This window comes from Corylus avellana, chromosome 1 (assembly GCF_965113065.1).
Source record: "Corylus avellana chromosome 1, dhCorAvel1.hap1.2, whole genome shotgun sequence".
Taxonomy (NCBI): domain Eukaryota; kingdom Viridiplantae; phylum Streptophyta; class Magnoliopsida; order Fagales; family Betulaceae; genus Corylus; species Corylus avellana.
Genome location: NC_142490.1, coordinates 38679213 through 38751301, shown reverse-complemented (window position 1 = coordinate 38751301; position 72089 = coordinate 38679213). Strand labels below are relative to the sequence as shown.

The following is a 72089-nucleotide window of genomic DNA, read 5'->3' as shown; positions in this document are numbered from 1 at the left end:
AATTAAATTCATCATCAATGCCAGTAGCAGAAAAAGAAGTTCATCATCAATGCTTGGTGCTGGCTATTTATAAAATTTGTTTCATATTCAAGAGTTTATAATCCCAGTTTTTAAGGGTTTGGATCGACCACTACACTGATGGTGTTATTAAATGGCAAGTTTTATCATAAGCCTATTAAAAGTATGTTTTTTTATATGTACCAGGAGAGAGTTCACATGTTCAAATGTTAAAATGGGACAAAATAAGAGGAATTTCAATTGGAGCAAAGAGTAATGAGAGCATCACTTTTTTCTGATGAATCTTTTTGTCATTTCACATCTCTATTTTTTTTTTTTTTTATGAATTTCAAAAAATGAATATAGTTTCGTGATATTTAATGTATCTTTTTCTAAATCTGTTTGTACAATAAATAAAAAATCTGCCTCAGCAAAATCAAAAGTCAATATTTAAACAATTATAACAGAAAAAAAAAAAAAAAAAAAAATCTCGTACTAAATTTTTGCACTCCAAACACACATAATGAATGAATAATTATTGCAATACTTCTTGAAAGTTATGATAATTATTATATAAAATATAATACATATTCCTTAAATAATACCTTCATATTTTTTAATAAAAAATTTCTTTTAAAACATAGCATTATGCATATGCATTTTTGGGAATAGAATATTCTCCATTTCAAAATCTATTTTATTGTCCAAATTTTGTTGTGTTACATCTTCTAAGGAAAGAATTTTCCTTCAAACTGGGTTGGAAAAATTTTTCTTCAACCTATTCTATAAGAATGATATGTGTCCTCCACATGTAAGAAGCACGTGCTTTTTTTAATTACAAAGACAAAGTTAGAAATAATTTTATTCAAGAAGCATATACTTCTCACATGCTATTTAAAAAGCATGTATTTCTCATATGAAAAGTGACGCATGTCATTTTTTATAAAATAAGTTGAAGGATTTGAAGGAAAACTCTGTCCTGCTTCTAATGTACGTGGTGCTAAATGATGTGACAACATATACTCCACTAAACCTGTATTTTCATTGATCAACTATTAATTATTTGTATTTCTATACTCATAATAAATGCTTAAGAGTAATGATATATTGTCCATAAGGAGTAGCTCAATCAGTTAGGAATGACGCTTCATGAAGTGAAGGTTACTAATTCGAATCATTCCCTTGTGCAAACGTGTCAATAATAATAATAATGCTATATGGACATAAATTTTCTACAAAATGTGTTATACGAAAATTCTCCAAACTCAATCTGTAAGAGTGTTATGTATCATTTATCGTGTAAGAACACATGTCTTTAATAATATACATTTCTCACATGCTTTTTTAATAGCATAAATAAATAAATAAAATCACATGCAACTCCACTCAAAGCAGAGTTCTATATTAAGGAACTGGCTTCTATGCGGTAGTGAAAATTACCGCATAGATGCAGTTGCCCAAAACGGTAGTGAATTAAAAAATAAATAATAAAAAATTCATTAAAACTTAAAAATTATAAAAAAATAATAATAATAATAATTAAAAAAAAAAAAAAAAAAAAGTGGCTTGCCACCCCATTTTGGCCAAGGGGGTGGCTAGAGCCACCTCTCATGGCCTTTGGGGAGGTCCGGCCACCCCAAAAAGGCCAAGAAAAAAAAAATTGTGGATTTGGTTTTTGGAGGTGGCCAAACCATCCACAAGGGCCATGGGGGTAGCTCAACCACCCCCAAAAACCATTTGGGGTGGCCGAAACCACCTCCAAAGGTCCGAGCCACCTTCTTTTGACCTAGGGGTGGTTTTGGCCACCTCTCATGCCCGGTATGGAGGTGGCCGTACCACCCCATGGCCCTTGGGGGTAGTCCGACCACCCCCAAAAATCAAACCCAAATTTTTTTTATTTTTCTTTTTCCCTTTTGGGGGTGGCCGGACCACTCCAAAAACCAAACCCAAAATTTTTTTCTTTTTCCTTTTTGGGGATCGCCGAACCACCCCCAATGGCCACGGGGTGGTTTGTCCACCCCCAAACCGACCATGCGAGGTGGCTCCAACAACCCCTTTGGTTTTTTGTTTTCCTCTACTTTTTTGTTTTAATTTTTTCATATTTTTAGGTTTTTAATTATTGATTTTTTATAATTTATAATTTTTAATAATTTGTTTATTATTATTATTATTATTTTTTTTAAAAAAAAAAACTTACTTTTTAGTGCCCAAAACTTTGCCGTTTTGGGCAACTGCAGCTATGCGGTACTTCTCACTATTGCATAGAAGCCGGATCCCTATATTAAAGACTATTAAAATTCCAACTCACAGCATTAATGACAAGGATCTTAATAAAGACCGTGAAATCATAGAATTTATACAAGATAATCCTTAGATAGTTGAAGAGATCTTTTAATACATTGAATTCATATGTTATAAATTGTACAGTTAGATAGCAGATGAATAGTTGCAACCTCTCATTAATTCATATATATCTTAGAAGATGTATAGTTAGATAAAAGATAAGTAATTGTAACCTCTCGTTATTGATGTAGAAGCACGGCCACATGTCTATTTTTTTGACATGTCCACAGAAGAAGGGGAAGGGGAATTCGAACTAGTGACCTCCACTTCATTAAGTATGGTTCCAGCCGATTGAGTTAGCTCTTAGAGACACGGCCACATGTCTATTCGGTTGGATAAAAGGGTAGAATGAGAGTGTAATATATAGCATTACTCCTTACTTCAACATAAATAAACAAACGTATACCAGAAAACACTCCAACATGCTCCGTGTCCAAAATAAAAGGGAAGGTAGAAGCATACAAGAGTGATATTGGTTCCGGCTCGTCTCATAGCTTTGGATGTGAAGGTAGAAGACGAGCCAGACCAATATCACGCCATGTCTACTTCCCCATGGATGACTTCTTTGAGCTTTCTGAGCTTTCATCCCCCCTATGCTGGGAACCATATGGGTCATCCTCCCTATATATAGGACTCAAAAGGGTTCCTCTGGAAAGTTCCTGTGGTTAATGCATGACGTGCATTTACTAAGCATATATGGGTTCTCATTTAGGAATCCCCCCCCCCCCCCCCCCTCCAAAAAAAATGACAGTAATTTCAGTAAATCATTCAATAAATCTCTAAAATTGTTTAGTAGCCTTAAAAATACTATTACTTGATGTTAATGTATAAATAAAACATTATGGAACCGAAACTGGGAGTTTTAATTTTTTTTTTTAGAAATAATATTTAGTAAACTCTTATACTACTGCCATACAACTATAATGATGTGGCAGTAAAAATCAATCATTTGATCAATGAGGGCTTGGAGCATTCTTAGCAGCCTCACCAAAATAACCAAAAGTGTGTGTATATATATATATATATATATATACACACTTTTGGTTATTTTGGTATTTTCTATTTTAACAACTCACTTTTTTAGAGTACCCCAGCAGCTTACTATTTTAACAATCCACTTTCACTATTTCATTTAAATATTCTTTTTCAAAGAATTGTTTATTCTTTTTTTAAAACTATTAAAGGAAGAGAAAGAAACAAAAAGCAAAAAGAAAGAGAGAAATAAATTGTTTAATCAAATAGGTGAGTAAACAAAACTTTTTATATTTGTTGAGTATTGTTCCCTTCACTATTGTTTTTTTTTTTTTTTGTTGAAGTAGTGAGTCTAAAAAGTTGAAATTTGAGGTACTTTTGTTAAATTGCCTCACCAAAATAACCAAAAAATGATTTTTTTTTTTTTTTTTTTTTTTTTTTTTTACATGTCCACACAAGGGAGGAGGAAGGAGAGATTCGAACTAATAACCTCCGCTTCATTAGACGTGGTTCACAGCTGATTAAGCTACTCATTAGAGATCTCAAAAAATGATTTTGGTGAGGCTGCAAGGAGTGCTCTTAACAAGAAAAAATCAATGACTGATTTTTATTACCACATCACTATAGTTGTATAGTAATAGTATGAAAGTTTACTAAATACCACATTCTTTTTTTTTTTTAATTGCTAGGAAGATCTTGAAAAAGAATAATGAATATATTGTGGAATCTAAGGGGCTGGCCAAATCTAAATTTAGATTTGAAGGAAAAAAGAGAAGTTCAATGCATGTATCATGTATGAGACATATTCCAATTACTTTGAAAACCTAGCTCATTGGTAGATGTTGTTAGATACAAAATCTAAAGGTGCCCCTCCCTACCCCTATTGACATATATTCTAATTACTTGAAAAGGCAATTTGGAGACGTGATTAGCAATAAAACCTAATTTTATCATAAGACTATTAAACAGTAAATATTATCATAATCCATCAAAAGTGTGATTCTTATATCTACTGTTGGATTTCAAATATATAAATGTATTTTACATCCATATTAGAATGAGAGAAGATAATAAAGGTTTCAATTAGAGCAAGCCGATTACTTTTTTAGGTCTTGTTTGGAATTGCGTTAGGAAGGTTAAAAAATATTTTTAGTACTTAAAAAATTGTATAAAAAAAAAAAAACTGACGTGTTTGGTAAAAAAATTTCAAAAGTATTTCTTTGATTTTTTTTTTTTTTTAATTTTAAAAGTTGTCAAAACAAATTTTTGAAAAAAAAAAAAAATTAACTGAAGCTTTTTCCAAAAGGCTATTTTTCTCAACGCAATTACAAACATTCTCTTAGTGTTCTTAGTATACTATATTTAAATGTTATTTCTTCATATTTAATGTATCTTTTCTAAAACAAAAGTCAATTTTAAACAATTATAAAAGAAACCAAACTAAGAGTAAATTTTTGCGAAACGACACCCGATGAATGAGCAATTATTGTAATTTGTTTTTGAAAGTCATGAAAATTATTAACTAAAAAATAACAAATGTTCCTTCAACAATACAATTTGAATTTGTTAACAGAACCCCTCTTTTACAGCGTAGGATTAGCTAGGCAAGTATATAGTAATTTTTTCCTCACCTCTCTCGATGAACTTAGCTAAAAGACTAATATTAGCTATATTTAGTTATTATTGTTCTTTTTTTAGCTTTAACAGAGTAGCTTGCCATTAGTTAGAATATCTATATTGCTACAGTAAATAATAATTTGGAGCTATTCACTGTAGTACACCAGATGAATAAAATATTGTTTATTTTTCTTTTATTTATTATTTCTTTATTTCATCTCTTTTCACCCAACAACTTTTATTTTATCTGAATACCTCTTCACATCTGCTACGTCTCTCTCTCAAACACAAAATTTATCTATCTTTCTCACAAAATTTCTTCACATAGTTGGATGAAAAAATTTATTTCATGAAAACACACGGATGGAAACAAATCAATTGCAGTTGGATGAAAAAATTTATTTATGTTATTAATTTTAAGAATTAGTGCCTGCACGTAAGATGAATATTCCTCATATGTGTTTATTTTTGTTTTGATGAATGACTTCTATATATGTGTTTGTTTTTCCCTTTAATTAAGTGTTGGCAATAATATAATAAAAAAAGAATGAGAAATAATATTTTAAAGCAAGTAGAGAATTAAATAGAGAATCTATTAAAGTGTGTAGTGAAAAAATAATAACTAAAGTAAAGAATTGTACTTTTTCACTAGGTAAAATACCTAATGCTGCTGGAGATGGAGCATGTTTGAGATTGCATTTGAGAGGGCCTAAAAGTGCTTTTAACTCTCAAAAAGCCCGTTTAAAGAAAAAAGTACTCATTTGGTAAAAAAATTAAAATCGATTTTAAGGGTCCAAAAAGCTTAAAAATTGACAAAACGCACTTTTGACAAAAGCTTAAAAATGAAACTTTTTTTCAAAAACTCTTTTTAACTTAAAAACTATATTTTTCAAATCTAATTTCAAATAGGCTTTAAGAGCACACGCTCCATTTAATTAATATGTAATATATTAGTTAAATGGATTAATTCTGTAGTGATAATAAATGCCTAAACAAATATAAACAAACATATCCCTAGCACACGCTCCAAGATTCTACAAAGTTCTAACTTCTAAATAAAAGTATCGATACTCGTTCCATTCATGAAATCAAGACAGGCATCATTTTTTTTTTAGATAAATTATTATTAAATTTTAATTGAAAATTACATTAAAATATAAAAATTAGAATTTATTTTTTTTTTTAAAAAGTGTAATATTTCTTTTTAATAATTAAGATTTGAGGTGCTGCAATTTTCCTTTTGCATGCACATAAGTTTCACTAGCCAGCCTGAACATAAAAGAATATCATCTTGTATAGCTAGAGCAGAGGTGAGTTAAGGATGTTTTGGATAATTGCACCCCCTATATGTTCTTGTTTCAATTTTATAAATTATCCGATAAGCATCTTCAACAATTTTATTTGGATTGCTAGCAATTTAAACATATTAGCAGCTGTGTTTGCCAATGGACCAAAAAAAAAAGGCCCAAACTATTTATCTCAAATTCAACTCCAACATTCTTACTTTTTTACATCACATTAATCATATTTTACTGCTATTCAAATAAAAAAATTACTATAAAACCCTTTTTTTTTTTTTTTTTTTTTTTTTTTTTCATATCAAACATTCATATTTTTTTCACACATTAATTAATTCTTGCAACAGTTTTAGACCACTTTGTTTTTCAAGCCATTGGCAAACACACCCAAAATGTATAAATATATTGTATATACGACTCACTTGTTTAGGTAGGTAGTCGGACAACTCAAAATTTATTTAAACACATATCACATATGAGATCTCTTACACTATTTATCTCAATTATTAGTAATTCAGACAAATAATTGTTATCAATCTACGGGTTTGTGTAGGTGTGCTTTTGAAGGGCTTAAAAGTGTATTTAACACTCAAAAAGTCCGTTTTTTTTTTTTTTTTTTAAAAAAAAAGTACCCGTTTGGTAAAAAAATTTAAAGCACTTTTATGGGTCCAAAAAGCCTAAAAATAGCTAAAACGCACTTTTGACAAACTTAAAAATGAAGTTTTTGCAAAAAAAAAAAAAAAACTTTTTTTTTTTTTTTTTGCTTAAAAACTCTATTTCTCAAATATAATCTCAAACTTACTCTAAATCTAATTTCACCGCAACAGGACATTGTTGATAGCATTTGGTCTATATATCCATAAAACAAAAGTGTCCTATTGCCATCATTCATGTAAACAGTAAGTATGCATGTCTACATCAAGCTTGAATGCTTAATTGTTCGTTGTTCTCGGCCTTATATATATATATATGATGTTTAAAAACAATTGTTAAGAATAATGTTCTAAAATTCAATTTATTTTATATATTAGTTTTTGTAAGTAAATATATATATGTAGTCTTTGACTCTATATGCTTGGGAGCATCAAGCACTTAGTGGAATACATCATCCCCTCATATGAGCTGTGTGGTTGTGTCCCAACATAAGAAACAGAAGTCCCTACAATCTGAAAGAGGAAGAATAAAAAGACAAGAATAAAGAACAATGGCATTCACATGATCTCCACATGTTGGAGATGGATATGCAGCCAATGAGGTGCAAATCTGCAGATCTAGCTCAGATATCTGGATAATAAAATTATAAAGAGCAACAGATTGCAGGGTCTGCAACCTGTTAACAAAATTAATTACATGCTGCAACCTCTTTCCAAAAATAAATACCATATCACTAGACATTTTTATAAAAATTCCCAATAATTTTATTGTCTGGATTGATAACTATTCAAGCAATAAATGTGAGAGAGCTATTATGGTACTCAAGTAGGTCACGGGCAGCTCATTCACTAGTTTATGCAGGTGAATCCCATAAAAATTCTCTCACATTTACTATCCGACTTATTAGTAATCCAAATAACAAATTACTGAAGATTCCTATTCTCCTAGTTTGTTTGGGTTTACGATTTTTTTTTTAATTAAAAAAAAAAGCGATTTGAAAATGTGCGATCTAGAAACCGTAGTTAAACGTTTGGGAAAATTGTAGTTTGGCTTTTAAAACAGCAGTTTAGCTTTAAAAATTGTACATTTTTAAAAAGCATCTCATTATTTGCGATTTTAAAACACAAATTTTCTGTGTTTTCAAATTGCAATTTTTTAAAAAGATAATCCCAAATGATTAATTTTCTATGATTTGGTTTAAAATTACTATCTTTTTATTTTTCCTAAGAAATCACAATCTTAAATGCACCCCGACTAAAAAATAAACAAGATAAAGACAAACGCCAAAAGGGAGAAGCAAGAACTGGCCCAATGGGCCAAGTCCATCCTCTCTATAACCACCAATATTCAAAAAGTCCAGGACAAGGTGAGGTCCTCCTCATTGAGCCCACAGGATCGTGGCCTCTCAAGATATTTCGGCCAATTTAGATTTCAGGCCTCACCAAATAAAAAGCCAGTCAAGCCCAATCAAGAAGCTATCCTATCCCAACCGTCGTGATCAAGCTCTCCCACATTCAACCAGGGGTACTGGAGCCAAGAATTTTAAATTGAGGGGGTGCAAATTAATAAAGTAATAATATTGGAAATAAAGTTAAAACATTATATAAAACAAAAACAAACACTGGTGGAGTCAATTTTTTATTTTTTATTTTATTTTTTTTCCCCTTGAGTTGGTACGGACTAATAAAGTAATAATATTGGAAATAAAGCCAAAACATTATATAAAAGAAAACTAGCGAAGATATGATTTTTCTCTTGAGTGGGGTCCGGATTAATAAATTAATAATACTGGAAATAAAGTTAAAAAAAATCATATTAATATTATTTTAAAACTAAAACGAACTGTACAAAAATACATGAAAACAATCTTCTTGTTAATATAATTGTGTTAAAATGATCAGTATGATCTACATAAAAATTCAAAGATCATAGTTTTTTTTTTTTTTTTTTTTAAAGGATAAATCATTTCAGTCTCATTAATTGATGAAATGATCACCAGTATAAAGCTCTTACATTACATAACAAAAGTTCTTAGAAAATCATAGCCGAAGCTACGAGGTTACAAGTCATAGATACATACATAACAATCTGACATTCAAAACCTATCTATGACATCAATATCCGATAGCCCATGATTAATTTTCAGTTTTAACAACAGATCTGTTCCAGACCGACTCAACTCAATGCATAGGTAGCTTATATTCTTCGGCCCTGAGAGTAGAAAACCTAATGCTGAACTCATCCTCCTTAACTCGAAAGTTAGGAAACTGTTCACATCCACAACTCAAGGGTCTGGACAATCTACAAAGAAATTGCCAAATAACAAATTACTGAAGATTCCTATTCTCCTAGTTTGTTTGGGTTTACGATTTTTTTTTTAATTAAAAAAAAAAGCGATTTGAAAATGTGCGATCTAGAAACCGTAGTTAAACGTTTGGGAAAATTGTAGTTTGGCTTTTAAAACAGCAGTTTAGCTTTAAAAATTGTACATTTTAAAAAAGCATCTCATTATTTGCGATTTTAAAACACAAATTTTCTGTGTTTTTAAATTGCAATTTTTTAAAAAGATAATCCCAAATGATTAATTTTCTATGATTTGGTTTAAAATTACTATCTTTTTATTTTTCCTAAGAAATCACAATTTTAAATGCACCCCGACTAAAAAATAAACAAGATAAAGACAAACGCCAAAAGGGAGAAGCAAGAACTGGCCCAATGGGCCAAGTCCATCCTCTCTATAACCACCAATATTCAAAAAGTCCAGGACAAGGTGAGGTCCTCCTCATTGAGCCCACAGGATCGTGGCCTCTCAAGATATTTCGGCCAATTTAGATTTCAGGCCTCACCAAATAAAAAGCCAGTCAAGCCCAATCAAGAAGCTATCCTATCCCAACCGTCGTGATCAAGCTCTCCCACATTCAACCAGGGGTACTGGAGCCAAGAATTTTAAATTGAGGGGGTGCAAATTAATAAAGTAATAATATTGGAAATAAAGTTAAAACATTATATAAAACAAAAACAAACACTGGTGGAGTCAATTTTTTATTTTTTATTTTATTTTTTTTCCCCTTGAGTTGGTACGGACTAATAAAGTAATAATATTGGAAATAAAGCCAAAACATTATATAAAAGAAAACTACAGAAAAAATACAAAACCAGCAAACAACAACATTGGTGGAGGCAAAGCAACAACTGCGCGGGTGGAGCATGTGCATAAGAGTGAAGCTCTCATGTCAGCGTGTGTAGACCACGCACTGGCGCGTGGTGGCAGTGTTGCAACGAGGAGGGCAGCGACAGGTGGCGGAGAGGCTGGAGAAGGCGGGGGAGAGGCGCGCCATTGGCCTGGCAAGCCCAAAAGGAATAGATCTAGCTTATATCAAACCGGATCTAAAACCCCCTATGTAACACCCCGGTCCCATATTAGGAAGATGAGAAGAAGCCCACATAGAGTGTGTGGTTTATAAAGATAGTTATGAGTGCTAAGTCCCATATTGCCTAGTTACTAGGTGAAATTGGGCTTTATAATGAATTATAGGAAAGCTCCAAATTGACTAGTCCTTTTGGGGTAATTAATAGCGCAGATGTGGCTAGCACTTTTTCCTAGGTCGTTACAAGTGGTATCAGAGCCACCTAATAACGCCAGGTCATGTGGTACTAGAGCACTGCATGACGTGGTCCTGACGAGGACGTCAGGAATTTAAGAGGGGGAGTTTGTAACACCTCGGTCTCATATTGGGAAAATGAGAAGAAGCCCACATAGAGTGGGTGGTTTATGAAGATAGTCATATGAGAAGATGAGAAGAAGCCCACATAGAGTGTGTGGTTCATAAAGATAGTTATGGGTGTTAAGTCTCATATTACCTAGTTACTAGATGAAACAGGGTTTTATAATGAATTATAGGAAAGCTCCAAATTGACTAGTCATTTTGGGGTAATAGCGCAGATGTGGCTAGCACTTTTCTTTGAGTCGTTACACCCTAGGCGACCAAAATAAAGGAAAAGGTGACGATCGGATTAGGCGGTGAGTCGACAAGGTGGAGGGGGTAGCGTGACTGTTGTTGAAACCAGTGATGGGGACAAAAAATAGGAGACAAGACAGGAAAAACAAGTGCATAAAAGCAAAAGAAGGGGGGGGGGGGGGGGGGGAGGGATGGACCATGCTTCCTCCCTAAAGAAACTCACCGGAGAAAAAAAACTAGAGAGAGGTCAGAGGTTCTCTCTCTAGGGCCGGCTCGTTTTCAAAGATCATAGTTATAAAGAGAGAGAGAGAGAGAAAAAAATCAACATTATTTGTGTACAAATATATAAAAACACCTATCTAATGGTTAAAAGACTTGACCTTGATATTTAATGTTTATGTGAGATTTTGTTACATTGGAGTTTCCCTCATTTTTTTTTTAAACAAACAAGTTACTTCATTTATATAAAATTAATTTGGAGCAAAATGCTCCATCATATAATGCCAAACATACAAGTTGAAAACTTTACGGCCTCATCACTATCTATGACTTACCCAATATATAGCATCTATAGCGATTACAAAACAACACCTTAGAAATGTCATCATCATAATCTGTATATAGATTTGCAGCATAAATTGACGAATCACATCGCTTGTCGCTGTCTCTTTCATCAGTGACAATTTTTTCATAAACTTGATAACTCCTCCGTCATCAGTCAATAGTTTGTTCCCTGAAAAGAACTAGAAAGAAAACAAAAGACCTACCAGAAGCCATGTCGTTATTTTTAAGCAAAACCTAAGAAAACAACAAATCCAAGGCTTGCTGCAGCCAGAGCAACATCATACTTGTCTTATTCAGAAGCAAGAACGAAAATACATAATAATAGAAAGAAAAAAAAAAAAAAAACCTTGTTCCAAGTGACGACGTCTCTGACACGCCAACGTGTGGCCAGCAAAATGATGTATGAAGGCTAGTGTTTGGCGAGCACGGTGAGCGGTAGCATGGATGGACGGAACTGATGGATAAAGCTAGATCTGACTCTGAAGAAAATAGATCTAGAGACCTCATCAGATATGGTGGGATGGCGGTGCGCAGAACATGACAGGCTGGTAGAGAGTCTAAACGGCGGATCTAAACAAAGGAGGAAAGAAGAGAGGGGAAGAGAAGGGAAGAGGGGAGGGGGGGCGGGGGGAGAGGAGGAGGTTTCCCTCCTCCCCTTTGGAGTTTCCTTCACTTACTTAGTGATGATTTGAGGCTATTTTGAGAGGAGTAATACTTTAGTTAATTAATTTTGGAGATTTAGCTTGTATAAGTTTTGAATTATTCCACTGTTTATTTTATACAAAGTTAATTAGTTATATGGAGTTAATATGTTTTTGTCATTTTTCATTGTGTAGGCTTCTATTATTTTTTTAGGATACGTTTGACATTGCAATTTCATAGACAAAAGAATGATTTTAAATCAAATCGCAAAAAATATATCACTTGGTATTGCGTTTTTTAAAAATTACGCTTTGAAAAACGTAAAAAATTTGCATTTTCAAATTCCAAATAAACCTTAATGTTCTAATTTGGATGAAGGGAGGCCTTATTTTTGCTTGGAAACCTGCTTTTCATGATGTGGATGTAATTTTGCTATCTTTTTTGTTTTTCCTAAGCAAATATTATGACAACTCGAACAAAGAAAAAACCAAAAAAAGGGGGAGAGAGAGAACAGGGCTAAGAGAGTTGATATCACAAATTGGAAGTACAACAACAGGAGGGAGAGACAAAATGAAAATGCTTCCATTATAACAAGTCGAGGTGGCCCATCTAGCAAAATAGTGTGCAGATCAATTAGTATTTCGAAGAACTTTAAGAATAGACCTAACTAGAATATAATCCAATAGAACATGAGTTTTTGAGATAAAAAGTTCAATTTGCCAATCAAGAGGGAGGCCCATCACCCATGTACAACATTAATTAAATAATTTTTTGGACTAAAAAAAAAAAAAAAGAAAAAGAGTAAAATACAAAGAAACCCAATATGAGAGAAGCAGGATAAATCCAGGTAATCAGCATCACAGTTCAGCCCATGTCAAAACCCTACCTCAAATTTACCAAGAAATTTCCTATGATATATAAGAGCAATTTTTTATTTATTTATTATTTTTTTAAAATTCTATATTATTTTATAGTTTTGAATAATCTCCAGGCCGGTCCTTAATTTAGCGCATTACCGTTGTCTCTTTCTTACTTTTCCAAGTGACCAAATTACATCTAAGAACGTACAATACCCTATAGTAGATCTTCTTTGGGAGATGAATCTTTCCTTCTTGTGCCGACGGTGCGGTAAGTTTAGTACTCTTGAGCTAGCGTGATTCGTATAATAATAAATAACCGTGTTGGGGTAACTTATCATTGAATATATTGTGTATTTTCGAACCATGAATCATGGCCTAGAAGCCTGATTGGTAAGACAAATGGAGAAGAGTGTGGGGTCATTCACGTGTGTTGGGTGGATAGCCTTTGAGTTAGGGAATTGAAAGCATTGCAATAAAGAGTAGTCTTAGTTGATATTTTGTTTGACAAAATGGATCACTAGCAAATACCTTTACTTTTCATTTGAATGACTAAGCACTGCCAAATGAATTGCCTTTAAAGATTGTACAACTAAGAGATTGATTACAACAATTGCATGTCGCATCAATCAAATATTGTTGCTTAATCAGGCATAAAAGAGTGTCCCATATGGTCTATATTTACTTGGGAAATTAACAACCCAAAGACCAAGGTGGGTTGTAATTTTCTGCACTCTGAAAAAAAAAAAAAAAAAAAACCCAATTGAGAGAAGACACCAAAAGAGACAATTTTTAATGGGTTTTGTTCCAATTATACCAGACACCAGATACTCATGGTTTGAAAGCTGCATAAACCCTAGAATTAAAGCAAAGGACATGATTTGGGAGCTGCTTTTCCAGCTGAAAAAATCATATTTAGAACAGAAATTTGTAGATTTATAAGGGCTCATATAACGATGTATGACCCCATGATTGTGGTTTGAAAGGTTGTATAAAATAGACATGAAGCAGGAGAATGAGTAATTTTTGTCCACTTACAAAGAATCATTTGGTAGGGCCTCCTCCTCACACCTACTTATATGTGATAGGGCAAGACCAAATATACCACAAACAATGTTGGGGCCAATGAAGCAAGCATCTTTCTGGACAAAAGTAAAATAGATATGGAGCAAGAGCATTTTACTTTAGGAAGAAAGGAAAAAACAACTGGGTTGTCTTTACGTTAGGGTTCTGATTGCTGGCTGATGAATAATATTGCATTGAAATTGGGAAAAAGAAACTGCCAACAAAAAGTATACAACTGTTCATTGAAGAATGATGAGTTTTCTTTATAATTGGCCAACTTTCAGACATTTTTACGTAGCCCAAATGACATGATTTCTTGACATTTTCATATGCAAAGATCTTTGATCAGATTCGCGGAATTGTGGGGCTTGTCAGGTTTTCTTTGTTATATAATTTTACACAATTGTTCAAACCATTACCAAATACCAATAATGAAACTGAATGAGCTGGATATAGAGAATGTGTACTTATAATTAAATTTGGTGGGATGATTCTTTCTTGAAAAGGATTGTTGAACCAAATGTACATTATTTGCAGGCCAATAAATATAAAATTACCCATATTAATAAACTTTTACCCGGGAGGGTGAATTGCTAGTCGCTACCAAAAAAAAAAAAAAAATCATTTAAGTCGTTTTATAAATGACGCTAATTATGAAAATAAAAAAATAAAAAAAGGGAGGAGAAATGTCACAAACAGCTTGATGTCGTTTTAAAGACGTTGTTTCAGTTCGAAATTTAATTGTTATCATTTTTTTATTAAAAAGGACATTCAATGATCATTTAACTGTTTAATGATCTGTTTTCACAAGATTATATTATTGGAGGTGCTGGGAGTATAAAAACTTGTGATTAAATCATGTTTTTCACTAAAATTAGGCTAGGGTTATAATGGACGGGAAAATGTAAAATCTAATTCTGTAGCATACACACATACACATATATTATATTATTATATATATTATTCTTCCTTTGATGCATCATGCACAACATATGGACCCATTGACCACGTGTGGTGATGGAATAATACATCACAAAGGTATAGGAAATTGTCCCACGCAAGATCCCCCCAATATATTATTATATGGCCGCGGGGTGAGCATAATGTGTTATGTCTATATTCCAAAAGCTCGGTGTGAAAATTACGAGTCCCCTTTGGCCTTTGAATCAAACAATAATCACATCAAACGCCAAAGTCTTCATGATTTTTTTTCCTTTTTGAAGGAAACAACATATCCACCATTAATGATCAAATCTAACGCATATTTATTTCTGAAATAAATGAGTTGCTAATTTATTTTAATTTTCTTAATTTTCACACCATGGTAGTATAAGTTGATAATTAGCTAGGCTGACTGTTTATCTGATTTGGTTCTTAAAACTCCTTCAACAATATTGTAAAGGGTAACCTTTTTGTTTGTTCTATATATATATTTTGAGGGGTTTGTTCTTTAAATATGGGATGTCGGGGTTTGCTAATGCATTTTAGAATTTTTTTTTTTTTTTTTTGTAATATAATTATATAAATGTAAAAGTAGTTTTAAATGTTTTGTGTCTTGATTTGCTTGTTAGTACTTTGTTAATACTTTGACCATAAAATTATGGTCAATGACAAAACGGCGTCAACTTTAAAACTCAAGGCTTTAGGGCTCGTTTGTTAATGTTTATTTTTATGACTGTATTTTGCTTTTTAGCAAAAGAATCAAAGTATTAACAAGCAAATCAAGACACAAAACACTTTGACGTAGTTTCTACTTTGGGGTTTTTGTTTTTCTATGTTTTTATTTTACATGTAATCTTTCTATTTCTTGTTATTTGTTTTTGTTGTGTTTGTTTCTTACTGTGTTTGTTTTTGTTGTTTTTTTGCTTGTTTTGAAACACTTTGTGGGGTGCCGTTTATGGGGGATTCACTCAAACTTCCTCCAATTTCTTTGAGTGCGCTGCTGATCTCCTCCGCGCTAGCTTTGTTGTCTACCGTCCACTATTGGGTCTTTTCACGCGCCCCCCACCACGATGAGCTTCTAACGCCACATTCTGTTTCGGTTTCAAGCAAGCACGCGATCAGCTTTTCTTTTGACTGCTGTCATCCACCTAGTGTGATATTTCCTGTTGTTTTTTCCTTGTATTTTGTTTTGGCTTCTTTTTTTCTTTTTGTTTCTTTTTCTTTTGACTGCTGTCATCCACCTAGTGTGATATTTCCGGTTGTTTTTTCATTGTATTTTGTTTTGGCTTCCTTGTTTCTTTTTGTTTCTTTTTCTTTTGACTGCTGTCATCCATCTAGTGTGATATTTCCTGTTGTTTTTTCCTTGTATTTTGTTTTGGCTTCTTTTTGTTTTTTTTTTTTTGGTCCTGTTTTTTTTCTTGTATCTATTTTTGTTGCTTGCAATAAGGCTCCTCTCTCTTGATCTGCTCGCTTGATGCTCTTTGGGGTATATGTTTTTGGTCTAAACACTTGGGTTGTGGATGTGAACGATATCCTGGCTTTCAGGTCGAGCAAGATGAGTTTCGGCATGGGGGTTCTTTACCGTCAGGGCTGAGGAATAAGAGCTACCTATGCATTGGATTGAGTCTGTCTAGTACATATCTGTTGTTAAAACTGAATACTAGTAATGGGTTAGCGGATATTGATGTCATTGATATATAGTTCTTTATTGCTAGATTGTTATGTTTGTATCTTTGACGTTTGTAACCTTAGTTTCGGCTATGATTTGCTTCAGAGCTTTTTGTTCTGTTTGTAAGAGTTTTTGCTCGTGATTTTTTTCATCAATAAATGACTATGGAATGTTTTTCCAAAAAAACAAAAAAACAAAAAAAACATGGAGAGATCGAAGGCTATTAATTGCAACCAATAATAGCCAGAAATGATATTATGGACGTAAGCCATAAATCGAATTGCATAATTATTGATTCTTTGAGTTTATTTTATTACATTTTATTCTGCAGTATATTAAACCAAGAAAACCAAGAGAAAGTTGTGTTTTTTGAGAAAGAGAGAAAAAAAGAACGTGGGAGAAAGAAAAGACCCATTTTTTTGGTTTAATTTTTTTTATAAAACAACTGCCATCTTAGCCTAGAAGAACCCTAAAAGGACAATAGTGGACGTTATAGCATTTCTCTTCTTTCAATCCTCAAATGAAACACTAATGATCTTGCTCTAATTCACCTGACTGGCTGAATTAATCAGGAGCTAGACATATAAAAAAAAATAAGTACTTTGGAGAAAAAAAAAAAAAAAAAAAATTGGAAACAAATCACATCGCATTTACGTTAACTTTTAGTGTAACCAACCATAGTGCAATATAGATGGCCTTTATGACCCCTCAGGGAACAAGTTTCAACGCGTTTTTGACTCTAAAAGGTCATCAAATCCTCCTAAAGTTCAACATTTAGATAACATACAGTATTCAACATTAATGCTTCACACTAAGGTAGGTTTTAATATCTTATTCAATTCTTCGTACCATGTAATTTTACTTTTCACATTTATTTTATATTAGTTGATCATATATGTTTTAAATAACTTTTTTAAGTAATTGACATGAAAAAACACTTAAAACACGATATATCACTCGGTATAAAATGAATATAACAAATAAATATGAAGAATAACATTACCCTTTTTATATTTATTAATTAATGATAATATTTTTAAAAAATAAGGAAACACTCCATATTTTGAGATTTGAATTTTGGTCAATAATGTGAAGAACATACCCACTTGCGAAGGCAAGGGCGAGGGGGGTGAGGGCGCCCTATGGCCACCCGCAAGCCCAATCTAAGCCCCCCAACCACCAAAAGAAAAACTATATGATGATTTAGTCCCCTTAAAAGTTATATAAAAAGGGCTTCTGATCACAACACAATACTTGAAATAAAATAAAAAAGGTTTAACAAATTTTTAAGCCCAAACTCAAAAGGTCCTAAGCTAGCCACCAAAATTTCAAAGAAAAAAGAATTCGTATGATTGCTGTCCCCATGAAAGAACTAAATGCTTTCAAAACATGACACGACATGTTTTTCACATTTTTTTCACATACCCATTATTGTTCTTTTTCAAAGCTTTCTTTACTCTTCGAATCCGCAATATTTCAGCTTTTCCTTTTTTTTTTTTTTTTTTTTTTTCTCAATTTTCTATATTTGCACCCACACTTTCTTCCTTCTCTTTCTTGCACTTTTCTAGAAGCAAATTAAGAATAAAGAAGTCTAATTAAAAGCATTGAGAAAACTCCATATTTGACAAATCACTCTCCTCTTCTAACCAATTTGATTGTATTGTATTATTTTGGTCGAGTTATACATATAATTAACTCCTTTAGCGGTTAGTCTTTACTTACATTGATAGAGAACACAAAACTTGTTAAATTGCTAGATATATACTTTGTTGTTGGCATGCTATTAGTCCTGACCCAACCATTGAATATACTCACTTATAAGTTGAAAAGATGTAAAAAAACAACAGAAATTAATTGATGATTATCTAGCCTTAACCTAACCCTAGCTAATGCTGCCCCCACCACGTTCCTTTAGCTGATAGAGAGGACTCTTTTGCTTTTTTTTGGTAAGTACTAGAGGGGACTCAGTGACTCAATTTGCGGAATGTCCACTAAAGAGGAAGCCACGTCCTAGGTTTTCTTCTTCTTCTTTTTTTTTTTTTTGTCTAAAAATTTTTTTTTTTTTTCTGGCATGTAATGTAGCTACATTGATCACAGATTCCTTCTGGCCCAAAATTCCAGTATGTTAACTCCAATTATTAGCATTTCAACCGCACACAAAAAAACTCTTTATAGATAAAAATGATTTTTTGTTTTTGTTTTAATGAATAATATCATATAATTACAAATACTCATAATAACTTTAAAATTAGGAAAAAAATTCATATCTAACCAGTAAGTTTCAATTTCAAGTATCTAGTCCTTTGGTTTTGTCCAAGTTTAAAATATGTTCATTTACACTTTATGGTTAAAGTTAATGGTTTGTCATTTACTACATGTCTCATTTGACTTGTCATAAATACTCTAATACAATAGCATGTCAACAAGTGTTAAGTCATTTGTAGAAAAAAAAGAAAAAGAAAAAAGAATTCATCGATTTTACGTACATAAAACTTAAATAAACACAAAACTTGAGAACTCAAAGAGCAAACCCATAATAAGAAAATACTTCGGTTCCGTTGCCGTGTCATTGCATTGGGGTGTTATATAAGATGGACGTTGACCTGTCAAATAAGACACATGTAGTAAATTAAAAACAGATTTGGCTTACATGCTGTTATTAAAATAACAGCATGCATGCTGTAGTTTATTCAACGGTTAAGATTAAATCTTAAAGTTGACTTACTTTTAGAAGCTTTTAATAAGAGAGAAAATGAAGAGAGATTTTGAGAAATTCAATCTTGACAGTTGATTAAATTACAACATACATGCTGTTATTTAATAACAGCATATAAGCCGGATCTATTAAAAACTGTTAATTTTGACGGTAAAGTAATAGAGGGACATACTTTAAACTTGGACAAATCCTAAGGACTTTATTCTTGAAATTAAAAACCCAAGAACTAAATCCAAATCAAATAAAAACTTAAGGACTAAATATAAATTTTTCCCTTTTTTTTAAATGAATATTATCATATAATTACAAATACTCATAATACAAGGTAGGCCATAAATCACTTTACTAGATCTCTCAACCCCTGACTTAATTTCTCTTTTGATCAGGAAATTCATTACTCGATCTCGACTGGCAGATATATATATATATATACTTTTCCTATGTTAATAGATTTTAACTCATGTCAATTATAGCTAATGTGAACCAGGTAAAGTGCCTTTAACTTTTCCTGCAAACCGGGACTGAAGCAACCAAATTCCTTTCTTTTCTTTTTTTTTTTTTCGTTTTTTTTTTTCAAGCTGACAAGACCAAATTCATTATTGAGGAATTAACTGAAAAGTATATGATTGATTAATGGATCCAGAGATGAACATCACTTTAAGCAATAAAACTAGCTAGTACACATGCTAGGTGTTGGGCATTAGGGACACTACCTCGTAATTACATTGATGTAGTTTTTCTTTTCAAGTTTATAATAATTGATGAGATTTTTGGAACATTTTGAATTCTCTCGATTAGTTTTTTAGCGCACATGTACTCGCCTGTCAGATTCTGTTTTTTTATTATTTATTATTATTATTATTTTATTTAAAAAACAAAAAACAAAAATTTCAAACTGTTTTCAAGACATACAAGAAAACATAAAAAAAAATGTTTCTGTCCAATAATGATTTGAACACAATTTTCAGAAATTAATAGGTTTGATGAGTATATGCATATTATGAGATGTTCTATATGATAAGGTTATTGTGATGATTCAGCCCTTGTTACAAAGGCAAGGTTTGGGTCGTCACAATATTACCCCTATATATAGAAGTTAATTTCCACATTGGGTGAATGGATAAATATGTATGTTATCATACCACAAAGATGTAGAGTGATTGTTACCTACTAGGTAAATTAGGTTATCTAAGGAGCATATATATATATATATATATATACATATACATATATATATATATATATATATATATATATAAGTAAACTTTAATAAATAAAACCAAATAAAATAACAAAAATCCAAGGGAAATCAAACAACTCCTAATCCCTTAATAAGAGAGAGAACACAGCCAAGAAGCTTGCCAACCACAAAACATGCAAGCTTGGCCAACAAACACATGGAAAGAACAACTACCCAAACATAACAACATTGGAAAGAGTAAGCCCAAACCTAAGCTTTTAGGTTGAAAGGAGTTTCAACATGTTATATTATAGGCTTACTAAAAGACTTCTCAAGATATTAATCTCCCTAACAAATGATATTAGAATCAATAATAATATACGGTATGGTGGAGTGGCACAAGCACGAACGAGAGTCCCTGAAGTAAGGACAAAGGTCAGTAGCGCGAGCAAACCTACGTAAGCTACAAGTGATTTTGAAGAGAGCCCATAAGATTGACCCAAAAATAAAAAAAATAAAAAAAATAACTTTCGCCTAAGGGAATGTAGCAATGTGGTGATGGACTCACATAAGAGAGAAAGAGATGGTTGAATATACATATGTGAGTATAGAAAGGTTTGAGCCCTACATTGAAAATATGTCATATGCATAAGAAATTAATATAACATAGTTTGGCCAAAACCCACGTACTTAAAACTTTTTTTTTTTTTTTTCTTCAGATTGAGTAATGTCTCAACATGCTACAAAATAATATCAAAAAAATCTCAAGAGTGCACCAATTAACCATGTATTAATACAGGATTGAGGAAACCCAACAATTAAAAGAATTAATTAACTCTTAAGTCTGACATGCAGCATAATGTATATGAAAATTCCTTTTTTCAACAACATCATGAAATTAATAGATGTTTGCAACAAGGATAATTACAAGGTAAATTAAATTACATTAATTGTCAACACAAAGAATGCAAAATACAACTAGAAAACTGGCAAGAAAAAAGACAAAGTAAAAATATAGACCGACAAAGAGTTTTTTTTTTTTTTTTTTTTTTTTTTTTGATTTTGAGCATCAGTACTTGGCTTTACAGTACTACTATTTTACCTTAGAATCGTACTATATTTTTTTAACTAACTGTTGAGGATTCCTTTCTCTTTGCCAATACAATATTACCACCATATATATACTTTACAGATTTACTTTAAGACAAGCTCTCTTAATTAATCTATATAATTAATTAAAAACATCACAATCATATAAAATTCTTTTTGACGGAATACTATATGCCATGCGATACAGCTATTTTCTTATCTACACTAAAAATAAGAAACACGTTTATTTTTTCCTATCTAATTTTAGTGGATGGAAAAGAGAAATGCTAGAATCAAATAAAAACTTCACATTTTGTCTATAAAAGTCTATGTGGCAAGATGCCACATCATATTTTTTGTGGAGGGCAAAAAGGCAAGATATGCTACAATGCAATATAATGCCCGGCCCGTATTTAGTGAGGGAGAGATGATTGAAATTCAAATTTCAAATTTCAAATTTCAATCCTCCATTTCATGTAATTATCCATCTGCCCTGTCACTAAAAATGGACCAAATGTGGGTATTATATTGCACTGAAGCATTTCTCGAAAAAGACAAAACAAAACAAAAAGAAGATGATGTGGCATCTTGTCACATAGACTTTTATGGGCAAAATATAGTGCTTTTTATTAGATTATAGCATATCACGAAGGAGAAAGTGTGCATGTGTCTTAAAATTTGGGAAAAACACACAACTGTTTTTTTGAAAAATATTCTCCGTATTTTTCTATTTTTGGTCAAACAGAAAACATTTTTCATTGACAAATAAAACTTCGTTTAATTTTTGTAAAATAATTTTTCTTTTTTGAAATCGTAAACAATTTTTCGAGCTTGAACTTCTCATTCTTACATGCATTTTTCATTAATTTTTCGCTGCAATCAAAGTTCACCAAAATCAGTCGCGCTGCCACCAAAGTCTGTTGAGAAATAATCTCACATTGCCTGTGGACAAGATCTTGGGCATGTTTATAAAGAATGTCAAACCTCTCTTATTGAACTGGTTTTATGAAATGAGTTAGGCCTACGAATTTATTCATGGTATCAAAGCCTGTCACAAGACGAATGGGGCCCGTACTACTTACCCTGTGACAAGGACCAGGAAAAATACCGACCTGCACATGGAAATAATCCTACATTGCCTGTAGACAAGATCTTGGGCATGTTTATAAAGAATGACAAACCTCTCTTATTAAACTGATTTTATGAAATGAGTTAGGCCTACGAATTTATTCATGGTATCAAAGTTTGCCATAGGACGAATGAGGCCCGTACTACTTACCCTGTGACAAGGACCAAGAAAAATACCGACCTGCACATGAGGGAGGGTGTTGAGAAATAATCTCACATTGCCTGTGGACAAGACCTTGGGCATGTTTATAAAGAATTAACAACTTTCTCTTGTAGAACCGATTTTAGGAGATGAGTTAGACCCACAAATTTCTTCAAAGTCCACCCCAAAGATTGGTAGAATAATCCGTCGCCAGCCGCCGGTTGCCAAAATTTGAATTTTACCCTTCTAGTTTACCATTTTCTGATACATGCACTGACTAGAATTTTTGCTTCTTTTTTTTTAAAATTTTTTTTTTTTTTTTTATGTCCCAAATGATACATTGTACATGTAAAAGTATGATAGTTGCAATATTGAATAAAATAATACCTGACGTGACTAAAAGCAGACCATGACGTGATATAGACGGTTTATAAAATTAATTAGTCATGATTATATATAATCAGTTCTATTATTTGGCGAAAGTATCCTAATAGACTTAAGTCTGTGTTCCGATGCCCCCTAATATTTTTATTTTTACATATTACTATTTAAATAAAAAAAAATAATGTAAAATATATATATTTTTTTTAATCCATCAAATTTTACTACAGTTCAGACCACTAAACAATAATCGTCCAGGAAGGAAAATAATTTTCCGTATACCTTAACAAGAATTCATTATTTTTTATTTTAAAAAAAATGCATTTATAATATATATATATATATATATATATATATATATTAGAATTTTACCCCCCGAAATTGTTTATATTTTTAGTTTTATCCTCCCAAGTCCCAAACTCTAAATGCTGACTAGTTTCACCCCTACATATCCAATGTTATTTGTAACTTAATTACATTATTCTCGGGCATAATAGAGTACTATATACGACTCCAAGAGATAATACATGGTTTGTTTGAATTTGTGATTTGAAAACATGCTACTAGAAAATACGATTTAAAAAAATGCAGTTAGGTGTTTAGTAAAATTGTTCTATGCTCTAATATTGCAATTATTTAAAAAAGTGTGGAGGGGAGAAACACATAGAAAAGTCTTTTAGTGAGCCCATAATATAACATGTCGAGACATCACTTAACCGAAAAACTTAAGCCTATGGGTTTTGGCTCAACTATATATGCTATATAAACCACTCATTCTTTTTACATATTCTTAGCAACGTGATACACAAACCTCACAAGTGCAGCAACAATAGTCTCCCCCTCACTTTATTTACCAAAATCAAATCAAACGTGTCAAACCAAGACACTTGTATGAGCAGCAGGAAAAGCTGAATATGAGTCTAATACCAATTTTTTAGGGGAGAAACACATAGGGAAGTCATAGGGAAGTCTTTTAATATTATATATATATATATATATATATATATATATATATATATAGGTAAACTAGTGTAGAAAGTAACAAAGTACTGGAAACAGCATTATAGTGCATCAGGGACATGTACCGAGTGTGTTGGAACTATCTCAAAAAGATGTCCCTCGAATTAGCATCAATGCCTCTATTCACTGTCTTGTATTCTTTAACCGTGATTATTGTACACCTGTACCACCACTGTGGTTGAATTATTGATTTTTGTTTCATCTATTTATTTGCCTCAAAATGGATTTTTTTTTAAAAATTTTTTTTATAAAGTTTATTCCGTATATATATAATACGTACAATTTAATTATTGACGCTAAAATCAGTGGCGGAGCCACTTGAGGCTTTGGGGTACCACCAAAGCTTTTAATTTTTTTTTTTTTAATTTTTTAATTTTTTATTGTTTTCTTACCCAAGTCCCGAAAGAAAGAAAAAAAAAAAAAATTTCTTCTCTCCTATTTACACAAGTTACCACTCGGTGTCCTCAAAAAAATTTTAGCGGCACCCCCACTATGAATTGTCTGGCTCCGCCACTAGCTAAAATTGCTAACTGCCATGGCCAGAAATTTCTCGAATTCATGGCATGCAGTATAATCAGATCATGTAAATTAATGTATTAATTTCAAGAGTTTTCCCTGGCTCATGATTTTAGGGGTAGGTAGATTAACTGTTTATTGTCACTAATCGACAACCGACTTTCGACAGTCGGTAGGTGAAATAAAAATACTGTTTTGTCGTCGGTTTGGTTTAGTAGGTGGTTCTATGGATGTACTTTTCTTTTCATTTATAAAGCTATACCGATTAATTTCAACATAAAAACTTATAACCGACAATTAATTGACTTATTTGACTACCTATTAACTGAAAAAAATCAAAACTATTTACTGTTGGTATAAAGTCGGTTAATTCCAAGGTTTGATAGCCAAAAATGTCCCTACCAACACCGACTCACTCCAACATAAACGACTTTTAGCAATCGGATTTTTTTTGCAACGACACCATTTAGTCATTTTACCTTGTACCTGTTAAAAGTTAAAGTGATCACTTTTAACAACCAAAAATCAAAAGCAGCTGCTAATTATAAAAAAGATGCACTTTTTTTTTGCAACAACATTCCCGGGAAAACAAAAAAGGCAACAACTGTTAACAAAAACCTATCAATCGTCAAAACTTTTTTTATTTTTTTATTTGGCAAAGAAAATGACATGTTGTCACCAAAAGCAACCACCTGTGTCCGTTGCAAAAAAATTATTACAATTTTTTCTCTATATATAGTTGGCAATTACTCAATGTTATTGCCAATATTTTGTTGATATGTAACATATATATACATATTATATATATATATATATATATATATATATAGGGGTAACTTAACAAACTAATTAGGGGTAATTTTACTGAAGACTCCCGAACTTCCACTCGATTTGACAAGGTCCTCATAAACTTCAAAATCTCTCAATTTAGTTCACTGAACTTTCAATTGCACTTAATTTGAACCATTCTGTCAAATTTAACCGTTAGAAATATCAAAAAAGGCAAAAATATCTCTGATTTTCCCTTTTTTTTTTATAAATAAAAAATGTTTTGGAATTAAGAGTAAACTTAAAATTTTATGAAAAAGTCAGGGGTATAAACATTATTTAACTTTTAAAATTTGATAGAGTGGTCTAAATTGATTGCAATTGAAAGTTTATGGGACTAAATTGAGAGATTTTGAAGTTTGAGAAAAGTTTGTTAAATCGGGTGAAAGTTCAGGGGTCTTCAGTGAAACCTAATTAATTAATTAATTAACAATGTTCATAGTTTAACCATTTAGAAGCAGTAATTCTTTAAAATGGTGAATTTTGTTGCATTAATTGGTTCTTCCTGGGAATGTATGGATGATTATCAAATGTTGTCGTTTCTTGCATGTACTTGCACTCCCAAACCTGACACAGAGCTTAGAATTTCCAAACAGGGTTTAAGGATACCTCTGATATTCCCTAGCTTTTATGCTCATTCCAAGTAAATCTTGAAAAAAGTGACACAGATGAAGACATCAAGTTCAAAAAACAAAAAAGAAAATTACATATAGCGCACCAAGATAACAATAAAGAAATAAAGAATTGTAGGGAAACCTCAGCAATAACCTTAAGATATCATTCTGTATAATTGGCCATCATTACTTTATTAGTGCTGATGACTGATGACTGATGAGTCGATTATGGTGGTAATAACTTTTTACTGTGACCTTTATCTCCTGTAGAATATGAATTTATCTAATTGCTTTACACTGATCACTAGCTAGTGCTGAAGACTGATGAGTCGATTAAGGTGGTAATTACTTTTTACTGTTATCCTTTATCTCTTGTAGAATATTATTTTCTCTGATTTCTTTACTGCTACGTACGTAACAAGTTTTACATGACTTTCTTGTAATTCACTTTACCCTATTGAATGAAAAAAAAAATAATAATAAAAGAAAAAAGAAAAAGTTTTACATGATTTCGGCTAAAAAAACTGCTCTTTTTTTTTTTTTGGGAGGGGGGGGGGGGGGGGGGGTGTTTAAACGTAGACCTAGTTTCTTAATGCTCCAAAATTCCCCTGGTTTCAAACCAATAAAATGTTGCCACAAGTATAAAACTCCAACTCAGCCTTACACCTAATAAAAAGAAAAAAGAAAAACAGATTTTAAAAAAATTGAGGCGGCGGGGCCTCTCCTCCACCTCTGTTGACGTTTTTTGGGGTGCATGGCTCGTCACATGGGAGATTTCGGGGGTGGCTCGGGCCACCCTTTAAACTTTCAGCGGTGCTAGCCAAGCCTAACAACGCTTTTAGAGCTGGCCGGAGCCTTCACCTAGGGTGAGAGGGTGGTCTAGCCACCCCTAGGTGGCTGAGATACATCATACACGTGACAATATTTTTTAGGTTTGAGATGCATTTAACTCAAAAAAAAAAAAAAAAAAAAAAATCATTAGAAAAAAGGGGGCATTTTGGACAATTTATATATATATATATATATATGAGCTGCAAGTGATCTTTTATATATATATATATATAAAAGATCACTTGCAGCTCCAATTTCCATCAAAATTGGCCCAAAAAAAGAAAAAACTAACGGTGGGTGTGCATTAAGTGTCACCATTAGGAAATTTGTGGATTCTGAGTATCACCTTATACTTTGAGAGATTAAATGTATTTTCTCCTAGTACTATTTTAAGGCATGAGTGACGTTCATCCCTGAAGAGATAACAACTATTTATTATTTATATGTTAAAGGAAATTCAAGAATATTCAAAGACAAGCTTAGACATATTGAAAATGTTTTCTATATTTAGTTTGGGATTAGATCCAGAATCAGTACTGACTGTACTGTTGTCTCTAACTTCCACCCTCCTATCCTCGATCAATAGATTAATGGTTGAGGTGTCTGCTATTAGAGGTTTTTAGAGGCAGTTAATTTAGTTGGTATGACTTCAACTGTTTGGGTAATAATAATATATCCAATCGTGATGTTAATGTAAAAAAAAACGTTGGGGTTTGCGCCCTAGCTCCTTCCTTTGTATACCATTTTTTTTTTTCAAATGACAAGAAAACCCTCTGACCTCTACACCGATCCAATAAAATTATTTGCACCCAAAAGAATGGAACCCTTATCCTTAATCTTCTCTCTAATTTGATTTGTTTTAATGAAATTTTAGAAAGAGAGAAAAAGAAACACATATACATGACACTATACGTACTGAGTCAATCTATTTGCATCGGCTTCCGAGTCATGAGTACTGAGTTCCAAAGATACAAATGAAGAGGATAATTAATGATTAAATTGATGATGGGATACAATAATTATAGATGAATTAAATTAGAAAAATAAGGTTAGTGCATATAGTGTCATTATAGATGAAATAAAAATGTGGGAGTGAGAAAGAGAGAGAGAAGGGGGGAAGAAAAAGGGGAGCAAAGCACCTTGATAGGGCCCATGACATGTCTCCTCAATAGACCCCGAGATGTGATTGTCATCTTTCTCCACTGCACTATATCCTATTCTTTCACCTCCGTTCCCCTTTTCCCCTGCCATTTCTTGCCAAAAATACACAACAATTCTCCCCCCATAATCATGTCCAGTGACAGAAGAAAAGATTCTGCAGAAGGGTCCTCACGATCCACCGGAGCCGGGAACCATCAGCAGCAGCAGCAGCAGCCGGCGCCGTTGAGCCGGTACGAGTCGCAGAAGCGGAGGGACTGGAACACTTTCGGGCAGTACCTGAAGAATCAGGCGCCCCCAGTTTCTCTTTCCCAGTGCAACTGCAACCATGTGCTGGACTTCCTGCGGTACCTCGACCAGTTCGGAAAGACTAAGGTTCATTTACACGGCTGCGTGTTCTTCGGCCAGCCAGACCCACCTGCTCCTTGCACGTGTCCTCTCAGGCAGGCTTGGGGGAGCCTCGACGCTCTAATCGGACGGCTCAGAGCTGCCTACGAGGAGCACGGCGGGTCACCCGACACCAACCCTTTTGGAAACGGATCTATTCGGGTTTATTTGCGTGAAATCAAGGAGTGTCAAGCCAAAGCAAGAGGTATTCCTTATAAGAAGAAAAAGAAGAAGAGGAATCAAATTATTAAGCCCATCGCCATCGACGAGGCTAAGCCTTCCAAGCAAGCAGCTTAATTCTCCCTTGCCTTCTTCCCATAAATGGTAACTATATATTTTTCTCATTTTTTTTTTTTAAATATCTATATATATGCAGGGAATTTTAATTCTTATAATTTAAAGTTGGGTTCATAAAATCATAAAGTGATCTTCTTCATCCTTCATATATCCTTCATGGAAATCAACGGATCGGATCTAAAGATCAGTTGAGTACTGGGATCGAGTGCATGACTGTACATACTCTTCTCTTTGATAAAACCCTAGACGCAGATCCCAAAACCCTAATTTGCTAATTAATTATCTTAGCTAGCAAAGATTAGTGGGAATTAATCAACTTTACATATTCGATCACCATTATTAGATAGCATGATTAGGTGGGGGGAACTAGGCGCTCTCTCTCTCTCTCTCAATTATGAAGAAACTCTGTTCTTGTAGCTTCTTAATTAAATATGTCTCACTCGTTTACTTTTTTACCTATTTTGGCTCTTTTCTGATTCTCTGAGATTTTGTGCTCCCCATGGATGTCCATGCGATATACCATATATACGTTGCATGGATTCATCTTAGTATTTACGTGAGAATTAGCATTTTAAATAATTTAATTCATGCATGCAACCTTCTGTGTATTTAGTATTTACTGTCGTCATCATTTAGATCAACACCACATGTATATATACTGCTTCTCATCAATCTTCCCTAACAATATTGTTAATCTGGTTGCTTCCATTATGTTAACAGACCCTTTGATTAATTTTAAATAATTTTCTGCCCTTTTAGATTGCTTAACCAATATCTTAAATGCTTAAAAAAAACTTAAATTACAAGCCAATTATGCTAGTTTGAGTGTCCGAATTGTCTTTGTCCTGGACTCTTTTCTGCTTCTTTTTTTTTTTTTGGCTACTGTACTAATTAAAGTGTATTTAGTTATTATAATCTTTTCTTTCTTGAACCTTTTGGTTGGATTCTTCATGCATTTATATTCTTCTAAGCATTTTTCCAACAGTTAATTTGTTTTCCAGTAACTATTTCCAAGTGAAATTTGGGATTGGGAAACAAATTCTGTTTTGCAATTAATTCATATATTCTAACCAAGTGGAACTAGTTTCAGGCCAAGCAAACACTGTGTTTGTCCAAGGATATATGGTATGTTTAAATATTATAGTAATATACTAATATGAGTAATAAATTGCATGAGGATAAGTCATAAAAGGGGTGTTAGCTAATATCAATGAATAATTCTATTTAGTAGACAGTTGTACAATTGTCATACAACTGTAATATGACATAGCAATAAAAATCAACAATTGGATAAACAATGGCTATTATTGTTGATTTTTATTGTCAGGTCATCACAGCATGTAGTATAACAGTTATATGGCACTTTACTAAATAATATGTTTTATTATTGATAGTTTAAACTTTAAAGCTAGATATCAAGTAAGCCTTGATTGTATGGAATCCATTTGTTATAGAGAATTAGTTGATTAATTGGAAAAACTCTAGAACGCGGAGTTTGAATTTTATTTTAGAGTAATACTATTGAGTAGATTCCTATATAGTTACCATACAATTAAATGATGTGACAATAAAAAGAAAAAAAGAAAAAAGAAAAAAGAAAAAAAGCCGAGTGCTGATCTATTGTTGATTTTTACTACCACATCATCTAATAGTTTGACAATTATTCACGAAGCTACTAAATAAAATTACCATTCGTTTTATACTTACCACTCAAATGACTAAAAATATGCAAAATTGAAACACAAGTGGCCAATACGTACTGTAAATTATTGTCATTATGTCCCATATATCAGTATTCACTTCTGAAATATTAAAAAAAAAAAAAAAAAAAAAAAAGGTGGGGATTACTAAAATAGTAAGTACTGGGTTATCGAAAAAAAAAGTAGACGTTAATATATATAAATCTCAATTATATAAATTAAAAATGATGATTGCATTTAAAAAATTGTGCATGATATAATTCTTTAATTAGGAGTTGTAAAGGATCTTTATCTTATTTTAGAGATGTGAGGGAAAGCCTTATAAGAAAAAATGATAGAAATGAGATTTGAATATATAATTTTTAGCTAAAAATACCTTTAAATAAGAGAGAGAGAGAGAGAGAGAGAGAGAGGGAGATGAAAGCCTTGGACTTTGATCTTCATCCTTCTTTTCCCAGGAGAAATGCTAATTAAGTCACCTCTGACAGTCATCCACGTACCTCTCATTAATTTGCCATGTAGAGCACGTAGCTGGTGTGTTTTTAATTATTAATTATGTCGTTTCCAATGTCTTATCATCTCCATCCTCATGATTTTCCCCTCATTCAACGACAGGCAACAGTTCAAGATCCCATGAATATATAGTTTTCTTAAGTAGATTTTAACACAAGAATATTTCATTAGTTATATTGGGGAAGCATTTTTGTTCTCTTCAAAAATAAAAAGATAAAATACTTTTCAAATATAAGTAATTAGAGAAGATCCTATTCCTAATTTGAGACATGACAAGTACTGGTTCAAGATAGAAGCCTCCCATGAGGAAGGAATATGAGGACTGCAATTATTATAATTGCAAGTTAAGGAAAAAAAAAAATTATATTTCTTGTGATCATGAATAAAAAGGCATTGAGATTGGATATATATGCTAATTATATACAACTTTTGGTCCCATACAATATATTGAACTTGCGATTTCACTATTTTATGACTGGAAAATGCTATTTGATTCAAAGACCAAACAATCATTTGTCGACATCTAGAGCTAAGAATGCAAGCCTTGTGATAATGATTATATACATATATTTCATGAGAGCTAATAAACTTCATTAATTCTCTAGAGTTATCAGATATTTGAGTACCCTAAATTGTGATGAATATTGTATATTAAGTCTTACATTGGTTGTACTAATTAAGTAGAATATATTGAGCTTTGGAGGTAGGATTGAGCTTTATAATAGTGATTCCAAAACTCCAATTGTGTAATTTTTTGACACATAACAATGCATGACTTTGGTAAACGAGCTATGCTGCAATAATAATTTTTTGGGAATAATGTTACACTTTACACCCATTTTTTCACACTCATTTCACATCGTTGAAGTGGCATGAGCTGAATTGAGATATAAAGTTTTGTTTTTTTAAGTGGTCATTCTACTTGAGAATGCTACACACACTTCCATTTTCTTACTCCAAAGTATACACTTTTTGACGTAACATTAAAAATCACAATTAGATTTGAATAAATCATTATTAGATTTTGGATTCAATAATGATTAATTTCACTATCACATCAGAAAGTATACACTTGAAAATGTGAGAATGGGAGTGAAAGTGTATGTAGCATTTCTTATTTATAAGTATAAACCCTATACCAGTTTTTTTTTTCTTTCTTTCTTTTTTTTTTTTTTTGTTTTGTTTTTCTTCCCTTACATCAAAATATTGATCTTGAGGAATTTTCAAGACTTAGGTGATATGTTCTACACTATTTATTATCTATTTAAATAGTAGACAGATTCCATTGATCCTCTGGTTATCTGTTCAAATAATCGTATTCTATATATGGAAAACCTTGGCCCTTTGTGTGTGTGTGTTTTGAAATCAAAGGTTGACGCTTGATGAATATATTCACCAAAAAAACCCTATAGTTATACATATATAATGGCTTGGAATGTAATCAGATGTGATCCATAAGGACATAATACATTTCGGTTTCCTCCATATAGAAATATTCATTGATGTATATATATAAGACTTTTACTTGCATGTATAACTTTCTTAGAATCTTTCTTCTCATAGGGCTACAAGAGAGGTTAATTAACCTAATTAAGTGCTTTTTTTAATGAAATTTACAAGATATTGTAACAGTTGGCGCTATTGAATTTATTTTTGCAGGATCAAACAAATAGAGGTGAAGAAGATGGGAAGGTTTCAGAAAAACAAATATTCAAAACTCTCATCTATGCTTCGAGATATGATCCACCTGATCTTTTAAGAAGATGTTATATGTTAGCGTAATTATAAGTCTAGTTATGAATAATCTTGTTATAGCAAGCTAGTCTCAGCTGCCCGAATTTTACTAGAAATTAATGTACCACCTTGTAATTTCTTATATAATTACGTCCTATATAGACTTCTTTAAGCAGTTAATTAGCTACACTACTATATATACATGTTTACCTATATTATTTCTTTTGCTTTAAAAAGAGCGTATTTATTTTTGCATTGAATACTACCTTAAGTTTCTATTATAATTTGTAGGGTGTACAAGCAGAGCGGTTGCAATTATTAAAATTCATGTAACTGCTAGTATAGCATCCCTAGTAATTTGTAAAGTTACCGGCTCATATGTTCTCTTTCAAGATTACTTATGTTTGCAGAATGATAGTTAAAGAAAACAAAAACATGACTAAACCTTAATGGATTTGGTTTAGGTGCGGTAAAAAAAATTACAAGAGATATCTCATGTAGTTTTTTAGTAGTATAGATTTAATTTCACTCACTCTCTCTCATGAAAAATTTGGGATTAAATTTAGACTGTTGAAAAAAATTATAGAAGATCTCCTCCTTCTCTTTTTTTTTTTTAAGAGCTAGCACTTAAGCTAAATCCAACCTTAATTACGCCTCCTTAAATTTAAACTTACAAGAAAACTCTAAAATCCATCAAAAACTAAAAGAAATTTTATTAATGAAAAATTTAATAAAATTTCTGTACATCTTAATTGTATGAACGTGTTCTCCATGTTAGACTATGGATTAACTCACTCTTCCTTAATTTCAATTGTGTTGATAGTAGCTTGATTAACTCTAGGACATCTCTAGTGATATTTTCCTAGTTTAGTTCTGACACCCCTGAAAGTTAATTCTATATTGGGAAGATGAATTGTCCACATTAAGTGAGTTTACTATAAAGGTGCTCACATGTGCTAAGTCCTACAATGAATTTTTACTAGGTGAGGTTGGGCTTTACAAGTGACTATAAGGAGTTTCAATTGCAACTTAAATAGTTTTTTTAGAGTGATAGCGCATATATGGCTAGGGTTTTCTCATGGTTGTTACTAATAATATCAGAACAACCTAGTAACACCATGTGTCACTGAAGCACTACATAGCGTGGGCCATGACAATAACTTTAGGGATTTGAGTGGGGACCAAAGGGATACAGAATCTCACCACCTAAAGGAGTCCAACAAGGGATACATGGCTTAGAAACTCTCACCAAGAGATACAAAGCGAGGAACTCGCCACCACTCGGAATCCACCAAAAAGGATAAAAACTAACAAGAAGAACTATTTCTTCTTAAGGCCGAAGGCTGAATCTAATTCAAAATCATACTCTATTATATGTTTTGTCATCCATGACATGGGTTTAAAAAGACTAAATTGGAACAACCTTCCAATTAAGCATAGGTAATTAAAGTTTACATTTTCCAACACAAAAAAAAAAAAAAAAAAAAAAAAAAAAAAATCTCATATAATTCAAAAGACTCTTGTTGTAAGCTGATCACTAGATACATCTAATAATAATTACGAGCTAGAAAATGAAAAAAAAAAAAAAAAAAAAAAAAAAAAAAAAAAAAACTTGAAGAATAAAAAGACATGAAAAAAACCAACAAACATAACTATTCCGGAACTAGAAACATAATAATAAAGAGGCACATGACACATCTCACTTCGTTTAATGTATCGAAAACTAATTAAAGACAGAGATCTTTCTAATGGTAAATAGCATGTTGGCTAATTATTCTAGAATCATCCCAAAATTATTCTTAAAATACCCAAAAATCTGTCTTTTGAACTAAAATAGTATTCTTGAATTATCAAGGACCAATGTTATTGGTCCTACTAGCTAGGCTTCCAAATAATGATATATTGATGAATTGTTTACTTCTATAAGAAGCTTCAACCTCACCTAGAGAGTTAGTCCCAGATTGTGAAAATAAATTGCCCACATTGAGTGGGTAGATTATAAAGATATTCATAAGTGCTATCTTTATAAAGAATTGAATGATATTAAGAATTGTAGCGTGGATTTAAATGTTCATCCTCTTTATCCTAAGGCTCCCTCTTTTGTAGGTTTACAAAATCACCTCCCATGCCACTTTAGCACTAGAAAGTTTTAAATAAGACCATTTTTCCTTAGAAAAAAGTCCTCAAAGATTTCCTCAACTTGTTTTTATCACTCCTTTGGTTAAAATTAACAGAGAATACTAGTAAAACTGAATAATAAAAATGATCGAATTAACAAGTTGAAGTCTATCTATGTAAGAGAGAACTTTACATGTCTAACTTTTAGCTCTTCCCAAAATTTTCTCAACCAAGATTGAACAATCTGTCTTCCTAACTCTCGATGAAATAAGGGGGCACCCCTAAGTTTTTTATAGTGAAGTATCATCCATGTATCCCAGGATTGTAATCATTTGATTTTTCACACTATTAGCCACCCCATAAGAGGTGCATAGGTTGCTCTTATCTGGATTTGGAGTTAGACCAAATCTCTTTGAGAGAGTTAAGGCAATCATTGATGAGGGAGCTAGACCTAAGGTTCCTCCTATAGAAGATTAATAAATCATCAGTAAAGGAATGATGAGATAGCTTACACTTTTAACACCTTTAGTGAAATTTGAATTGCCCCTTGCAGACCAAATTTTCCATGAGGTATAAGAAAACCTCCATGACCCAAAAAAAAAAAAAAAAAAAAAGTAGAGGAACTTTAGATCTCCTTGTCGCAAACCCTTCCCACCTTAAAATAAATCCTTCAATTCCTTATTGCTGGAGATAGAAAAACTAGTAGTGAATACACACTATGTAATCCAGTGAACAAAGGTTTCAAGAAAACCACTAGCCTTAAGGATTGATCCGAAATAATGAATTCCATCTTACCATATCATAGGCTTTCATGTTGTCAAAATTTAGGGAACAAAAACTGGATCCTTTGTCTCAATTATAGTTCCTCAATAGCTATTAAGCTAGAAGAATGCTATCTTCTATTCTTCTTCCCTTTGTAAAAGTTGTTTGCTGAGGACCAACAAAGAAAGGAAGAACATATTTCAACTTATTGGTCAAAATCTTGGTTATACATTTGCAGATAGTGTTGCAACATGAACTATGCTGACAATCCTTCAACTTAGTTGCATTGGGATGTTACACCCCGGTCCTATATTGAGAATATGAGTAGCTCACGTAGAGTGTGAGTGGTTTATAAAGACATTAATGGGTGTGAAGTCTCACATTACTTACTTACTAAGTGAAATTTGGCTTTATAAGTGATTATAGAGAAGCTCTAAATTGACTAGTCATCTTGAGGTGATAACACAGATGTGGCTAATGCTTTCACTGGGTTATTACAAATGGTATTAGAAACACCTATATGGCACTATCAACATCGTATTGCTTGGATTTACTTGGTGTTTGTAACATGTTATTACCATTAGGTGATGGAAGAGACCTCAGGATAAAATTTGCATTTGAGACCTGATGCAATTCTAGTCAAGGTGGAGATTTGTAATGTGAGGTAACTTGTTTTTCATTAACTCAAGTTATCTCGTGGGCCTCAATGTTGAAACTTGATGTTTTTAGTCTACTTCCTTTGTAGCCTTGTTTAATTCGGTGTTGTTTGGTTTTTCAGGCTCTTGATTTTTTCGTTCTCCTATCCAAATTTGAAGTCTTTTCTAACCGACTCTAAGTTATATAAAAAGGACATATTTTCAGCCTTTTAAACAAGAGAATGAGAGAGACAATAAGCCACACTTCATCTAAATTTTTGAGAATGTCACGACACTGAGAGCTAGAGAAAATTATTTTTGTAAACAAGTTCTTTTATATGAGAATGAAATTTTGGTGTATTGACGTTTTGTGTTTTGAGTGGTTTTCACTTCAATACTATTTGTACTCCATCTTTTAATAGTGAAATTTCTTCTTGGTCATCTCTACTTAGAGTAAGCTTGTTAAATCGAGCCACGTTTTAGTGCTATGTATAATTGACTTATTTTACTCTATTATTTTATGCATCTTTGTGATCCAAAAAAATTAATTTGTCCATCTTCCTCTTCAGCTCTAGGAATGCCTCTGCTTTCAATTGCTTCATCAAAATATTAGCAACTTGGTCTGAAACTGACAATACAGTATCTCAATCTCCCTATCATTCACCAAAGTCACGATTAATGAAACTTGCCATGAATATACTTTTTTTTCCTTTTTTTTTTTTTTTGAAGGGGAAGACATTCCATACTCATTCCTTGATGAAAAGATTGTGAGCAAAAAGCTCTGAAGCAAATCATAGTCGAAGCTACGAGGTTATAGACATCAAAGATACATACATTATAAATCTAACATTCAAGACCTATCGATGACATCAACATCCGCTAACTCATGACTAGTCTTCAGTTTTAACAACAGATCTGCTCCAGACAAATTCAATTCAATGTATAAGTAGCTCTTATTCCTCGGCCTTGAGAGCATAAAACCCTGATGCCGAAACTCATCCTCCTCGACCCGATAGTCAGGATACTGTTCACATTCACAACCCAAGGGTTTGGACCAAAAGCGAATACCCCACCGATTATCAGGCAGGCAGATCAAGACAAAGGACAGAGCCTTATTACAAGCAACAAAAACAAAAACAAAAAACCACAAGAAAATGAAAAAAAAAAAAAAAAAAAAAAAAAAAAAGGCAGCAAATGAACAGGAAAAAACTGGAAAAAAAATACAAGAAAAAAAGAGACAAAAGCCAAAAAACTACAAAAACAGAAAGCGACGCGGGAAGAAAACAGGCATCATAGTGAGGTTGCCGGAAAGTAATGCAAGGAGGCGATGGACACGGACGGAGCCGGAGAGCTAGTGAGAAGAGTGCGAGTCAATGTGGGTTCGACGGGGGATGGTAGATCTGGCTTATACTAGTCCGATCGAAGAACCAAGCCAGAACCGAAAAATGACTCGGCGGATCTGAACTCAAGGGCCGTAGGAGAGGGGCTAAAATAAAAAACAGGACAAAGGAGGGGATAGAGGCAGAAAGGAAGGGGAAAAAACACATCGCACAAGGAGCTAGGGAGCATCAGGTAAATTGTCTAGCTTATAAGGTGAAGAGGGGGAGGTGAGGTAGTAAAGGATGAGGGGAGGATGGGGAGATCAAAGGCTCTCCCCCTCCTCCTGTGCGGCGCTCTCTGCTAGGAGAAGAAACCTTTATTCATCAACCCAATCAGGTTATATAGCATTATAAAGCAATGTGATAAAGAGTTAACTATGTACTCTCATGAAGGTATATCCCACCACTAATACTAAACGACTACCGATGAATATAATGATAAGGATAACAAAATATTGATGAGATAATTTTCTTATTCATCTAATGTCTTATCTCTTTAGGCACGTAATATTCCATTAGCCTTTAAATTGACCTTGTTTTGAATGTCCTAAAATCCTGCTCTTGAATTCCTTTGTATAATTTCTGCATTAGGCTTAGAACATGGTGGCTTTGGGTTTGCAACACGTGACACAAACATCATTACATTTTGGTGAGGTGTTGAATGAAAAGTGCCTTGAATGATAAAGATAGGCCTAGGATGTATTTAAATCAAAAGCAACCAATTGGATCCAAAGGTTGACATGGTATTCGAATTCAACAATGAAAGGAGTAAAACATGATATTCACACTATCATTCATGTGAAGAGTAGTATGAGAACACAAATGAGGCACCTTTAGGAAGAGCAAATGAAATAAGTTAGCTTGCTTTTTTCTTTTCCCTTTTTTTCACATCTTTATTCTTTCATGTGCGAGTGTAGTACCCCCAAGTAATTATTAGGTTGTGTTTGACATAAGTGAATGGGTTAACGGGTCTACCAAGTTCAATAGGGTTCATTATGAATAAGAATTTTGACTTGGTTCAGAGCGAACATTTGAAGCCTAGTGCACCGAACGTTCAATCCAAAACCCTAGTGAAGAACATTCGACCATGGACCATCAAACGTTTGACCATGAACTACCGAATGTTCGACTATTTGTAGACCTGAAAAAGTAGCACCCTCAACTTTTCCTACATACCCTATAAATACCATACCCCCTTCATTTCTCAAACCATTTCCACCCATTTTGCTCAGTGAAACCCGTGTGTGTGTGTGTGAGTTTTGAAGGAGGACAAGATCGAGTCTCTTTGGTGGTTTTGATTTAATGAAGTAATCTTCTTAACTTAACTTGTTCCTTATCTAATTGTTTTATGTTGTTTAGGTGTTTTTCATAGCTTAGTTTGTAGGTTTTAAGTTTATAATGATATTGTTAGTCTTAATCCTGATTTAAGCATGGGTTAATGTTTTGATAATGTTAGATGTAGTTTCTCCTGTATGTAGATATTATTTTGGGCTAGCACTCTGTTAAGGATCGTGTTCAGACCTTAAGACTTGATTAGAAGTAGTTTAATGGCTTTTTGGTTCGGAATTGGTTTACCCAACACCTAACATTCAACCATCTTTGTCTTAACGTTTGAACTCCACTGTTTGAAATTTCAATGGTCAGGTAGAAAGTCTATTTTGAATATGTTTAGGTCTAGGGCTTGTTTTAGCTCAAGTTTAGAACTAATAATATGTTTTTTTCTTAAAGTTCGAGGGTGTGGAGTCTTTAGAGGATTTTGTAGAAGAGCTATACGACTCAAGTGATTACAAACTCACATGGATATTTGTCGTTATTTTTTCCACATAGCATGATATTTTATGTGTACCAAACATGCATCTTTACAACTCTTATGAAATACATTTTGAATTACTATGAATTTTATTTTGAGAAAACGTGTGTTAATTAAGTAAAATAATGAAAATGATGAGATTTGTAAACGCATGCATGTGAAAGACGAAAAGACTAAATTGCATTGTATGACATGGTACACCAGTAGATGCTGGTGATGCATATCACTACTTCTCCATCAGTGTGGCATTAAGTGTAGGCCAAACATGGTGGTTGGTCCTCATCGTGGTGGTGGTGGGGCTTCAATGTGCGATATGTTATTTGGTTCTGGGAATGTGATTGGTTGTAGTGAAGGTGGGGTTTCAACATAGCGGGTTGGATCATGTGGTTTGGATTAAGTCAATGGTCCATGGGTGTCTGTTGTTTAACAAGGTGATGGCCACCATGATCTCCACAACCTGAGAGCATGTGCTCAAAACGTGCAATCATTGGAACAAACATCTCTTCCATTCACTTCAACATCCTCTCTTGCTCCGTATGGATCTCCTTCAATTGCTTCTCCAAGTGTTCCAAATGATGGTTGGCCAAGGTGGATCCTAGCTCTGATACCAAATGTTATGTGCCTACATAACTTGGGATGAAAACATAACAAGAATGATATATTTTTGTATAATAATTCGAGGAATTCTATGCCTCCTTACTTTATGATAACTCGAGGAACTCTAAACATCCTAAACAAGTCTTGAATTGAGATAATTAAATATTAATTACCTTTATTCATCAACCCAATCGGGTTATATAGCATTACAAAGCAATGTGATAAAGATGGACCTGCTCTCATAGAGGTGTATCCCACCTCTAACGCTAAACAACTACTAACGAAAATAATGATAAGGGTAACAAAATATTGATGAGCTAATTCTCTTTTTCACCTAATGCCTTATCTCTTTATGCACCAAACACTCACTTCAACGGTAGAAAGAGCAACATGTTCAATTGTTACACTACATTGAGAACCTAGGGTTTCCCACCAGACTGACATTGCCAAGTGCAATCAATAATCAAAAGCTTTACCAATAATTGGCATCATTATAAATAAAATTGATTTAAAGTTAACGTTAAAGTATTTAACGGTGTATATAATAATGCTATGATGGTTTTCACGCCAACTGCAGTATACGTCCACTTGGTTCCAGCTTTAATAAGACAGGGCCATCACTTCCGTATATGTTATTTGACAACTAAAGAAAACAAACTTTTGCCTAAAAATGGTAAATATTAACATTAGACCACACAATAGTAGGAACCACTTGGTCGAAATCCCACTACTTCATTTGATTTCATGAACAATGCTAACTCATAGTAGGGATGGGCAAATACAGCCCGAACTCATACTAGGCTCGGGTTCGATATCCGTTTTTGAAATTCTGCCCCAGTGGGTGATATTCAGTATCCATTTTCTTTTCTTTTTTTTTCAAAAAAAAAAAAAAAAACCCCAAATTCCGACATGATAAATATAATAAATAAATTTTAAAAAATAATAGGGGATATATATTCCAAAAACCCTAACCTAACTTTGCAATGTCGTTCACCCTCATTTCTCTTCAGTCTTTTGCTGCCCATTGCTGTTCCCTGCTGCCGCTCTCTTTTGCACCAATCTACCAGCTGGTCTCTCTGTGAGCTAAATGGCATAATGAAGTTGTTATCTCACAATCTACCTGTTATCTACGATCTCACAATCTACCTGTTATCTTCCTTGTTGGGGACTTGGGCTTCACAGAAAATGTTTGAGCCAATGTACAAGTCAACCAATACCAACAAAAAGGCCGCCGATTTCGGCCCAAACCAAAAGTAATCATAAAAAAATTAACACCGAGTAGCTAGGCAAGTTTAAGAAAATAGGGCAGTGGCACTGGAAGCTGTGTAGAGGCAAGGAATCATAAAAAATAAATAAATAAATAAAAAGTGGTGATTTACTATAAATAAGAGATGACTTGCATATTATGGAAATGCAAGTTTAACGAAGTAATAAGATTCAAACATTAAACTTTTAAATAAGAAAAGAAGAAAAAAAAAAAGAAAAAGATTAATACATTAAATATCAGTTCGTTGGGAAAAATTTTCTGAATGTACCTAACTATATATAGTGCCAGACAAATCAACCTAGAACACTGAGAAGTGGTTCAAATTAAGAGGGTATTACAGCTAGAATCAAATACATTGACCCATACTTAGGCCTAGTGCAGCCGGGTGAATTAACCTATTATAAGTAGGAAAACAAAAAGAGGTTGGGCCAGGTAAAAGTGGACTTCAGATAATCTTAAACAACCTCATCTGCCGGACATTTTCAGATGCCAGTATAATCTGGAACAATATGTACTTTGTTGGAGCAATGGTGAAATCAAGATGTTACATATGCTTCCTCCCAGGTAAAGCTGTGTCTCTCACATGGCTAGCTATATATATCTGTAACAAAAAGCGATGAAACTGTTTACAATCCCATTCAGATCTAAAAATTATTACAGAGCCAAGTCAAAGTTCAAGAAAATGAAGAAATTCTCACAAGCACAATCACAACTCAGTGACAAATATGAATCCAGAAATATGAACAAAAGACCCAGCAGAAGACACCAGCATCATATCAGAAAACTGTCCTTTTGGCATTTTTATGGAAACCACATATGAAGATGAACACACACCCAGAATAAGGAAACTTATCCAGGCAAGGGAGGCCACTTGTCCAGCTATTATATTGATTGTAATTATCTAAAGCTGTTATTTCCTCCAGTTAACTGAGTATAGATAATAAGCTAAATAAGGAATAGCCTGAGACAGGACTTCCTAGAAAAGACCCTACAACAATACATATTTGCCACTAGTTTGGGTAGAGAAACAGATAGACCTCAATATTTATTCTCCAGATTACCCAACAACAAAAATTGAGTAGGAGGTTAATATATTGGAAAACCAATCCCTCCCTCCCTGTAATTCCAGACACTGAGAAATTGTATCCTATCTTCGAAGTCCTTTAAGCGTTATACTGTACTTGCTAGGAACTGCTTGTTGTGCACAGTACCTGTCAAGGCGAAAGAGCTATCCAACCTCAACCCTGTAGCCTGTAGGATAACTGGAAACAGCTAAATTTATGTTCTTTTAGACCCTAGAATATGATGAGAAAAAACGCCCCGCATGTGAACTTGGCCATTTCAAATATCCATGTAAATCAAGAAAGATGGGGAATCAGCCGTACAGAATTTTTGGCATGCTAAAAGATACTTATCTCCTCCTATTGCTCAACAAGATTACAAAGTATGTCAAACACATGTAGAATGACCATAACAATGCCAAATGGTGACTAAATCAGGTTTTCCATGTAATTCAAAATGCCCGGTAACATAGCCTATAACCTCATGTATTGGACAGAACCAACTGTAAACAAAAGACCATTACAAGCTATTATCCAATCTCCAGCCAGTCAAAAACATAACTGCTTTACATAATGTAGAGGCCTTCAGGTAACGTTATCAAGTTACCAATTTCACACCAGAAAGGTGTCATTATATTCCTAAAATAACATACAAATTTAAGCATATTTTGTATATCTAATGTTCTACTGACATGCAAAAGCAGATCGATAAATTTGAAAATCAACAAATGATATTTCAACAGTTTCTAAATTTAGTATGAAATGCCTACCCCTTGCCCCATGAACCCCCCTCGATATTTCCCAAAAATTAGATGGTTCCAAAAATAGAGTGTAATTATCTCTATCTCACTGAGGGGAAATGCCCATGATTCAGTGACACCAAAACCCTCGATTTGCTGCACGGAGGCTGTTTGAGAGCCCCTCTTTTGCCATGGACTAAGCTTGCCCTTCCCCCCTACTATCCACGCGCGTAACTCCAACTTAGCTCAGAAAGTGTACCTGGCGAGGTTTTTTACCTCCCCTCCAAGCCTGTCTACTCTGGAAAACAACAAAAACAACTCCCATCAATCAGTTTGTCCCATCAAATCAACAGCCCCTAGTTGGCTGTTGGCCTGACCAGATTTGTTGATGGAAGGTCCTTGCTGCTTTGTCATCCAGAGCCTGGGGGTCCCCAAGGGGTGTTGATTAATAGGCCCAAATAGTCTTATTGGAAGAAAAAGGTCCTCCCAAAATACCATGCAAGACAATTGAATAAGGTGAGTGAAACGAGTGAAACATTGAAAATGGAGAAAAAATACCTTAGCACAAGCACTAAGCGATACAATATTTTCTTTTATGCTTGATGAAACTAAAACAATATAATAGCAACCAGAATTCACCACAAACTTCATAGCTAAGTCCTACAGAAGCCATGGAGATACTGGCTCCATTATTTTTATATACATATCTAATTTTTTATTGTCATAAATTTTTGACACCAATGATTGGACCATGCTGATTCCAACTAAAAGATAGGCCACAAGTTTCCCAGGCAGATGAGCTTCACATTTAAAAGTTTAAACCAGCTACTGATGAGGAGATAATGCTCAAGTGTACAGGGCCTGCAATGGGAAATCACATTTGCATTGGCCTCAAAAACTAAAGAAGAAAAGAAGACCACCCAGGTTTAGATATTTCATATGAAAACACACCTCCAACCCAACCCAGTTAAAATAAACCAACCCCATTCCAGTAGGGAGAACATGAGGTTACCTACTTACCGATTTAAATTTCTATTTTCTTTTAGGTTATGAAATACGAGTAAAAGCACAATTACAGTAGAATAGTGAAAATTACCCACCCCCAACGTGCTAATTTGATTCATTAGCCCTGGCCCTCATCAATTAAATCTCAAATCTGTCAGAACAGGGGCAGAACAAGATAATTACCTGATTGACCCAAAGCTCTGCCATTCTTAAATATTTGGCATTAGCATCTTTCCAACCAATGAAAAATCCACTCTGAAGATTGTATGGATCAACATAATCCTATGTCCTCCGCAAGTAAAAAAAAAAACTCTATAACGCTAAGCATAGGGCTGTCAATTTTAATACAACCCACAAACCCAACATGAACCCAACAAGAAATTAAGGAATTAGAATTGAAGTGTTCGACTCTCTTTTTCGGGTTAAGGTTAATCAATTTAGTCTTACACGCATGCTTCGACATGATCTGAACCCAACATGCGGCATTTAGGGATAACAATTTTTGACATGATTCACAAACCCGACACAAAATTAGAGTGAGTTGTGGGGTCATACTTATTTAATTAAATAACTCAAGTTAGGGTTGACCTATATAATATTAAACTCATGCCTCGACACAACCTGAACCCGACACGTGAACACAAATTGTTACCCCTTCTCTTGGCAGCTGCCTGTGATTAGTTTCATCTGTCTGGTTTTCACAATTTTTTTCTTTTTCTGATTAGGTGTTTCTAATGTATATTTCTTCTGTAGTTAGATTGCGTCCTTACGCTTTTTAATGAGGTTTGATTACTTACCAAAAAAACATTACACTTCGTAAAGTATGTCTAGCCCTCAAAAGAACTCGAAAGCAATCTTTACAACCATCACCTAACGTGTCTTCATTGTGAGTGTTTATAAGCTAAAGTTCCTCCATGTTCTGAATCTTAGTGACACAGCCCTACCTCCAGGGTATATGGTCCATGTGGCACAGGTATGCACTTTTTACACGGACCAAACAACTGCTATGTCAAAAGGTATAGAACATGCACCACATTTTATTCTAGTACATAATTCTCCATTTTCCAATTCTCAGATTAAAATTGAGATCTCTAAGATTATCTTCAGATAGGTTAAGTCACCAACAATTTCTTTCTTCAGGCCCTTTAACTAATTTGAATTTTTATTGATCTTGACCCAAAATTACCCCCACACTTGGGTATTGCTTCCTCCAAAGAATGCAAAGTTCTGCAAATCTTCAAAAAGAGCTTATATACCTCAAATTGTAAGCCTTTCATGCCATTACTATACGCAGAATTTACAGATGGATACTTTTTATCAACCAGATCTTATGATACGAAAAATATTCAACAAAGGATTAAATAAACTTGCTCTTTAAGCTCAACTTTTACCAAACCTACGTGGCCCTTGCTCCAAAACCTCTGATTTTGATAACACTAACACTAGAATCATATGGAAACGACATAAAAAATAGAAGAGGCAAACATGACAACTAGACAATCAGGCAAGTCGGGAAACAAATGTAAACCAAGCAATGCAGCCAAGGGACAAAAACCAAGTAATGACCCTGTATATAATAAACGAAGGAACCCATCTTTCATTGTTCCATCTCAACTAAATACAAGTAGACCAGGAAAAAAAAAGAAAAGAAAGGGAAGTTGACAGCCATTCCAAAGTTCCCAAGGACCCTTCCACCAAAACATACACCAGAAAATAAAAATTAAGCACCTCTAAAATAAGTAAAGGGTAAATACAGCAACACACTCTTCAATATGGATAAGAACATAGGGTCTTCCTAGCTATGAGAGAAAATATGAGCCACACTTGTTTACAACAAATCATTGCTAGAAAAAAGATTAAATGAATCAAATTAAATAAACAAATACTATTCCCATTATTCCAAAACTACAAGGAAACTCGCCTCAGATCAGTCCGAAAAAATTATGCCTGAGCTGATAATAAAACATTTTTGGGTCATCTGCACCTAAGAGAGCAAATCATAACAAGATGAGTATAGTTGTCCAATCTCCCCCACCCGACAACTCCTTAAAGCACATCTCCATCCTGACAAGATAATCTCATTAATATAATTTAAGATCATCAGTTCAGACCTTGAGAAGTCGATTCAACTCTCAAAAGTAACTGAAGCACGACTCCAGGACCAAATCCCCAACCTATAAATGACATTAAACTGAAACAATCCCTCCTAAATAATCCGAGAACAACTAACTGAAGAGATATATTCTAATAAAGTCTAAGAACAAACAAGAAGAAGCACGCCAATACATAGAGAAACTGAACACTGCCTCTGCAAACAACCTCAAAATGCAGTAATCAAGAACTTCATTGCTTCATGGCCCGAAAGCTCACCACTAACTCTCGAATCAAGCGAGGCCCTCACTGATTCCCTATCACGGTGTGTTTAAAACCTCAAAGTTGAAAAATGCAACTAAAACCAAGACCTTTCATGCAATTGATGACGCTCAATGCCATCTTAACAATTGACTTAAATTTTTTTTTAAGTACAGTGACAGCTCACAGTGAACCTGTTTCATAATAAACAATGCACATCTTCTCATTCAAAACTAGCAAAGCATATAGAAGAAAAAAGAAAAATCTGCTTTCACAGTCTAAAATATCAACAACTATTTCATTGCAATTATCACTTTTTGAGCAATTAAAATGTCCACCTAAAATGCCTCCATTACACACGCAAACAAAATATTTAATTGCACAATCCCCTCACACGCCTAACACCTTCAACATACATAGTATCTTGCATAGAATCCTTAATAAATCTTTGTCTATATGCACGGAAATCCGAAATCTGTGAATCAAAACAAAAAGAAATCGCAGAAATAAGAGGAATTTCCCTCACCGTTGGATCTGGAACGCTTGCCATGCTTGATCCTCTCGAGCTGAACCTGCGTGTCCATGAACATATTCATCCTCTGCACCTCCAAATCCTTGGCGAACTGCATCCTCTGCTTCTCCAACTCCACCATCTGCCTCAGCTTATCCCTCTCCACCCTCTCGTAAACCTCTCCGAACCTCTCTATCGCCCTCGCCAATCTCCTCAACCCTTCTCTCTCCTCCACCTCCGTCCTCTCTCTTTCCTCCTCCGGCTCCTCTTCCTCTTCCTCATCCTCCTCCTCCTCCACGTCATCCGCGTCCTCCGCCGCAGCTGCAGCCGCCGCCATCGCCGAGTAATTCCTCCTGAAGTATCCATCGTCGGTCGCCGGAGACGGCCTCTTCTGCGGCAAAACCACGGCCGTGTAAGTGACTGACGGCGGCGTTTTCTTGGAGTACAGAGGAACAGCCACCGGAGGCGACGGCGACATGGAGCGGGAAATCTGCGAAGTCGGAGGCGGTGGTTTTTTGGCGGACACGCTGGATCCGATGAGAGCGTCGAGGCGCTCGAAGAAAGGCCACGAGGACGTTAGCGTTCCGTCGGAGGACGAAACCCTAGCCTTCTCGATCTTGTACTTCTTCTTGATGGTGTCGATACGATTCTTACACTGCACGTCGGTCCGGTGGGTTTTCTTGGTGTGGCCGTGGAGTGCGTTGACAGCGTCGGCCACATCCTGCCAGTCCTTCTGACGGAGGTTCCCGCGGTTCAGCTCCATATAACGGCGTCCCCAAGCGTCGACCAGCGTGGAGGTGGCGTCCTCGCTCCAGCAGTCCTCTCGGACGGGTAGCGGCCGCGATTGGGAGGCGGCCGGGGCCGGTGACGGCGTCAGGGTCTCCGTTAAGTCGCCCATCGGGAGCTCTTTTTGTGTTTTGGGTGTTGATGTAGCGTGTGGGTTTGGTGGTTAGGGTTAAAGAGAGAGAAAAAAAGGGAGGGGATGATGCGGTCGGTGAGAGCGGCGATCAAGTGCCGGGCGCATGAGCCGCAAGTGTAGGGGGTTGGAGTAATACGGTACGGTCGAGCCGTTGAGGGGTCGCCGGGGGTGGGCGCGTGACGTGAGGGGGGGGTCGAGCATTTGGGCTCGCGGCTTGGCTCGGCTCGGTCCGGTCGAGCTGGCAAGTAGTACTACATTATACATTGCTTGGTTGGTTTGTTATGTTTCACTTGTTCCCACTTAAGTTGTCACTAGATGTGAAGTGTTGCTGTTTTGTACGTTGGTTTGTTCACGTGGGTCCCTCTCTTCTTTCTTCTCTTTTTATTTCCTAATTTTCCATTTTTATGAACATTTCAGTGCCAATTAATTTAATTTAATTTAATTTAATTAATCAAAATTATGTATTTTCTTCTTCAATCTATTATAATAATAATAATAATTGTTATTATTATGAGATTTTATAAAATTTAATTGTTTGAACGCCGCAACGCAAAACGGAGCCAGCAGATGCAAACCCAACCCACGAGATCTCGAATTGCGCGTGAACAAGCCAGTGTGGACCAGATCAACTTCTGACGGGCTTCTGCCTTCTGGTTCCATATTTGTGAATTTACCAAATAAACCACATACCCTTCTTGATGAAATTTGGAGTGCCAAAGCAATGGCACACACTATTGAGTGTATGTAACTTTTTTGGCAAAAAAACAAAAACAAAAAAAAAAAAATTCCTTATTTGATCTAGTTGTACCAATTGATTCTTGCTTATATAAAGTATCTTAATGAACAATGGGATAATATATTTGTCTTAAATGATTCATACATTCAACTATTTGACGAAATTTGTGAATTCACATTACAATCATTTATCATTAACCCATTTTATTCTAGATTACAATTTTATCCTTTTTTGAGAAAAAAAAAATAAAGAACAAAAAAAATAGTGATGGTCACTAATAAAATGAGGGGTATCATGCCCCGATTCTACAAGGGGCTCTCGACCAACTTTCTACAAGAGGAGTGGTGGTTGGCCGCCTCCGGCAAGGATAGTCACCCCTCACTTTATGGGAATAGGATCATCTCCAGTCCATTATGAATTGGAAAATATCCAGTTCATTGCTATGATTTCTTCTCAGAAATCCAATAATTACAAATGAGACACATATCTCACTAATAATAATAATAAAAAATATATATTATTTTAAATTAATAAACAAATTAATAAATAAGAAAAAAGAAGGGGGTGGCTAATGGCAGGCCAGGGGTGGCCAAACCACCCCCAAGAGCTGAGCCACCCCCTCTGGGCCAACCCTCCTTTTAAAAAAAAAAAAAAAAACTTGGCCCTTGGGGGTGGCTGAACCACCCCCAACGAACCCACCCCAGACCGGCCGGTCTGGGGTGGCCAAAGCCACCCCTTGGCCCAAAGGGGGTGGTCGAGCCACCCCCAAGGCTCTTGGGGGTGGTTCAATTACCCCCCTTTTGCAAGATGGGGGTGGCCGAACCACCCCCACAGCCGGCCATTGGAGGTGGCTTTCCCTACCCAAAATGGGGGGTGGCCAGCCCCTATGGTGGCTAGCCACCCCCTTCTTTTTTCTTATTTTTTTATTAATTTTTTTTTAATTTTAAATAATATTTTTTTATTATTATTATTATTAGTGGAATATGTGTTCTATTTGTGGCCATAGGATTTATGAGAAGAAATTCTAGCCATAAATTAGATATTCTCTAGTCCATAATGGACTAGAGAGGATCCTGTTCCCACTTTATGAGAGATGGTGAGACCACATGGTTAATTACCCATGACGTTGAGAGGAACTACACATGCAAAGTCCATGCGAAGAAGGCAGTTACACGTCTCTAGTTGTTAGCAACCATAACCTATGTTATCTTTGTTCTAGTGTAGATGTACATCAGTTTTCCATGCTAATAATGTGGAATGTGAGTATGCGTGTGTCATACGAGTAATGTTAGTATGTGTATTTAAATATTGATTAGTGCCCGTAATAGTAAGGTCATGTATTGTGAAGTATTTGAGTTGTGGTAAAGTCCCTATCCGAATTGGAGTTGTATGTGTTTTAACTCCCACCTGAAGTGAAGTTTTATTGTGTATCCTCTTTTTATTTTAGTGAAATACTCGTTGAATATCCTTCTCTCTTACTAGGACCCATCAAGGGTATTAGAACCAGGTTACCAACAAGGAAATAATCGAGAAACTTGAAGCTTAGCTGGAAGCGGTTCATGATGGAATTTAGTGCATGGAAGGCGAGAAGATGCGAAGCATGGAAGATTCTTTGAACAAGATCAAGAACTTGTTGTTCGAAGTCAACCCATTCTCTGAGAAGAGCACCAATAGCTTGAAGGAGAAAGGTTCAACATCTCATGGCTCCCCCACAGGAGACAAGTCGCAGCAAGCAACACCCACATTAAAGCAATTGAAGATGGATTTTCTGCCTTTCTATGGAGATGATCCTACAGAGTGACTCAATCGGGTTACTCAATTTTTCGAGTATCAAGAATCTGGATAGAAGGTGGCATTAGCCTCATTTCATTTAGAGGGTGAAGCCAATCAATGGTAGTAGTGGCTTTGTTGTGCAAACTTTAATGTACTCGCAAGTGCATGAATTGTTTTGCAATATAGTGTTGCAAGTGCGAGGTCGATCCCACAGGAAATTGTGTTTATGAAAACCAAATATATATAAGCCAACTAAATCTTAACCTAGTTCCGAAAACTGAGTGATTCTTGAATTGAAACAAAGAAAAAATATAAAATAAACAAGAAATTAATCAAATTACAAAGTATTAAGGTTTTGGAATCTACACCCACCAAAACAAAGCAACATATTGTCATGGTCATTCCATACATCCAAAATTCTCTATGTTCCTATGCATGTTCTATTTTGCACAAAAGATTAAATTAAATCATTCAATATATCCGTCTATTACACAAATGACAATGGATACCCAATTCAAACTAAATCATCCAATGTATCTATTTGCACAAATCACAATGGATACCCAATTAGAACCAAATCATCCAATGTATCCGTAAAATGAATCAAAATGAATGGCCAATATTTTGGCAAATGAAAATCCAAGCAATCAATTAAATGAAATTAACCCACTAATTGAATTGATGTAGAACATTGGAAACATAAAAATTTGGAATCTATAAAATTACATGAAAATAAGGTGGTTGTTCATTAGTGAGGCTTCATCCTCAACCTTAGTTGAGGGCTTAGCGTCTAATGGAAAAGAAAAAGACTACAAACATAATTGAGAGCAACAAAAACAAGCAAACCCTCAGCCTTTTTGCTCATATTCCAGTCCCTAGCAGCCGTTGCTTTCTCTCATTTTTCTTTTCTTTTTATATCCCTCTTCTAGGGTTTTTTCTTCAAAAACAGCGCTTGAGTAAAATGGGTGAAAATTCTGGAACTGATGCGTGCACTTGAGCGTTGGCCGAGTGTGCTCGAGCGCACTCGTGCATGTGGCTTTCTCTCCTGCAGCGGCGCTTGAGCGATGTTGGCTTATCCTTGAGCGTAGGTGCGCTCGATCATAAATCAGCTGGGCTCGAGCGCAAATGCACTTGAGCATCAGTCTGGTGCGCTTGATCCCGTTCCTTGGTGGCTTTCTTCCAATCTTTGCATTTCTCACCTTAAAGCCACAATTTTCCCTTAATAACCTGCAAAACACTAAAATCACAGAACTAACACAAAACATTAGATTATAATACAGCTAAATGATTAATAAATGCAAATTAAGATGCTAAAAAAGTATGCAATATTTAGCACTCATCAGGCTTCAAAAGGATCGAAAAGATGAAGGGGTGCTAATTACTTGGGAAATTTTTGAACAAGAATTGATCACCCAATTTGGTCCAATCGATTATGATATCTTTGATGAAGCACTAACACGCATCAAGCAGCATGGCTCACTATGGGGCTCACTATGGGACTACCATGTAGTTGGATAGCCTCAAAATGTGTTAGTTTGGACTTTTCTAAAGGGATTGAAAGAAGAAAATGCAGCTGAAGTACACATGTTCTAACCTTGTACGATAATGCATGATGAGAGGCTAACACATTAAAAAGGACTAGCCAAATTAGACATCCAAAGATCGACCCAAGTCTCTGAAGCTATCATTGCAACATTATCAGCAACACATGTCAAAAAAAAACACACATTATCAGCAACAACAACACCTAAGCAGTCACAAACATTACCAGTTAAGCAAATCTATTAGGATGAGATGCAAAGGAGATGTGAGAAGGGCTTGTACTTTAATTGTAACGAGAGACTTGTTCCTGGCCACAGATGCAACATGATACAAGCTTTTCTAATTGAAAGAGATGGGCCTACGTTGGCAGAATATGTAGAAGAAAACAAGAGGGAATTGAAGACACTGATGTGAGCTATGAGCTAGCCAAAGACAATCCAGATATTTGTTGTCGAGGTACTCATCTAGTGGAAGCAGCTACTACTGGAGGATGTCATTTGCACGGTGGTTACAAACCTTCAACATTAATTTCTCATGTTCCACTTTGAGAACAAGGTGCTTGCAGAAGAGAGGAATGATAGGCCACATAGTTAACTACCCATAATGTGGACAAGAACTGTCCATGTGTGGCCCATGCGAAGAAGGGAATGTGAACGTCCCAAGCAGTTAGCAACCATAACCAACTTTGACTTTGTTTTAGTGTGTGTGTGTCATACGAGTCATGTTAGTATGTGTCTTTAAATATTGATTAGTGTCAATAGCAATAAGGTCACGATTGTGAAGTGTTTAAATTAGGGTAAAGCTCCTAGCTTAATTGGAGTTGTGTGTGTGTGTATATCATACGAGTCATGTTAGTATGTGTCTTTAAATATTGGTTAGTGTCAATAGCAATAAGGTCATGATTGTGAAGTGTTTAAGTTAGGGCAAAGCTCCTACCTTAATTGGAGTTGTGTGGTGTAACTCCCACCCATAGTAGAGTTCTATCATGTATCATCTTTTTATTTTAGTGAAATATTCATTATCCTTCTTTCTCATTGAGACCCATCAGACGACCAGGTGAGGGGCGATGTAATACCTTGAAAATAAATATATACACACACTTACATATAAATTAAACAGTATTAATAAGTTACAAAACCCAAGACACTTAGTTTTATTCACGTGGAAAAATTTTCCAAACAAATTATTTACAATACCCCAGTTAACAATTAAAAGTATTTTTAACAAAACAAATATTTTAAAATAAGTTAAAGTTTTCGAACGATTAACGACAGTTGTCATCGATCATTCGGTGTCCAACCTTGAACGATCAACAACGGTTTGGAAGTATCTAATTTTTAGATATCTCAACCCTTTCGAGTGTGCATGAAACTTATATAACCATCCTTACGACCAAAGAAGCCATTTTCGTCACCCTTTCACACGAGGGAAGGTGACTCATGGGACTTCATCTTCAAGAAGAGGTAACCCCTATGCCTGATCTCATTTTGTAATGGTATTAGCCTTCTATGTTATTTAATAAACTCATATTTTCATGATTTGGAATGCATCTAGAGGATTTAAAACATCTCAATTTACTATCTTATGGTTTTATATTGAATCATGAATGGATATAACATAAGTATAATTGAATATGTATTGAACTTATTATTATTGCCTGCTTAACCAACTATTACAAGTTAAAATGAGATTCATGGATTATTAATACCAAAGATGGAAAAGTGGAAATGGGTTAGGTTTTTTTTTTTTTTTTTTTTTTTTTTACTAAGATGATATTTTTTGTTAGGCCTTTTAGAATCAGTAGAAGTTGTCATTAAGTTGGATAATAGGTTTGTATAGAAGTTCTACGTTGTTTATGTATTCTAGTAGTCATCAAATGTCCCATCCCTAAGGTAGAAAGATTTACCCTCAAGAGCGAATAATTGATGAAGGCAGTAACTGTTTTTAAGGTTGCCTAATGCATGATTAGGGTTTTCATTCGTAAGCTTAGGATGGTAGTGTGTTATGGCATGGAGGTTAAGATGTCCGAGAATGAGGATGATCAACTGAGACAAGTAGATTCTTAAGAAACAATTTTATTTCATTATGCGATATGTTTAACAAATTAAGCATACTTTAGTTTCATGTTTCAAATAAAATATTATATGATGATCATAATGACTTTATCGAATGTTTATAAATACTTAAAAATGAATATTTTTTTTATTAAATTAGTTTCTAATAATTGAACATATGGTGTGAATCGTCATGTGAGAATGGTGAGCACATATAAATATATAGGGTTGACCTTATGGTCCAGAGATAATATTATGTTTATGTTTTGACCTTGAATCCAATTGTTATATTATGACTGGTATAGCCAAGTATAATTGTAATACTCCGAATCAAATCTTAACTAAAGCTTCTAATAACTTAATAAAAATGTGTTAAACCAAAGCAACATGGTAATTCTTGAAAAATAAGACTAAGTTCATAACTTTTTGAAAAAATCATTGATTTCTAAGAGAAATAAATTATAAATACATCATGCCATACTTAGGACTTTTAAAAATCATGGTAAATCACATAGTAAGAATATAAATAACATGAAAAACGAGTGAAGTTCAAGTTCTACCTTACTGAAGATAAGGCAACACCAAAATCGCCTTCTTCTCTCTTTAGAATCTTTCTCTCTCTAGGATTTAGGTGTATGAGGTGTATGAGGGATGAATAGAGTTTGAAGGGTCATGAGGGGTGTATTTATAGAGTGAGTGAAGTTGATAAGATTGAATGATGTGGCTAATAGGTTAAATTTTCTTTCCAGGCTTTATCGAACATTCGATATATTGTTGTACTAACAGTAACGCCTTGTGGAAATCAATTAATTGGTAATTGACTCCATAGTTCGCTTCCTAGCCTTGTCCTTCACAAAACAAGACTCAGGGATCATATAGCTCTTCGAAGGGAAAGAATACATTGAAAAACTTTCAACCACAGGAATAAGAAAACAATAACTAAATACCACAATTAAGATAACCAAAGTAAGGATAAAACATCATCACATTAATAGGTTCTCCAAATGTACTGGTCAAAGATCCATCATCAAAATAGGTTACAAACCAAGATAATTATTTGAAAATAAGACAGCAAAATTAATATCTAAGTTTAAGTAGTGCTAACATGATCACGATCTCTATCATCTCCTCACGGGTGGTTCCTCTATCGTCCCACGTGAACTTGAGCCAAACCGGGTTCATATCGTCAAAAATGACCTGAATCAGGTCCTTGGCCACCACTAGTTCATTGGTCGTTGGCATCCTCCTTTGCGCTAGCTAAATTGCGCAATTTATACATAATAGAGGGGGGAAAAAAATAAATGGGTAAGTTCAAAGACTTAGTGAATACTAATGCACATAGTACTCATGCCATTTAGTGATGAACTCCGTTTGGTAAAATATGAAACATTTTATCTATGACAGATATCCATGAATATAGTATAGGTATAGTACATGCTATAATCATGTGAATCAGTAAATATTTAACTGTATGGTCTACTCGAGATATTACCCATTCTCAGTAAGGTTGACGTTGTCCTAAGAGACCTGTAATACAATGCCGGTGCCCGGGCCATTGTATGCTACAGTCCATAACATTAGCAGCTCAACTGGGTCCGACCTTGGGTGGCCTACTCTACTAATGATGTACGTCCTGTAGTGACTCGCCCGTTAAGACTACGCCGGTCACGGAATAACCATTGGATCCAAGGCCCATATAAGCGCGCGCACACACACACACACACACATTTTACCATAGAGTTAACATGTATAGTAAGCCCATAACCATTTTTCCGCACGTACCGGTGTACCATATTATACGATGCAATTAGTCTTATTCGTATTTTACATGCATGCTACTACAAGCCTCATTGCCTCATGGCCTCATTATCTTGTTAAGTAGCACATTTTCACAAATGGTAGAGTTCATAATGCAACAAAATGTATTTCATGAGAATTATAAAATGCATGTTTTTGGTATACAAAATAGTCGTACAATGCAGAAAAAGTAATGACTAGTATCATGTGAGTTTGTACTCACTCGGATCGCACAAGTCCTCCAAAGGGTCCGGGTTCTCCAAATTTGTGGAAAGCCTAGTATTAGTCCTAAGTCCAAACTAAATCGAACCTAGTACATAAAAACATGAACTATTGAACGACTGGCCAAATGAAGTTCCCCTGAAGTGCTTTTGGGCGAGCACTCGTGCCCTAGGCCAAGCGTTCGACCAGAGAGTTTTGGTAAAACTTCATTTTGGTTCAATGGTCTCCTAAGCAGTTCTAACAGGTTCTAAGGCTACAAAAAGTCCTTTAACCCTAACTCGAAACAACATCTTCATGCAATAAGAATAGTCTAATGGGAATGAAATGCTTGTAACGAGATTAAGACTTACACTACTAGATTCTAACAACTAAGCTAGCATAAGGTTAGCATAACATTTAAAGGAAAAACACTAGAGAGAGATGATAGTTACCTCTTACATAGCAACCACCCCAACAAACTCCTCCTTCTCCTCAAGGATACCAAGGTAGTCTCTTAAAAGCTCACACAACACTCAAGCATCAATTCTAGAAGGCAACATGGGCAAAAATGGGGAGGGGTATTTATAGGTAGAAAAGGTTGTGGGCACTGTAGGGCGAGCACTCGCCGCTTGGTACTATAGTGTCGAGTGTTCGCGTACTATTTACCCAGCGATCTTAGGGTTGCACTCATACGCTCGGACAATATCTAGTGGTCAACCAAAAGTCAACATACGCTCAAGCTGGTCCCTACACGAGCTCTCGTGTACTATTTGCAGGCGAGCGTTCGCGTGGTCCCCACACGAGCGTTTTGCTAGAGAGTCCAAATTTTTCAAAATGACCCTCCAGCTATTCCTAGTGACCCAAAGGTCCAATTAATCTTCTAACTAAGCTATCTAAGATTAGTTAATTATTTGGGTCACTACAATAGGGTTTCACTTGAATGTTCCAAAGAAGAATCGAACATTCAAGTCTAAGGTTTACTTCGAACGTTCCATGGTAACTTCGAACATTTGACTAGGGTTAACAATATTTAATTGAGTTTTTCCTTTTGAGGAAAATTTGTTGAAACATTTTAAATTGCAAGTGTTATTTTCTATAAAACTTTACCGAGTTGGATTAAGTACATTTTATTTTATATTATTATTTCGAGGTATTACATATTGACGGTTATGCCCCTATCTTCATCCCCTGCTATGGGGGTTTGGATAGGGTTGCCTTGCCCGCGCCTTGTTTAGTCGCCTTTAATGGCAGCCACTTTTCTTGATGTTCGGGGCCGCATCATTCATTTGATGCATTTCTTTTTGTTGTTCTTGGTTGTAATTCTTGTTTGATGTACTCATTATAATAATAATAATGTCTAAACTATTCCCTAATACTGATACTAAAGCGTTGTAAAAATAAAAATAAATAATAAATAAATAAATAAAATAAAATAAAAAGCTCTAAAATAACATAGATTACATGAATTTTGTTTTATTAAGGAACAAGATAAGAAAGAGAAAAATAGATGGTGGATGTTTTAAAGAAACAGAGAGATGGTGAGTAGAAATTTTCTACATTATCACATAACAATAAGAAATTCGATCATTTTAGTATTTTATTAATATTACAACGTACCAACATTACCAAAACAAAATTGTATTCAACCAAATAGAAATAGGTAGGTCATATAGAACATATTTGTGGCATACGTAAATGTAGATCCACCTTTGTAGTTTATAGGTATATCGCATGGAGAGACCGATTACGGGATTACCAAACATGGAAAATGATTCTCTATTTCATTTTAAATAAATATTATTCATTTAATGGTCATAATTTAAAGTTGGTGTATTTAAATGTGTATATAATGTCACATTATTTAAATTTTTGGAAAGACGTGTCGACATTGACATCATATTCACCATTAAATGAACAAATAGTATCCTTAATCATAATAGCTCATGTTAATTAGTACAACTGGCCCACAATATAATATGCCTGCAAAATGATCAAAGAGTCATATTTGTTGCTAAGATATGCCGCCAACGACTCTTCGCTTTGATATTTTCTTTCCTTGCGCGAGTGAGGAGGGTGTGTACCTCAGACTAGGCTTCATAGGGTGGGTCGGCTTCGGCAGGCCCAACCGCAATGGGTTTCTTTGGCCGGCTTAGGAGGCGGCGGTGACCTGGGCCTTAATGGGAGGTAGGCCTAGGCCTCCATTCCAGCTCCCATTGTAGTGTAGGGACTAGGGAGGACCATGTGTTGTGAAGATATGGTGACAAACATAGATTATAATTATATAGCTTAATCCATGGGTCCCGATCACTTCTGCCACATGTGAAGTTGGGGATAACGGTAAGATTGAAAACCACATTTTATTCAAAGGAATTAATCCACTCCACCCTGTCTATTCTACTCGAGAAAAAAAAAAAAAAATCAAGAAAATTAAGATTTAGTCACATTTTATCCACCTAAGTTATGGGATAAGTCAATATATAGTTAAACTAAGAGTTATTAATTATTATTATTTTTTTTTATATTTTAATATAGGCAAAAGTTGAGACAGTGACCCTTACAATCGATGCAAAGGCCAAAGTGTGAAGCGCCGCTTGAACAAATCTAAATAAATAAATAAATAATTGCATTTTGCATCTCCAATTTCTTGAATCCTGCACCACAAAAGGAATAAAAATATCTTTTTATCATTTATTTTGTATAAACTCCTGGGCCAACAGGGGAATGGGTCGACTTCAACTTGGAAAAGAAATGGTTATCTTCTACACCTTTGGAGTTGGTATTGTAGGGTATTTAGTTTTAAATTTGTTTTAGATAAGCTTCTGGATCATTCTTAATGCTCACAAATATGATGTTTTTTAAGCTTATGGGAATCATGTTTATTATTCAGACAATCAAAGTAATTTAAACTTTTAATTCTTCGTTTTTGTTGTTTTTTTTTTTTTTTAAAAAAAATGTACTATTTGGTTTCATACATTTATGTTTATTTTATTATTAGAAAAATGCTAAATACTACACTCATATCTCAGGAACCTTTCAATTAACCATTAAAAATAAATAAATAAATGATGTGCATTGCCACGCTAGCCCATTGGAATGGGTAGGTTGAAAGTGTGATTCTTCGCATATATGCCCATGTAATTACATTAGCCCAATGTGATAGGCAATAACACATTAGCCCAATGTGATAGGGTGGAATAAGGTGTAGCATTTAACATTACTCTTATAATTATTAATAGGGGTAATTACCTTTTGCTCTCATAAAATACATCGTATTGGTACTTTCCCCCCATAAACAACCAACTATAACACTTGATTTCATCAAACTACTATCTTATGACAAAAAACTCAATTCCGTCAATCAAAGGTGTTAAAATTGACGGTCAACGGTCATGTGCAAGTCATGTGCCATTTTAAATTTTTTTCTTCCACTTTTACCCTCACTTCAGACCGAGAAAATGACACTTATACCCTCCTAAACCCTAATCCAACACATGAAAAAGTGGAAGAAAAAAATTTAAAATGACACATGACTTACACATGACCGTTGACCGTCAATTTTAACATCTTTGACTGATGAAATGAGACCTTTTGTCATAATATGGTAGTTTGATGGGGTCAGGTGTCATAGTTGGTAGTTCATGGGGGCAAAAGGTAATTACCCCTTATTACTAGGGAAAAAAATAAAAAAATCAGTCCATGCAATTACACTGACTTATAAATTTATAATAAGCTTCTTGTGATATACAAAAGTTACAAATGAGTGTCTACTATCAAATTATGTACAAAATCTTAACAAATTCCGTTAGTGATTAATTTATATATATATATTTTAAGTGACACGCATCATTATATAATTGAATATGTGATGTAGGAGAAATTCACATCCGACAAGTTCTACTAAAAATGCTATATCAATATGAAATTTTAAACGAAATCTGATAGTAAAAATCTAATTATTAGTTTTGCATACCACTTTAGACTCTCAAAACATTTTTAATGAGATCAAATTTCAATGATATTTGAAGTGAGTTGAACTTTTTTTAGGTTGGGCCAACAATGTGGGACTCCAAAAAATAGCTGCAAAAAAATGGGATGAGAAGAGAAGATGGGGCTGCTCAAGGCTCAAAGCAAGCACTAGTGTGTTAATTAGCTTTACAGGATGCCATTGCCACCATCTAATCATCATCTCTAGGAGAACAAAATGCTTAAAGACATGCCCACTTGTTAGTGCAACCTAGAATTTGCATTATTCTATGGTGGAAAAAGTTGTGTGGGGACTATCATTTCATCCCACCTGAAAGTGACTTTCTTCAATTTTTTTTTTCTTTCTTTTCCATCCCCATGGGGAAATTCAAAAAATGGTTTTCCTTCTATTAAAATCCATGCAATCCCCCCACAAAAATAGTTTGGTTCATTATATATATATATAATAATCACAAGAAAGTAAGAGAACACAGCAACTGATCGAAGCTGATCATCATCCTTCCTTGGATCTATATATGCCATCAAACCCATCAAACATATATGCCCGCCCCCCTACGTTGACAAAAAATACTAAAATACATTTTTCTAATCACAATGCCAGGATTCACGGATGAAAATCGGCTGATTTTTCACCAACATCAATGATTGGACGAAAATTTATCAAATTAACTCCAACCAAATAATACCCAACAAAAATAATAAATAGTCCTATTTTTCCATTCATGGTGAAATTGATGTCAGCCTTACATCATTGCCAATACAAAACAAGATGATGATCAATACTTGCAAACAACCACGAAAAAGAAAATATATATATATATATATATATATATATATATATATATATATGACGAATACTTGGCAACAACCATATGATTTTGGTGATTGAATGATATATAGCCAAAAGTGGTCAATTAATTAGATTACTCAATTGATGAAATGATGATCATAGCACAATCAGGTTCCAGGATTTTATTCAAACAATGCTAAAACATCAAACAGTAGAAGTGGGTCTCTCCCAATAACAGTTTCTTCACCTTAAATGGCTTTCAACTACAAATCAAAACAAACCCCACAAAAATTACAGCCTTTGAATTTATGAATACAGACATATGAAGCTCAATACAATCCAAATTCATGTAACCGCAAGCTTTTTTTATGGCCTTTTCATCGGATGCCCAGATCCTTACCAAAACTGCTCATATCATATCATTCTCCTTCACAATTTCCATACCATGATACAACTATTGCATTATTTTTTATTTTTTTTTTACTTTCTTTTCTTCTCTTCTATGCCTATATATACAACCCAAAAAAAAAAAAAAAAAAAAGACAGAGAAAAGAAGAAGGATGAAAACATGTTGAAGAAACAAATGGAGCTTTATAAAATGAATCACAAGAAGAAGAAAAATCCGCCATTAAACATCAGCTGGTGACTCACAAATGCTCTCTAAGTGAGGCCTCCAAACCCCGACACGGCCTCGCCGGCGATCCCTCTGAGTGGAAATCTTCTCCGACAGTATTTCAGTCAAATACCTATCAGATATCAAAAGGTTTGTCACGGCCGACGTCGGCGACGTGCCGTTGTTGTTGTTGTTGTTCGCGTTGCTGTCGGCCGCCTCTCTTTTTTTCTTCCTCGTCGATGATCTCGACCGGGTTTTCTCCGGGGTTGACGGCACCGGCATGAGGAAGTATATCTTCCCGCGCTGAAGCTCCGCGTCCGGCGGGACTATCACAATCTTCGGCACACACCCGTCTTCGGACGACGAAGAGGGTTTCTTCAGCACGTGCTTAGGGTGAGCCTTCATGATCTCGCTGGCCCGGATACTCCCGCTGATCTCTTCCACCCGGCCGTTGCAGTGCACTATGCGAATCACGTCCAGCGCCCCACATGGTAGAATGCAAGAGATGCAGCATCTTATGGTGTTTTTCATGGCTCCTCTCTCATGGAAGCAGAAGAAAGAAGAAAAAAAAAATAGAAAGAGAGAGAGAGAGATCAGCGAGAGAGAGAGAGAAAGAAAGAGAAGGGTCTTTTCTTTTTTATGGCTAGCTATCTCAAGGAGAGTGGGAATCAGTCACCCAAAAAGTGTTGTAGCAAATGATGTTTATATTATACTTTCTTTCTGCTTTTATGGGGGGTGAAATTTTTTTTTCCGCACTTGCTTAGGATGAAATCCATGACATGAATAATTGCACAACACTCTGTGCTTTGCCTTTTAGATCCATCATTTTGGCCCCCCCCTCTCCCCCTCCCCTTCACCAGGATCAATAATTTCGGGTTGGGTCGGGGTTCGGAAGGTTGGCGGGTGACCCGGAACGCGACAAGTGTCGGGCCCTGGCTGATAGAGTTGCAAATAGTTGGTGGAGGTAGAGTAGTGTAGGGTCAATGAGGGAAAGATGTGTTTGTTTGGATTGAATTGTGAGAAGGGGGAGTGGGAAAATCTTCTTTTGAGAGAAGGGGGAGAGTTGTGATCTTTTAATAATATCCCCAAGCAAGATCATGTGGGTTGTGGCTTTCATTGGAAAGTGAGGTGTGAAAGACTTGTTTTACTTTATCTCTTTCTGGGTTGTAGATTTGTGAAGTGGTTTGACAATTGACTCAATGTGAAGCTGCCAATTTACAAGTGAAAAACTCTAAAGCTACGCGCTGTTTGAGCACGTGTTGGTTGTCCTATATTCTTATCATCTATATATTTGAATGTTTTTTGCTCATTAGAAAAAAGTTGAATCTTTGTTAATCACTTTTTGATAACTCAGTTGAGTCAAAACTAATTCCAATACGAATATTTACTTCATGGTAATTACAAACCATCACCAAACAAAAACGGTAGAAACCAATTGTTTGTTGTTGTGTTCATGTAATTTTTTTTTATTTTTTTATTTTTTATTTATTTGGAAAAGTGCACTGATGATAGTGTTTTTAAGGCAAGGTGTTTTGTGTTTGAGCTTGTGATGCATAAAAGATCGCTCTAGCAGCACTTAAATGAAAGGTAATCAAGGAATTAGATCACAGTCACTTTTATAAGAAAAAACAAATCAAATTACTCTTAATTAGGATATTTTTCACTTAGAAACTATACACCCACATGGCTATTAATGCGATATACATGATAACACACTGTATTGGTATTAATGCTACTATATTGGACAAGGAGCTTCTCCCATAAAAAGGCCCCACTACCCTCAAGGTTCAAGTCACGGTATAACACATCAGTCTTATATTGGAAAAATGAATAGTAACCCACGTAAAGTGTGATTTATATAAAGATAGTCATGAGTATTAACAGTCTCACATTACCTAATTACTATATGAAATTGGGTTTTATAAAAAATTCTAAAAAAACTCTAAATTGACTAGTCATTTTGGGGATAATAGTGTAGATGTAACTAGTACTTTTTCCTGGATCATTAAACAAGGTGTCTGTCTTCTAAACTTTCCGCTTAGTTTTCTCTTATAAAAGAGGCCGTGCTCTACCGACTTAAGCATCCTGCCAGCCCTCTTTGGCCAACGTAACTCCAATAACTTTTTTTCATGTTTTGCAGGTAGCCAATTTGACCGTCCAAAAACTATGCATCAACATAATTATATGTTAATATTTTTGTTATGAAGAGAAAAGAACAAAAAGTAGAAGACAAAAACTTTGATGGACGGAAGCCCTTGATTTGATGAAAAAAAAAATGACCATAAAAGTCATTGAAATGAAGGGCAGTTGCTTGTTTTCCTTTCTTGTTCTCTTGCGGTGGTTAAGTGGTTCTTTTGGGAGTAAACCAAGAAATTCAAAAAGTAAGGTAATGATGCTAAGAAATTCTTCATACTCATCTCTTCAAGACTTCAAACAAACCCAAACAAAAAAATATTAAAAAAAAAGTGTTTAATTATATGATTTGATTTGATTTGTGTATAATTTCATATTTGACCTAGGGCAATTTTATCTCTAAGCAGCTAAGGCTAGACATTTGCTACAAGAAAACAAGGTAGTTAATACTGTTGGAGATATATAGTTTGATTGGGTAGCTAGTGATTTATGGTAATGTCCCATCCAAAATATGGCCCGCCAATTAAATAGGTTGAGATGTAGATGTTAGTGGGCAACATGTGAGCAGGTATGGAGGGGAGGGTCCATTGGAGGGGTTGTGATATGGCAATGCCTTTCTTATCATTAAAATCCATATGCTAACATAGCTTGCCTTTAAGTCAAATACATCCATGCCCATCCAATCAAATTCCTCCTAATTTATATTTTTGGGCTTGGAATATAGGTCCTCATAAATATACCCATCTTATTGAGCTTGTGTAGTCCTTAATAATGTACTTCAACATATGCCTTTTTCTTTGAAAAACAAAAAAGGAGAGAAATTTCATAAAATCTACATGAATTTTCACTCGTTTTGACACTACCCTCAAAGTTTAAAAACTCTCAATTAAGGGAATCAAACTTTTAATTTCTTTCAATTATCTCATTCCGTTAGGATTTTCTGTTAATTTTTGTCAAAAAAAAAAAAACCAAAAATATCCTTCTTCTTTTTTTTTATATAAAAAAAAAATTGCAAATATATTTTTTTATAAAAAAAATAAATGCCTAAATCTTAAAAAAAAAAAAAAAAAAAAATTATTATTTTTTTATAATAAAAAACATGGGTATTTTGGAAATTTTGACAAGATGTAACTGAAATTCTAAAGGAATGTTGTAATTGAAATAGATTGAAAGTTTTTGAACTTTGGGAGTACTTTCAAAATGCATGGAAGTTTAGAAGAAGGTTTTGTGAAGTTTTCCCTCAAAAAACATTTTCAACGTATAAACATTCATATGCGGTTCAACAAATATATAGATAAAATTTAGGTCAAGAACATATTTTTATATTTTAGCTACCAATTTTTTCAAAATACATACATCTAACTTATTATTTTAGTTATCTACTTTCATTATTTCCTTTAAAATATTATTTCTTTATTTATTTTCATTATTCTCTAAAACGAGAAAAAATAAAATTGTTTTTTTTTATTTTTTATTAATTACTTATGCATTGTTGAGCTATAATGCTCAATAAAGAGCACTCTAACAACTAGTCCAAACTTTATTCAATATAGCCAGCCCAACGTGAATGGTCTTAGAAACTTAATTTCTTTCCCTTAGATGGAATAAAAGCTCTTTAGGCCCCCTTCCCATAGAAAAATAAAAAAATAGAAGCTCTTTTCCAGGTAACTGTTCAAGCACTTGACCAAATATTTTCTAATTACCTATGAATTTAATAAAGTTTTTCTCCAAATTGAGTTAGATGAATTTTTTTAAAAAAATTTAATTTATTAAACTAACGTATATCTAATTATGTGAAAATAAACATACATTTTTCACTAATGACAGTTTAAAATAATGGATGAAAACACTTTTTTCTAATTAATTTAAAAGAAAACTTAGTTATTTTTTATTTTTTATTTTTTTTGAGAAGAAAACTTAGTTATTTTTTCCAATTTATTGAACCAGAAACTTAATCCAAAACAGTAGCAATAAAAGATATAAATCTGAGTGTGACAAAAACTTTTGAGCACAGAAAGAAATAAAACAGTGTAATCAGTTAACATCAAATTACATCAAACATGTTAGCAAGAAAAAGCATCATGACTTGGCAAATCCTCAATTCAATGAAGAATCTTTTACATTCATTGAATGATGGTACCCTGCATTTGACATCAACAACAACTTCATCCATCACACATGCATTATGTCATCTGCCATTCCTTTTAATCCAAATCAAAGATAAATTAAAGTTGTACCCAACCCTATTTAGTGACTTTACGGCCTATAAAAACTCTCTATCCCAACCTATTCAATTTCACGTAACTCGTGAACAAGTTTGAACTCTGTTTGGATAAGCTTGACTAGAGATTAGAGAGTTTATTAAATGAACATAGTTTGAACAAAAACTTATGCTTGTTTGATAAACGAGCCAAATTTATATAAACTTGGTTCAGTTCGTATAATTTCATTTTAATATTTGTAACTTTGGCATGAGAATATGTTAACTATTTAAAAAGATCAAAAATTTATTGCTTCAATTATTATAATTGTGAGTCTATATATATATATATGTATTTGTGTGTATATGAGTGATTTTATATATATGTACATATATGTGTGTGTACATGGATAGAACCGGAATTTTTCATTCAGAGAGGTCGGAATGCAGAGAATGATCCTCTCCATTTCCAGTCATTTATTTTAGAAGGGTAAAATTGTCCAAAAAATATAAACTCAAGATTAGATTGTTTAAGATTTTAATTAATTTATATAATTACTCAAATAATAAATTTTATCAATAACTAAATAACTAATAATTAGTATAAATTTTCAAAAATTAAAATAAAAAATTCGCAACATTTACTTTATATATGAAATGAATAAAATTAATTGAGTAGCTCGTAAACAACTTCGAGTTCATTTAAAAAAAAAAAAAATGAATAGAACTTGAATAGACTATCTAGTTTAGCGACAGTGATATGCTCGAGATCAATTTGTGTTCGAAAACAATAAAATGAATTGAGCTTGAACATTAAATATCCGGCTTAGTTTGGCTTGATTACGGCCTATTTTCAAGCAATGAAAAAAAAATCTCAAAATCCTTTCCCATACACGCGAGCAAAAACACAAATTTAAAACAAATAATTTCTAGTTTTAGTAATGCTATTCTTCACACTCATTTATCACACTTATTTTCACATTGGCTTACATGATGTTAGGGGTGGCAATTCACATTCATGTCTTGAGTTCAGATCGTTTCAAGGCATTATTATAAGACTATATATGTCAACTCTAACGTTACCAATTTTTTAATTAAACGGGTCAACCCTTCAACTTTAATCAACTAATTTTGTGTTAAATTTGTACCTTGTTTGTAGGTCGTATCAAAATTAACAACTTTAAATGTAACTTGTCAACTTTTGTGATAATTTGCTAACTCTAGTGTTTGGGTGGACATGCTTTCCTTCTTGAGAGTGGTAAGCTGAAGGTGAAGTTGCATTGAGCGAGCACAGGCTTTGGAAACAAACATAGTTTCCAACGTGAGCCATAAGTCCCGTGCAGTGACACATTTTAACGACATGAACTACAACGTCGATGGTGAGAGATGAGATCAAAATGCTAAGCACCAGTTGATCACACATCTCCCATTTAAGCCAATATGGATTTGTGGACACAATGTCAATGTCATCTGTTTTGGACTTAAGGGTTGGATGAGGGCTTTTAATGGAACCATCAATATGGCCTTGAAGATCTTAGTGTTTGATGATGGGCAAGATCGCAAGTTTCCAGACTAGATAGTTGGTATTAATGAGTTTGTGAGGAAAAGAAGAGGGAACATTGTAGGTTATTGGATTTGCGGAAGAGGATGAGGCAGCCATAGAAACCGAGAAAAAAAAAAGCTTAAAAACAACGTTAGTCTAAGAAAGCTCTGATACCATATGATAATTTAGTAACTTTGGGTTATATTGTCTTACCATCAACTGTGGTTAAGGCTTTGTATATATAGATAAAACTGTTATAAGAAATAACATAGAGATTATAAATATAAATTCCAATTATAAATGATTTATCTCAACTAATGTTATCCTTATCTTCACTTGAATGATTGTTTGAATTCTTGATAACATTGAGAGAGTCTTTAACAACTTTCGGTCGTGTCATCGTGACAAACCATGGTGCTACCTATTAAACCATGGGTAGGGATGTCCATGTGAGTGAACCAAATCAACGTCCACCAGGGAGCATCAAATCAACCAAAAAGGACACCCCTTCTGGCACTCGAGGAAGCAGCAAATTCAAATTTACCGGGACGTTGTTGGCTTCCAAGCCACGGCATTTTCTTGAGAAGATTCCCACTAAAATATTTTATATTTCAGTTTTTTAATATTTGATTTTTATTGTAGGTGATACATGTCACATCACATATTAATAGATTCTCTCAATTTTTTTTTTTTTTTAAAAAAAAACATGAATCTATTTATTTTTTATTTTTCTTATTCATGGCATGTTTAATCATATTTTTAAGGAAAAATTATATTTTACCTTCTTAAAGTTTGAAGCGCTTTTTAATTCAACCTTCAATATTTCAATTTTTGCAATATATTTCGGTAAACTTGTAAATTTTTTTCAATTCGACAAATATTATTCCAAAATTTTTATATTGCCCCTATTTTTTTTTATATAAAAAATTAAAAAATAATTTGGGGTGGTCGTAGCCACCCCTTTGGCTATCTGTCTATTTTTGCACCCAAAAGTTTTCTTTTTTTTTTTTTAATAAAAAAAAAATTATGGTCAATATGAAAATTTTGGGATAACATTGTTTGAATTGAAAAAAATTTGCAAGTTTAAGAGGTGCATTGCAAAAATTGAAACATTGAAGGTCTAATTAAAAATCGTTTCAAGAGTAAAGTGTATTTTTTCCTATTTTTAAAATTCAAAAAGCCATTTGTCGAAACCAACCAATTTTACATTTATTTCCTGTAAATAACCCAATATGATGTTTCAGAAAAGGAAAATTACAAAATTTTAAAATGCTCACAAAATGATTTGTCATCCACCTTTATATATATATATATAATGAGTTCATCCTCAGTTGCTATAGCGTAATAATGGAGTGGACAAAAATCCAGACATATTTAATGAAGTTGTTTGGGAAGGCTCCAAATCTGGCCACCAGACATTTAACCGCATTCTAAAATTACGGAGTTATGTCTGATACCCTACTTCTCACTGCCCCACGAGCTTAGCTTCAAGATGTGTTAACTCAAGAGCACATTCGGTTGCTAAATGGACCGCTTATCACAATGTGTTTAAAAGCATTTTCGCTTGTTCACCTTTTTTCTCCTCATTTCGGATTAGGAGCGGGAAAGACCCGCCTTTATAGTCCTTTCCCCCTTCCCCTCTTTGCTTAAAAAAAAAAAAAATTGTTGTCCGCTGAGACAAACTAATTTTTAGTAAATTTATACAAACTTAAATACTAAATTGGTATGTGTTCTTTTTCTTAAATAGATACTTCATTCCAATAAAAGATCAAAAACAGATCACATAGGAGGAATTGGTCCTTCCCTCCTGACAATACGACAGATTCCTGGGAGAGTCTCCTCCACCCATGTTGAATCTATGACATGAGTTGTACCTAATTTAGCAAGTATATGTGCATCATTATTTGCCTCCCTAGCTACATAAGTTAAAGATCCCTGCTCCAAGCTAGCTTTGCCCATAGCTACCCTGACGTGGGCTTGAATCATTAATAGCTTGGACAACCAGCTACGCATCTCCTTCAAAAATAATGTGGCGATAATTCCGTTCCTTATCGAAAAGAACAGCATGGATAGCAGCCAGCACTTCAGCAGTAGTAGAATCAGCAACACAAATCTTCGTGATACTTCGCCCCGCTAAGAAGGTCCCTCCTAAATCTCGGACGACACAACCCAACCCGATTCTTATGTGTTCATTAACATATGAGAATCATATGTTTTTTTAATAACACGTGAGAAGTACATATTTTTTTTAATAATTATGAGACACATGTCACTTTATTAAATAAGTTGGTATGAATTAGCTACAACTGTTTTCCACCAGGCTCCATGATGTGCTACCACAATTTTTTTTTTTTTTTTTTTAAGAATATTTGACTTACAAAATAGTTAAAAAATATAAAATTCTTACAAACTGAAGCAACATAATATATTGAGAAAGAAATAAATCTAAATTTTTTTTAAAAAAAAAAAAAATGTAAAATTAGTCTTTATGGTTTACTTAATTTACAATTAGCTCCATGTGATATCAAAATGAACTCAAATGTCCCTGAGTATGTGAAAAAAACAATCTAATCGCCCTATAGTTAAATTCCGTCCACTAATTTAACAGATTTCGTTAGTGTGACATTGATTTAAATATGACAAGTATCACAATTTTATTAGTTCTAAAGTTTCACGCTATCAGAATATGTTAAGTCAGTTAACAGAATTTGACTGTAAGGACTTTTTTTTTTTTTTTTTTGCATACTTCATGAGCCTTTGAGTTCATTTTGATATCACATGAAATTAATTACAAATCATGTAAACCACAAAATTGAATTTGCATTTTTTTCTTTTAAATTAGGGGAAACTACCTTTTGCCTCCATGAACTATAACGTTTTGACACTTTGCTCTCTTGAACTACCAATTGCACTACTTTGCCCCCATAAACTATCATTTTGTGCCTAAAACTTCCTTCTGTCAGTCAAAGTCGTTAACTCAGATGGTCAACCCTTCACTTTGTGTCACTTTGCTCTCATGAACTACAACGCATTGTCACTTTGACCGTCCGAGTTAATGGCTTTGACTGATGGAAGTGGATTTTGGGCACAAAATGATAGTTCATGGAGGCAAAGTAATACAGTTGACAGTTCATAAGAGGAAAGTGCCAATACGTTAAAGTTCATAGGGCAAAATGTATTTTTCCCTTTAAATTATAAGCCATATTATTTATAAGATTTTTTTTTTTTTGGTAAAATGAAAAAAAAAAAAATGTATGCCCATTTGACTTTGTCAAGAACTTGATCGTCTTGAATACTTCTGTGGGGTCTACTTCGGAGAAAACCAAAATACACGTCGTTTTCTTTTCTTTCTTTTTTTTTTATTTATATATATATATATATATATATATATATATATATATATATATATATATATATATTTTTGTGTGTGTGGATAACTACAAAATCAACTTTGTTGGTACTTGGTGGTGGGATAAAAATCACAAAATCCAAAGAGGAGGGTGGCTTCGGGCTTGGGCTTTTTGCTGCTGGGCCTAGAAATTCGGCCTTGTTAGCAAAATATGTTTGGAGACTCACCCAAGAATTGGGTTCAAATGCTTTATGACTATGGCCGTCAAACACCGGTGTTTTCTTTTGTGCAAAAGGACTTAAGATGGGTGGGTCATAACTCATAAGATTTTGAACTTGTTTTTCAACTTGTTGACGTGACAATCAAAATTAACCAATTTTAACTATCACGTCATTTCAATTATATGGTAGTCGTATAACAATTTACTAAGAGCCTATTTGAGATTTCTTTTAAGAAATTGAACTTTTAAGTAAAAAAAAAGCTTTTGAGCAAAAGCTTGATAAGTGTCAAAATATTCATATTTTAGCCCGGCTAGAGTGCTCTTTATTGAGCAAACACCCTAGCAATTAGTCAAAACTTTATTCAAAATAGCAGCCCAACCTGAATGGCCTTAGAAATTTATTTTCTTTCCCTTAGATGGAATAAAAGCTCTTGAGGCCCCCTTCCCATAGAAAAATAAAAAATAGAAGCTCTTTTCCAGGTAACTATTCAAGCACTTGACCAAGTATTTTCCAATTAGCTATGAATTTAATAAAAATTTTCTCTGTTGGATGAATTTTTTAAAAAAAAATTAATTTATTAAAAGTAAAACTTACTTATTTTTTCAAATTTATTGAACCAGAAACTTAATCCAAAACAGTAGCAATAAATGTAACTTGTTAGACCATCATACTATCTATTAAACCTCGCTTTGTAGATGTTTTTTCTGGTTATAACCAAATCTACATGTATCCAGAAGATCGTAAGAAGACTGTATTTATAACTGAATGAGGTAGGGTAAATACATGTAGATATTTAACAGTTTTAAATGTAACTTGTCAGACCATCGTACTACCTATGTATTTATAACTGAATGAGGTAGGGTAAATACATGTAGATCTTTAACGGTCTTAAATGTAACTTGTCAGACCGTCGTACTACCTATTAAACCCCGCTTTATAGATGTTTTTTCTGATTATAACCAAATCTATATGTATTTAGAACATCATAAGAAGGCTGTATTTATAACTGAATGAGGTAGGGTAAATACATGTAGATCTTTAACAGCCTTAAATGTAACTAGTCAAACCATCGTACTACCTATGTATTTATAACTGAATGAGGTAGGGTAAATATATGTAGATCTTTAACAGTCTTAAATGTAACTTGTCAAACCATTGTACTACCTATTAAAACCCGCTTTATA

The 72089-nt window shown here is 34.1% G+C and overlaps 3 protein-coding genes across 3 annotated transcripts; 1 reads left to right on the top strand and 2 right to left on the bottom strand.

Annotated features, from left to right (window-relative positions):
* The first annotated feature begins 28268 nt into the window (after positions 1-28268).
* On the top strand, positions 28269-33035 carry LOC132171350 (protein LIGHT-DEPENDENT SHORT HYPOCOTYLS 10). The gene is made up of 2 exons (XM_059582645.2): positions 28269-28893; positions 32739-33035. Exon 1 carries the CDS (start codon positions 28315-28317, stop codon positions 28864-28866), a length of 552 nt encoding a protein of 183 aa, XP_059438628.2. The 5' UTR covers positions 28269-28314; the 3' UTR covers positions 28867-28893; positions 32739-33035.
* Positions 33036-41583: 8548 nt separating this feature from the next.
* Positions 41584-48232, bottom strand: LOC132170974 (trihelix transcription factor ENAP1). Its single transcript, XM_059582148.2, has 2 exons — positions 47066-48232; positions 41584-41982 (listed from the first exon to the last, which is right to left on the bottom strand). The coding sequence occupies exons 1-2, from the start codon at positions 47946-47948 to the stop codon at positions 41969-41971; spliced, it is 897 nt and encodes a 298-aa protein (XP_059438131.1). The 5' UTR covers positions 47949-48232; the 3' UTR covers positions 41584-41968.
* Positions 48233-61004: 12772 nt separating this feature from the next.
* Positions 61005-62267, bottom strand: LOC132171652 (phosphatidylinositol 4-phosphate 5-kinase MSS4-like protein). Its single transcript, XM_059583026.2, has one exon. It carries the CDS (start codon positions 61988-61990, stop codon positions 61475-61477), a length of 516 nt encoding a protein of 171 aa, XP_059439009.2. The 5' UTR covers positions 61991-62267; the 3' UTR covers positions 61005-61474.
* Positions 62268-72089: the final 9822 nt, after the last annotated feature.

Coding starts and splice junctions, on each gene's coding strand:
- LOC132171350 (XM_059582645.2), top strand. CDS start 28,315: ATGTCCAGTGACAGAAGAAAAGATTCTGCAGAAGGGTCCTCACGATCC.
- LOC132170974 (XM_059582148.2), bottom strand. CDS start 47,948: ATGGGCGACTTAACGGAGACCCTGACGCCGTCACCGGCCCCGGCCGCC.
- LOC132171652 (XM_059583026.2), bottom strand. CDS start 61,990: ATGAAAAACACCATAAGATGCTGCATCTCTTGCATTCTACCATGTGGG.